Source organism: Myotis nattereri (assembly GCF_964212035.1).
Source record: "Myotis nattereri genome assembly, chromosome: X".
In the NCBI taxonomy this organism is placed as follows: domain Eukaryota; kingdom Metazoa; phylum Chordata; class Mammalia; order Chiroptera; family Vespertilionidae; genus Myotis; species Myotis nattereri.
Genome location: NC_138078.1, coordinates 110369456 through 110440894, shown reverse-complemented (window position 1 = coordinate 110440894; position 71439 = coordinate 110369456). Strand labels below are relative to the sequence as shown.

Genomic DNA, 71439 nt, shown 5'->3' with positions numbered 1-71439 from the left:
ATGCTTTAAGTACCCACCGAACTGCAGGGCCTGTACAAATATAAGCCCTAGGACACCGTCAGACCCAGTCCTGATTTCTCCTCTCTCTGGCCACAGCTGAAAGGACCCCAACCTGAGACTGAAAGAGGGGGATAGTCAGCACAAATCCCTCCATGAGCCCTCACACCCACTCTGGCGCACACTCACAAAGAACATTCTTCGGTCATGCTCAGGCTGCCCGAAAGAAAAGAAAACGTGGATCTATTTCCTGTAAGTGGATGGTGTCTGTCACATACACTACTTTTTTAATTTGACTCTACTTCTTCCCCGTGCCAGACGTATTAAGGCGATATGGCACCATGAGACGTAAACAATATGCAAAGCATTGCTACGTATAATAATTTACCCTCACCGAGGTTTGCAAAGAGAAATGCCTTCTCAAATTAATCCCCCAAATTAACCAATGCCCCAAAGATACAGTAATTTATCTCAAAGTAAACTTCAAATATGGCAAAAGCGTAGATTAGAAATTCACTATGCTAATATGAGGAAATAAGTTTGACTTATAAAACATCTTTAGAATCTGGCTTCCTAAAAGTACGTTGACCCCAGCCAGGTTGTCCTTGTACATGTTGATTGTGGCTGAGGAGTTACAAGCACAATCTTGTAAGGAGTTCAGTAGGTTCAGCATGGAATAGTTGTGTAATAGCTCCGGATGTAGTGTTTCACAATAAAGAACACCTGTCAGTGAACTTTCCAAATATTAAGGTGGGAAGTCAAATTAAGTAGGAAGAAGGTGTGAGCTAACTTGTTTTAAAAACTACATTTACATAAGCTGGATCTAAATTCAGACAAATGTAATATAATCAGAACCTTGGAGCTCTGCCTTGGAAGTGCCTGACAAGCAAAATTCCAAGCCACCATTTTATCTACAAGTACATAGAACAAAGGGCAGGGGAAAGAAAGGGCCCAGATACAATTCTTTATGGGGTGGTACAGGAGTGTGGTCCCTCCAAATAGAAGTGAAAAGGGACTTTTTAAATGGAGAGAAGGGTTACTAGGAATGTATACACAACAGGAGAGTGAAGTCCTCGGTTGTTTCAAACAGAAACAGATATGCATTTGCCTGAATTCTCATCACGGGCTGTTGCAATGACCACGGGGCTTGCTCTGAGCACACATGGAACTACCGTGTTACCATGCAGTCATTCGGTGCTCATGGGACACCTCTAGGAAATGCTGTGGTTCTGGGAGTGAAATAATGGAGATAACATAGAGCCTTTCCCTGGATTTGCTTATTGAGAAGTTCATCTGGGTCTCATTTGACTTCCCGTAGCCCGGGGCCTGGACTGGGGTTCTCCAAACCTTGAGTGGACACCTCTGGGGTCAGTTGCTGTGATAACATAACCTTCATCCTAAGAACGCTGAATGCCCTAGTTTTATTTTTCACTGAAGGCTTGCCTTATGCCCCCTCCTCCCATTAAGCCAAGGTAGCAGGGTGTTCCCATGAGGAGGAATCCTTGCCTCAGCCACCTCCTCCTAGCAGACACATACTTGTTTTCTTTTGTGGAACTCTCACACAACATCACCTTCATTTGGCACATGAGACAAATGGTGAGGGACCCGGTAGTAAAAGGGTGGAAATGGTGGGGCAGTAGTGCAATCATCTTATGGGGCTCTTCCAAGCAAAGTACCTCTTTTTCTTCTGGGTGATGCCCAGGTTAAAGGAAGAAACCACAATAGTCTGTCTGCACTGTGGGGACTTTTGACAGTATCCCGTCTACCCACTTCACACTACAGGTGAGGAACACAAGCCCAAGGCAGTGCGTTGGCCTGCAAGAGAGAGCATGCAGGTTTCTTTCCAGAGAAGGTCAACCTCTAGGTCAGGGGTGGGGAACCGTTTTTCTGCCAAGGGCCAGTTGGATATTTATAACATCATTAGCAGGGCATACAAAATTATCAACTTAATAGGGATAAGGACACATAAGTAAAAACTTAATCAATAAAGAAATTTAAAAATAAATTAATGAAAGCAAAATTATCAACTTAAAGATTAGCCAGCTATAACCCAGCCAGCTGCCGGCATGGCTCAGTGAGGTTATAGTTTGATTCCCCGTAAGGGCACATGTCCGGGTTGCAGGCTTGACCCCCAGTATGGGACTGTAGGAGGCAGCTGATCAATGATTCTCTCTCATCATTGATGTTTCTATCTCTCTCTCCCTCTCCCTTCCTCTCTGAAATCAATAAAAATATATTAAAAAATGTAGCCTGTTATATTTGGTCAAGCATTTAATTAACTCACCCCTAGTGCGTGGGCAGGGCCAGACCAAATGATTTCATGGGTCTTATATAGCCCTCAGGCTGGACATTAACCACCCCTGAATTTTAAAGTCTCACTTGCATTATCTAAATTTCTTTCAGTATAAAAACTTGAGTCCAAACATACTCTATGATTATAAACCCTGGTTGGTGTGTTTAATATCTTGAAATCTGGATATTAGATGCAAAAATATGTTTTCCAAAGGGGCAAAATGTCACACGTCACACAAGCCAAAACCATTTTTTCCAGAATGAAAAAAATACAAAAGAATTATATACCTCATTCTAATTTTAATTCTTTTATTCCTGAAAGTTTTTATTCCCAGGATTCATCCTATTGTTAGATCTGACTGGGCAAAATATAAGTCCCAAAACTAGTTTTCACTGGAATTAGAGAAATGGAAGTGTGGGGGGTTGTTCCCTCCTCCCAGAAAATGTTCAGAAAGTTGCTATTAATGCAAGTTCCAAGATAAACATCAAAGTGGAGAACAAAATGATGCATACTATGTTCCTGTACAGAATGCTGTGTTCCAAATAGTTAAGAGCTCATTAGTATTGAAGAAGTCAGTGGTATCTTCCCTTTTTGTCCCAAGTCAGAGATCTGCAGTTTACTTATCTCAAGGTAAACAGTTTGCTAACTTGTCAGGTATTTACCCTCAGGGGGAGTTTTCACTCCCTCCTGCCTCTCTGCCTTCTGTTCTTTCTTTTTTCCTTTCCTCCACCTCTCTTCCTTACCCAGTCATAATATAAATATCAATAGTATTTGTCCATTGATTGAACATTGTGTTTGATTGTTTTTAACAGGTGAGTTTAAGTGGCCCTGCCTATTTGACAACTGCAGGAGTGTTGGGAGCCCTGGGCTCTGTGCAATGGATACATACTCTCAGCTTCTAGAAACAAGGCCAGGGTTGTTGTTAGACCTGCTCTTAATAGGCATCTTCCTTCCCCTCCCAGGGGGCCTTAGGGGCTCCATTACCAAAAGTACACATTAAAGCCCTGGCATTAATAGGGCCTTAAACTGTGTGCTGGATCCCCAACTGTAGGGTGTTTGAGATGTTGACAAAGGTATCTTTGCTTTATCTCTTTGAGAATAAATAAATAGGCTTTAAAATAGCTAACACTTCTATGTTCCGAGCAGCACAATTTACAATAGCTAAAATTTGGAAACAGCCTAAGTGCCCATCAGCAGATGAGTGGATTCAAAAACAGTGGTACATTTACACGATTGCATACTATGCTGCTGTAAAAAAGAAGGAATTCTTACCATTTGCAACAGCATGGATGGACCTGGAGAACATTATGTTAGGAGAAAAAAGTCAGTCAGAGAAAGATAAATATCACATGATCTCACTCATTTGTGGAATATAATGAACATCATAAACTGATGAACAAAAACAGATCCAGAGACAAGGAAGCATCGATCAGACTGTCAAACATCAGAGGGAAGGTAGGGGAGGGTGGGGGTAAGGGAGAGAGATCAACCAAAGGACTTGTATGCATGCATATAAGCATAACCAATGGATACAGACACTAGGGGGGTGAGGGCATGAGCAGGGAGGGGGTGGGGGGGCAAATGGGGGGTAAGAACACATGTAATACCTTAATAAAAAAATAATAATAAATAAATAAAACATATTTGGGGGGGGGGGAATAGCTAACACTTAAATAGCACTTGCCAAGTGCCAGGTCCTGTATTAACCACTTTACAGATATTAACACATTTGATCCTCATAAATAAAGTAGGTACTATTATTTGTATTTTACAGTGAAGGAAACAGTACAGAAAGTTTTAGCCACTTGTTCAGGGTCAGGGGTCTGGAACATGGGTAGTCTGACTCCAGGGCTTATAGTTCTCAACCAGTTTACACTGTATCTTTCAGGACTGTACCCATCTCCTCAGGTTGTCTTGACTCTTCAACACAATAGTACACACAAAGAACCTAGCAACCTGCTTGGCATGAAGTGTTCTATAGCCATTCATGTCCTGTTTCTTTCCCCCTCTTTCCTCCATTAATAAAAAGCAGTACTCAAATCACACAAGTTCCTGGAATTCAAAAGTTGCTTCAGTAGTCTAAGATCCATCCCTGTAAAAAAGAGAGAGAAATGGTGCTTGCAAGTCCTTTTTCAAAGAGAGGATCAGTGTCAAAGTCAGGGATGGGTAACATCAGGATCTGAACTGTACTCCCAGGTTAAATATAGCACAATACCAATAAAGTAATTTTCTGTGAGACGTGGCCACCATAACTGAGGTATACTCCAGCTTTGGCTAGGAGTAAAATGTCACATCTGCCAAAGTTACTGACTTGATATATACTTTTTTTATAATTTATTATTTTTTTTATTAAACTCATTGAGGCAACATTGGTTACTAACATTATAAAATTTCAGGTGTACACCATAATTCAATATCTGTATACTCTGTGTATACAGATATCTGTAAACTTCTGTGTGTTCACAGAAGTTTAGTTTCCTTCATTAACATATATTTGACATACTTTTTCTGTTTGTCTTTATTACTTCTTACAGTTCTGTGTTATGTTTGGTATCATTTCCCTTTAACCTTAGAGTTTGCTAAAAATGAATTATCTCACCTCTCTTATGTGAGCATGTGTGTCAGAGGTAGAGAGAGAATTAATACATGTCTTTAGGCTACCATTTTTGTGATGATTTCAGTAAATATAAGATACTGAGTTGATCATTGTTTTCTTTAAGTATTTTAAAGATGCTGGTGCATTGTCTTCTGGATTCACTTGCTTTTCATGAGGAGTCTTTCATTCTGAATATTGTTTCTCTATTTGTAATGCATCCTTTCCCCTCTGACTTCTTTTAAAATTTTGTTTTTAATCAGTTTAACTATGACATGCCCAAATGCATTAGGTTTATTTTATTTCACTTTTATGTTTATCCTGCTTTGGGTTCTCTGAACTTCTTGGATCTTTGGTTTTATGCCTTCTCAGCTTCCAAAAACCTCAGCCATTATCTTTTTTCATATTTTTAAATTAGTAGACTTAATTTTTAGAAGTTTAGAATTACAGAAAACTGAGCAGATAGTACAGAGAATTCTATATACCCTCCTCCAACACACAGTTTGTCCTGTTAATAGTTTGCATTTGTGATGCATTTGTTACAATTAATGAACCTATATCAATACATTATTAACTGAAGCCCACAATTTGCATGAAATCTCACTCTGCATTGTACAGTTCTGTGAGTTTTGGCGAATGCAAAATATCATGCATTAGAGTATATATAGAATAGTTTCATTGTCCTAAAAAAAATCCCCTGTCCTTTACCTATTTATCTTTACTTTCCCCACCCCTGATATTTCAACTCTTTGGTTATTGTGAATAGTGTTGCTATAAACATTCACATACAAGTTTGTGTGTAGACATAAGTTTTTAACTCATTTGGATAAATATTTAGGAGTGCTGTTGCTGGAACGTATGGTAAGAGTATGTTTAACTTTGTAAGAAACTTCCAAATAGTCTTCCAAAGTATCTCTACCATTTTGCATCCTATCAGCAATGAATGAGGGTTACTGCTGCTCCACATCCTCATCAGCTTTCTTAATTTTAATTATTTGAATGTATCTGTAGTGGTATCTCATGGTTGTTTAAATTTTCAATTCCATCATGGAAAATGATGTCAAGTATCTTTTCATATGCTACTTGCCATCTGTGTATCTTCTCTGGTGAAGGCTTTTTTTCACCTGTTCCTGAATTGGGTTGTTTATTTTTTGTTGTTGTTGAGTTTTAAAAGATCTTTGTATATTTTAGATATGTCCTTTATCAGCTATGTGTTTTGCAACTATCTTAGTATCTGGCCACTATCTTTTTATTGTTTTTATTTATTATTTTATTTTTATTTTTTAAAACCTCACCCTATAGTATTTTCCCATTGATTTTTTATTTAAAAAACCTATGATTTTATTTATTATATCCAAGCACATGCCAAAAATAGTTTGAAATACAAAATAGAAATAGATTAAATTATCTGTAAGATTATGAAGGGTTACTAATTTATTAAAAGGTCAATCATATACTGTACATTTTATCTCCATGAGACAAAAACAGATTAAAAGTTAAGACTGCATTAAAATCTATTCTATTTACGGTATTTCAATACCTAAAAACAGGAATTACAAAGATGGTGTCAGATGAAATATATGTCATAACAAATAATAAAAAAAGTCAGAAGATGCCCTAGCTGGTTGGGCTCAGTGGATAGAGTGTCGGCCTGGGAACCGAAAAGTCCTGGGCTCAATTCCAGTCAAGGGCACATGCCAGAATTGCAGGCTCCATCCAAAGTAGACGGTGTGCAGGAGGCAGCCAATCAATAAATCTCTCTTGTCACCAATCTTTCTCTCTCTCTCTCTCCCCTCTCTCTCCCTTCCTCTCTGAAATAAATGAAAATATAATTTTTAAAAAGTCAGGACCTAGCTGGTTTGGCTCAGTGGATACAGCGCCAGCCTGAGGACCGAAGGGTCCCAGACTCTACTCCAGTCAAGGGCACATGCCCAGGCTGTGGGCCCCATCCCAGTAGGGGGTGTGCAAGAGGCAGCCAATCAATGGTTCTCTCCCATCATTGATGTTTCTATCTCTCTCCCTCTCCCCTCCTCTCTGAAATCAATAAAAATATATTATTTTTAAAGTCAGAAGAGATTAATAAGTCTTAGATTAGAAATAAACTTTTTGGGGAAATCCTATATAATAAAAACCCTGGGTGTAACGTTACGACCGAGGCTCAACCAACCGGAAGGAAGTCAGTCCTGCAAGGGTCGTCTTGGAAATGACTGCACCCTCCTCCAGCTGTTTCCCACAAGGATGGCGAGGTTTCAGGCAGGAACCTGCCCTTGGAGCATGGCCACACTGAGTCTTGGGTCCTCTTAGCTACAGCTGCTCCCTCCCCGAGCTGTTTCCAGTGAGGGCGAGGTTTGAGGCAGGAATCACCTTTCGGAGCATGGCTGCACTGAGTCCTGGATCACGTTGCCAAGGGCTGCGCCCTTTCCAAGCTGTTTCTCACAAGGCCGAGGTTTGAGGCAGGAACCGGCCCTTGGAGCACGGAGGCATATCTTTATAAAGTTTTAATACATTATATTAGAGGTCATGGTAGTACTGTTTTATCCATAGCATCTACAGGAATTGCTGCAAATTTACTTCTCAGTGGAAGCACCTTTCATCCCCAATATAAATTACCCATTCCACTAAATGAAACTTCAATTTCTAGACTTGATATAAACAGTGAAGTCGCTAAAATTATTTAAAAGGCCCAACTTCTCATTATTGATGAATGCACCATGGCATCCAGTCATGCTATAAATGCCATAGACAGATTACTAAGAGAAATTTGAATGTTGTATTTGGTGGGAAAGTTCTCCTTCTTGGAGGGAATTTTCGACAATGTCTCAGCATTGTACTGCATGCTATGCGATCAGCCATAGTACAAACGAGTTTAAAGTATTGCAATGTTTGGGGATGTTTCAGAAAGTTGTCTCTTACAACAAATATGAGATCAGAGGATTCTGCTTATAGAGAATGGTTAGTAAAACTTGGAGATGGCAAACTTGATAGCAGTTTTCATTTAGGAATGGATATTATTGAAATCCCCTGTGAAATGATTTGTAATGGATCTATTATTGAAGCTACCTTTGGAAATACTATATCTATAGATAATATTAAAAATATATCTAAATGTGCAATTCTTTGTCCAAAAAATGAGCATGTTCAAAAATTAAATGAAGAAATTTTGGATATCCTTGATGGAGATTTTCACACATATTTGAGTGATGATTCCATTGATTCCACAGATGATGCTGAAAAGGAAAATTTTCCCATCAAATTTCTTAATAGTATTACTCCTTTGGGAATGCCATGTCATAAATTAAAATTGAAAGTGGGTGCAATCATCATGCTATTGAGAAATCTTAATAGTAAATGGGGTCTTTGTAATGGTAGCAGATTTATTATCAAAAGATTATGACCTAACATTATCGAAGCTGAAGTATTAACAGGATCTGCAGAGGGAGAGGTTGTTCTGATTCTAAGAATTGATTTGTCCCCATCTGACACTGGCCTCCCATTTAAATAGATTCAATGACAGTTTCCCGTGATGCCAGCATTTGCGATGACTACTAATAAGTCACAAGGACAAACTCTAGACAGAGTAGGCATATTCCTACCTAAACCCGTTTTCGCACATGATCAGTTATATGTTGCTTTCTCTTGAGTTCGAAGAGCATGTGACATTAAAGTTAAAGTTCTAAATACTTCAGCACAAAGGAAATTAGTCAAGCACTCTGAAAGTGTTTTCACTCTTAATGTGGTGTGCAGGGAGATATTACAATAAGTTTAATCACTTTATCAGTCATTGTTTGCATCACTGTTGTTTATATATAATGTTTTTGTTGTTTTCATATCATGTTTTTGTCGTTTTTTATATCATGCCTCTGTTGTTGTTATATCCTTTTGTTACTGTTTATTTATTAATAAATTTATATATTGTTTTCATTTACATTTTACTATTTTCCTTCATCTCTCACACTTTTATTATAGAGTAAGGGCAAATAGCAATATTAAAATATTTCTGCTGATTAATTCCCTTTTAAAGTGTATGAATTTCGTGCACTGGGCTACTAGTAAGATAATAATAAAATAGATTTTAAATTAGAAGAAAGTGATAAATTTGTTGAATTCTATAAAAACAGAATACACAATAATAAAATGGAAAAGACATATAATAATCAGCATGAAATATATCTTATAATAAATGTATATATTGCTAATAAATAGAGATATATTGATCAGTATGTCAAATTTATAAGAAACCTTATGTGAAATGTAAAATATTTTAAATGGCCCATAATGTAGAGGCAAACAGACCAAAAACAGAGAAAGAAATGGAAAAGTTACATAAAAAAGACTATTGAGCCTAACCATTTTTTAGGTAATTTTAGATTGCAAAGGACCAGGCCATTCATATGCAAAAGCCCCTGTGCACAGCTTGGGTGGGGCGGGGTCTCAGGGAATCAACAGGGTGGAGCAAACAGCTATGGCTTATTCTCAGCCCTGCCCTAAGAGGCTCCGGGTCTCAGTGTCCTGGTAATCGCTGCAAGCACCTCTGAGAAAAAGCTGCTCTCGAGTTCCACCTGCTGCCAGACAGTTCAGTTTCTCCCTGTATGAGTCTGGGTCCCCAGAGACTCACCCGGAACTGGAGTTCAGAGCAGTCAGGAGCTTGTGTCTCCTTCCAGATTGAAAAAGACAACTGTGTCCTCAGTTGCCAGCCCTTTCCGCGTGCACCTCTGTATCTCTGCACTTTACTTCTGCACCTCCTCTTAGTCTCAGTGTGCTTTTCTCTTTCCTTCTAGTTGTAGAATTTCCACTCAGCCAGCCTTCCTGTGGTTCTGGGTGATGTCCATTTTGTCTTTTAGTTGTATTTTGAAGTGGTTGTGCGAGGCAGCAATTTCAGGTGTTTACCTATGCTGTCATCTTGGTTTCTCCGGAGCCTGAACATTTTTTAAAACCTCATTGGATATATAGCATCTGTACAACATACAGAAAGTGATCATGTGGTCTTTAATTCATTTAATGAGGCAGGTATTGTTTTCACACCTCAAATCTGAAAAGTACAACACATACACAAAGTTTAGGACCAATTTATTTATAAAAAATAATAAATATAATCCTGGACAACATTTTGGTACCATGAGAGAATAATTCACTATAACTGAGAGTGGATTAGTCTAGGAAATCAAGGCTGATATTACACAAGAATACTTGTCAAAATAAAATTTCATTAAAATACTAAAAATTATTTCACTAATTAATTAAACAAATTAAAAAGTAAATACACAGTCCAGTAATTATAACAGTGAGCACTTTAGTGAAATACTCTAATAACTATTGAGAAGCCATCCAATAAATTCCAAAATTTGTTTCAGATTAAAAAGCTGAAAATATTAGTTTTAGAAGGCAATTTTATATATTGCCTAACATATTTTTCCCAAAGATATTTTTCCATTGATTTATTGATTTTTAGGGAGAGTGGAAGAGAGAGGGAAAGACAAAGGGAAACATCAATGTGAGCAAAACACATTAATTGGTTGCCTCTGACCAGGGCCAGGGCCCGAGGAGCCTGCAACCAAAGTATGTGCCCCTAACTGGAATCAAACCCGGGACCCTTCAGTCCACAGGCCAACGCTCCATCCACTGAGCCAAACCAACCAGGGCAGGAGGCAATTTTTTATTGTTTTATTGTTTAAAGTATTACATATGTCTCCTTTTCGCCTGATTGACTCCCCACCACCACTCCTGCCCCCCAGGACAAGCCCCCACCACCCCAGTGTCTGTGTCCATTGGTCATGCTAATATGCAAGCATACAAGTCCTTTGGTTGATCTCTTACCCTCCTCCCCCTCACCTTCTCTCTGAGGTTGGATGGTCGATTCAGAGTTTCTTTGTCTCTGGATCTATTTTTGTTCATTGGTATATGTTGTTCATTATATCCCACATATGATATCCCACATGTGATATTTATCTTTCTCTGACTGGCTTATTTCGCTTAGCATAATGCTCTCCAGTTCCATCCATGCTATTGCAAATGGTAAGAGTTCTTTTTTTACAGCAGCATAGTTTTCCATTGTATAGATGTACCACAGTTTTTAAATCCACTCATCTGCTGATGGGCACTTAGGCTATTTCCAAATCTTAGCTATTGTAAATTGTGAAGCTGTAGTACTACCTCATTATTCCAATAGTAGATAAGAATGCAACACTAAATGGTTATTCAACTTCCAACATTCAAGCACTTTTCTTCAATGTCCTGCTTTCAACTCATTACTCTGGATATGACTATTAATTTATTGGCTATTAATGACCTATGTACCACTGGATGCCTATGGCACTAATTCTTTAGTCCAACAATTAGAGTTAAAAAGAAACAGATTTTCAGCTTCCTTCCTTCAACCTAGTGGTCTTGTTTTCTCTACTCAAGTAGTTACAAAAGTACAATTGAAAATCTATAGCAGTAACTCATTATTCCAACAAGAAAAAGAAATTTACAATTAGCAAGGATTGTTTTTTTTTCTAGTTTCAAACTTTACTTATTCTACTTATCTCTAGTTATCCATATTTACCTTTATATTTAGTTAACATCTATTATTTATTGTAATATTTTATGATATTTTTGCAATAAATATTTGCATCATTCTTCCATGAAAATAAATGATTCTAGTGATGAGAAGTATGTGTTTTCCTCTTTAGGGGTTAAGTACTTTCCTGATTATGTCTAGTGAAATATTTACCATGGGTTATCTCATTTCAAGAAGAAGTACAGGGATACCTCACTTTATTGTGCTTTGCTTTATTGAGCTTCACAGATGTTTTTTATATATTGAAGGCTTGGCCCTCCACCAGCAAAAATTATGATAATTCACTTTATTGTTGTGGTCTGGAACCAAATACTCAATATCTCCAAGGTAAGCCTGTAATAAGTTGCACTTATTGAGAAGAATGTGTTTTCAACATCCTGACTTCAGTTAGTTTCTAGGTTCCGCACACCCCATTTTTCTCTGTTATCCTCCTGTTGCTTAGGTACCACAAATTATATTACTAGCACGTTATTTTAATGATAAATAAGATGTTGGATTGAGAAAAAATGTATTTTTCAGCTTCCTGCCTTCTCCTACTCATTCAGCTATCTAGTTATCTCTATATACTCTAGTTATTTACAACATAGGATTGTTAAGAGGACTAACTGTGTTAATATAAACAAATCACTTAGACCAGGGGTGGGCAACCTTTTTGTGAGTGCGTGCCAAAACCAGCAAAATCTCTGACTCAAAATTCTTCTGCGTGCCAACCCTAATTTTTTGAGAACATGTTACGCCTACTTGATATCTCTTAAGGTGTACGTATGTGAAGAACCTTGAAGAAATAATAAAATTCATTCGAGCGACAAAAATACAGTATATGATGATGAAAAATACATCTATTTTTTAATGTATATATGTACACTGATAGTCCGACAGAAAACTTTATGACTCCGTTTGATATTATCAGTGGGACTTTTGCTGCTGCATCACTGATGACAGAGATTTTACATCAGGTTTATATTTCGTGACCTTCAGAGATATGCACGAGCTACTACTTTCATCCGTCAGGCTACTCCTGTTACAAAACTTAACAAAATTCATCACTGAGAACAAAGATTCACAAGTGTATGTGGATGAAACCAAAACACTGGTCGGATCTAGGAAGGCAGGGAGAGTTAAGGCAGAGGCATAGAAATTGCTCTTCCCCTCTCTCATCAATCCATGTCTACGGTCTTTAAGATAACTTGTTATGTAAAACTATTTATTTATCTAAGATGCACGTACACTGAATTTATCTGAAAAATAAAAAAGTCGATATCAAGACAAAATTGTAAATGGAAGATTATAAGAGAGGGTTTCGCGTGCCAGCAAAAGTTACTGGCGTGCCATGTTTGGCACGCGTGCCAGGGGTTGCCCACCCATGACTTAGACTATTGCCTGGAACACAGTAAGAACCGGCTAAGTGTGGGTTACTGTTATTATCTCAATTCATTTTCACAACCCCATGAGGTAGATACTATTATGACGGCAAGTTCACAGATGAGGAAACTGAGACACAGGAAGGTAAAGCAATTCACTAGATTAGCCAGCTAGCAAAAGCAAAGCAAAGCTGGGTTGCAGGCACCCGCAGTGGGACTCCAAGTAGTCTCCTAATTTATCATTTCATCTGAATTACTAGCCCGATTCATGAATTTTGGGGGAGAACCGACCAGAACCAGAGAGTCCTATCCATTAGTTAACCGACTCCCGGGAGGGGAGAGTGGTGCTAAGGGCCCACGGGACAAGGTAGACTGCCATAGCTCCAGGGGCTCAGCGCTTTCTTCAGCCCTGACTCTGACCTAAGGGCAACAAGCCCAGCGCCCACTGGCGGGCAGGAGGGCCAGACGGAGAGGCTTCTCGGGTGCCTGTGTGGTTCCGTGCGCTCAGCCTCTCGCCCCGCCCCAGGTCGGCTTGCACTATTCACCAAAGTTCCTTCCTCAGGACAGTGCCCAAACCCAAATCTAAGTAGTCAGCTAAACTGCAAGGTAGAGCCCTCACATGCACACTCCTACTCACACCCTTCTGGCAAGCACCCATTCCTGTTACGGCCACGCCCTGGTTGCGTTTGCATCCCAGCAGGTCCCACCAGCGGCAGCACTGCTTGGACCAGGATCCAGAAAGAGGACCCCAGCCAGGGATCGCCACAGGCTGGCGTACAGAGTCGGCGCTCAAGACGTGGAGCCTTCCCCGGTGAGCAGCCTTGAAGACCCCGGTTACGGATGTCTGGGAGTCGATGAGCTCCGGGAAGAGCTGCATGGACAGTGCCTGGACCAGGACAGTTGCTTTGGTGAACTCCAAAAAACGAACTTTTCCTAGGAAACAAGTAGACCGGCCGCTCTCTTACTCACTTCATTTCTTGGTCCTCACCCATGGCCAATTGTTTTTAGACAGAAGATATCCAACATAGTTATACAACAAAAATTAATCCATAAATATTGAAAGTAAAACTAAGCAAATGAATCTGTGTATTAAATTAATGGCATAGTCACACAGAGAGAAACACTTTTATGTCAGTTTGAGATACAGTAATTTCATCATGCATCCCTAGTGGGGGTATGCCCTAAAGATAAAAAATCTTCAACTCTTTTTAGTAATTGCTGTATTTCATTAGTGGTAATGTTGGTATTTTTACACTGACGCTGCTATATGTGCATTGTGGGATAAAACAAATGAGTAATTGTACTGGGAACATTGAGAGCTGGAATATTTGTGAGGAAAACAAGGAAATACAAATATAAGATTATTGAGGTTAAATAAAATCTCTGTAGTCCTGAGTGGAAGTACAAATGTGAATAATTCATGGTGTATTTTATCTCCAAATAAGATTCTACCTCTCTTCACCAATGGGGGAAGGGGAAGATATCCAATAGTGTGGTCCACTTTTTCCATTTAACATTATGTCCTACATCTTATCTTTAAATTCCAAAAAAAGGAGGTTTCCAATAATTAATGGCATTAGCTTTCACAGTCTGATAAGTTATGTCTTAGGAGCAAAGGCCCAGAGGCCATCTAGCTACTAGTAGAATGGATCCAGAATTTCCACAACAAATTCACAGTGTCTTCAAAAATTAAAGTCTGTAGGATTAGTGTTCCAATTTAAAAACAGTGTAAAATGAATAGAAATAATGATAATTGACCATGTATTGCCTACCTAGTATATGATGGGACTAGTTTAAGGGGCCGGACAAGGAGGCGGGGTTACAAATTCCTTTTGCTGGAGTAAATTGGTGGAGGTGGATGTCTGGGGGGGAAATATGCAATTTTTCTCTAGGCTGCAAATTTAACTGGAGTGTATCAGGATCGAGTCATTAACATAGTCTATGTTATAGACTGTGTGCCCTCTAAGCTAATTGGGAATATGGGGCTTAGGAATCATAGCTAACCACCAATTAAGATAAACCTTACCTATTTTGCTTGTGATTGGAAACAGAAAATTGTGTGTGTGTGTGTGTGTGTGTGTGTTTGCGCGTGTGCGCGCGCAAGCGCGAGCACGCAGGCGCAAGCACAGGCGCCTACATACATACACATATACACAAACATGTAAAATTACATGGGTTTGTTGTTCATACGGCCGCTGAGTGAAAAGTGTGCTGTGGCCTGTCGTCTCGTCCTTCTCTTCAGGTATTTCAATTTGAGGTTGAAGAAAAGACAAGGTGCCGAAACTGGTTTGGCTCAGTGGATAGAGCGTCGGCCTGCGGACTGAAGGGTCCCAGGTTCGATTCCGGTCAGGGGCATGTACCTTGTTGCGGGCACATTCCCAGTGGGAGATGTGCAGGAGGCAGCTGATCGATGTTTCTCTCTCATTGATGTTTCTAACTCTCTATCTCTCTCCCTTCCTCTCTGTAAAAAATCAATAAAATATTTTAAAAAAAAAAAAAGAAAGAAAAGACAAGGTCTCCAGTCCAGTTTAGAATCGAGCAACCTCGCTCGGAACCGGAAGGATGCACGGACCCGGTTTCCCCACCGGATTCTTTATACCGATACACACACCTCCTCCCGTAGGCAGCGCTAGCTAAGTCTGGGGAAGGTATTTACTGACGTACCCGGAACTGTTTCCAAGGTTTTCTCAGGTTCTGGTTGTGGCGTGGTGATAGGTTCTGGGACCCAAGACAGCCGTTATCTTCCCAGGTTAGCGAGATAACCCCCTCCCCCCGGCCTCGGGGACCCAGCGGCAGTGATGTCTCCGGTGTCTCGCTCGCGCAGCCCGGAGAGGGAAGCCTCGGGCTCCAGGGTGAAACGCCGCAGTTCGTCGAGGAGCCCTAAACCCAGCAAATCTACCCGCTCCCCGCGGGGCCGCCGCTCTCGCTCGCACTCTTGCTCTCGGTCTGGGGATCGGAATGGCCTCAGCCATCAGACAAGTGGCCTCAGCCAAGGCTCCCGAAACCAGCCCTACCGCTCCCGCTCGCGGTCACGCTCTCGAGAGCGGCCTTCTGTGACGCGGGGCACCCCCTTCGCTTCTGCCACCTCGTCTGCCTATTATGGCGGCTACTCACGCCCCTACGGGAGCGACAAGCCTTGGCCTAGCCTCCTGGACAAGGAGAGGGAGGAAAGCCTGCGGCAGAAGTGAGTGAGACGGACACACCCTCTTGCCCCCACCTCCCTTTCTAGTTGATTTATAGTTCATCTCTACTGACTATTTGCATTTCGCTCTTTCTGCCTGCCTTGCGCCCATTTTCATCCCTTCAGTCCACCCACGACAACACCTTATTCGCTCTTTTCTTCCCTTAGGTTTTCACTCATCCTCAGGGCCCTTTATACAGTGCCCTGGTCTCCCGCCACTCCCTTCTGCCTCCTGACATGTAGCGACATGGCCAGGAGCCTCAGAACTACTGGAGTTATATAGCATTTACTTGGTTGCGCGGTTATCATTCATGAGCATGTTTTTATTTCCCAGTAGACTGACCTCTTGGGAAGGAGAAGCCCTATTTTATTGATTACAAAATTTGCAGTACTTTGTAGAAACGCAACCATTGCTTGTTGAATGATCAGACAGGTTTAAGATGATAACGGGATATGTAAGTGGAAATGTTTTATAGCGAGTTGGGAAGGATTGAGATTAAGGGTTTAAATTGAAGAGGAGAAAAACTTCTGAGACAAGATAATTAAATGAATGTAGAAAAAGTGACCTGCTAAACTGTAGATTAGGCTATGTTGAGAAAGGTCTTGTTAAGTGTTCTCAATCTTGACCATGAAAAGTAAGGTCAGGGTGAGATCAGGTCTCTAATGAGAGTGAGTATTAGAGTGGGAAAAATGGTAGTTTAAAAAGTAGAAAGAAAAGGGGTTATAATTATTACTAAGCCTTAATATCAAATGCTTACTGAGTGTTAAACTACGTGTCAGGCACTTTTAAAGTATTAAAGTCATTGAGATTAAGGTTATAACAGCTGGGAGATGTCCCCATGAATTGTTTTTTTCCAGGAGTGGGAAGTCCATAAAGCACAGGCTCCAGGATCAGACTGCCTGAATTTGAAGCACTTCTTTGCTACTTAATAGTTGTGTGATTTTGGGCAAGTTACTTAACCTCTATGAGCTTCATTTCTTCACTATTTAAAAGGGATAAAATTAACACAGTTGCTTTTAGAGTTGTCATAATTTAGTGCTCAGAACATAATAGTAGTTCTTAAGTGTTAGATATTAGGTTTTCCTGCATGGGAACAGAAAGAGTAAAAATGGTCCTGAGTGAGGTTGGAGACCTCCTCTCCAAATTAAGTTTTTCAAAAAGTGATCCTAAGGTTGCATCAATCAAAAAGCAACCAGCTTCTTACTAGACAATCCTCCCAAAAAGATTTTGGAACTCCTTGTATGAAATTTGCCTTTGTGCATTTAGAAGACAAATAATTTATCTTAAGAGAACAGATGGCAGAAGGGGTGAGAATTTAACTGCTTGCTCTTTACAGCCTATCAGGCATTCTTCCCCCACCCCCCCATTGCATTATATCCCAAGTTCAGTTATAAGTATGTTCCTTTTTAGACTGTCTGTTTCTTCAGGTAGGAAACCTGACTCTGACTGCATGATTATAATGTCTCTTTCCTTGAATAAAGAAGTAAAAAATAGTTTATTTAAACAATCAAATGAATTATATTTATATTGTAAGGTGGTTGTTGTTTTTTTAATGGAGTCACAAGCAGCTAAACTTTGAGGAACTGAGCCTTATTTTTTTTTGTTTTATTTTTAAATATATTTTTATTGATTTCAGAAAGGAAGGGAGAGGAAGAGAGAGAGAGAGAGAGAGAGAGAGAGAGAGAGAGAGAGAGAAACAAACATCAGTGATGAGATAGAATCATTGATTGGCTGCCTCCTGCACACTCCCTACTGGGATCAGGCCTGCAACCCAGGCATGTACCCTGACCAGAAATGGAATCATGACCTCCTGGTTCATAGGTCGACGCTCAACCACTGAACCACGCCAACTGGGAGAGCCTTAGTGTTTTTGTATTTTGTTTGCTTGTTTATGAGTAATAACAAAAATTAAGAGAAGAAATCACAAACATAAAACAAAAAAAATTTGTGACCTCCAAGAGTAGATAGATATGTACTTCTTTTCAAAAACAAACAACAAAAAAACTAAAAGGAAACCAGAAAGAAAACAAACCCTGTATCTCATTGAGTACAGTTTTTCTCCACTAAAACTTTTGTTTTCAGAGCTTCCTTTATTTTCTACTTCCTATGCTTCATTTTTATTTTCTTCATTAATTCTTGACTTTCAGCAAATGGAAGGTTTGACCAAACAAAAATAAAAGCTCTTTATTTTCATAAATGTGTGTAAACAAATGAAGTATTTCCAAATGTAAAACTGTTTCTGTCATATACTAGTATTGCAGAAGATAAAATGAGCAGTTGGCAGCTATGTCATGTATGCAGCAGAAAGGATGCACTTGATAGGCTCCCAGGCTGCATTTCTGGCCCAGCCTCTCAGGCTGTTTGTGGTCTGTACCATTTGAAAGTACTATCAAAACATCAGATTGTACTTGTTGAGTTTATATTTAAACCAAGTTTTTGTTAATTTACAGTTTAAAATGAAAAGGGAAAATAGGACTCAACTGGACTCCTTGAAATTTGATTATATATTTAGGAAATATAATTTATTTATGGAGTTGTAATTTACATGCCTGTATCTTCTAGGAGATTAAGTGAAAGAGAGAGGATTGGAGAATTGGGAGCTCCTGAAGTATGGGGACTTTCTCCAAAGAATCCAGAACCAGAGTAAGTGATTTAAAAATCTTTTTTGTTAATTTATCATTTGTTTAAATCCAGTCTGTTGTCAAATTTTTTGTTAAGTGAAGAACTTGAAGTACAGCTCACATTTTTCTCCTTTCATGTGATTTATGCTCTTCTACCCCTTAAGTTTTTTTGTTTTGTTTTGTTTTGTTTTTAATATATTTTATTGATTTTTTTACAGAGAGGAAGGGAGAGGGATAGAGAGTTAGAAACATTGATGAGAGAGAAACATCGATCAGCTGTCTCCTGCACATCTCATACTGGGGATATGCCCACAACCCAGGTACATGCCCTTGACTGGAATCGAACCTGGGACCCTTCAGTCCGCAGGCCAACGCTCTATCCACTGAGCCAAACCGGTTTCGGCAAAGTTTTAAAACATTGAACATACCTAAAGATTAAAATATGTTGAGAGTGCATTGGCATGCCGATAAGTTTTTTTAAATTGTTATCCACGGGTTGCTAATTTCCTAATCATAGAAGGGTTCAGTGTTAAAACAAATACATTTATATTATTTCTTTTTTAATTTAAAATTTTTATTGTTGAAAGTACTACATACAAGAGCTTTGGTTGATCTCGTACCTCCCACCCCTCCCACCCTCCCCTGCCTTTCCCTCCGAGGCTCGACAGTCTGTCCGACGCTTCTCTGTCTCTGGATCTATTTTAGTTCATCAGTTTATGTAGTTCATTATAATCCACAAATGAGTGAGGTCATGTGATATTTATCTTTCTCCAACTGGGTTATTTCGTTTAGCATAAATGCTCTTCTGGTCCATCCATGCTGTTGCAAATGGTAAGAGTTCTTTTTTTTTTCTCTTTCAACAGCATAGTATTCCATTGCATAGATGTAGCACAGTTTTATTTTTTTTTTCTTTATTGCTTAAGGTATTACATACATGTCCTTATCCCCCAGTTGCCCCCCCCACCCCACCCCCCACTCATGCCCTCACCCCCCTGGTGTCTGTGCCCATTGGTTAGGCTTATATGCATGCATACAAGTCCTTTGGTTGATCTCTTCCTCTTACTCCCACCCTAGTTTCATTTTTTCACATGTATCTGTTCAATTTTCCCAACATCATTTATTGAAGAGACTGTCTTGACTCTATTGTATGTTCTTGCCTCCTTTGTCAAATATTAATTGAGCACAATGACTTGGGTTGATTTCTGAGTTCTCTATTCTGTTCCATTGGTCTATATGTCTGTGCCAGCACCAGGCAGTTTTGAGAAGAGTGGTTTTGTAATATAGCTTGATATCTGGTATTATGATCCCTCCAACTTTGTTGTTCTTTTTCCGGATTGCTGTAACTATTTGAGGTCTTTTTTTATTCCAGGTGAATTTTTGGAGAGTTTGTTCTAGGTCTGTGAAATATGCCGTTAGTATTTTAATGGTGATTGCATTGAATCTATAAATTGCTTTGGGTAGTATGGACATTTTAATGATGTTGATTCTACCAATCCATGAACACGGTATGTTCTTCCATTTGGTTATGTCTTCCTCTCTTTTTTCAATATCCTATAGTTTTCTGAGTACAGGTCTTTTACATCCTTAGTTAAGTTTATTCCTAGATCTCTTAATTTTTTGGTGGAATGGTAAATGGGATTGTTGTTTTTTTAGTTTCTCTTTCTGTGAGTTCATTATTGATGTACATAAAAATGCCATAGATTTCTGGGTGTTAATTTTGTATCCTGCTACATTGCCAAATGCACTTATTAAGTCTAGTAGTTTTTTGATGGAGCCTTTCAGGTTTTCTGTGTACAACATGTCACCTGCACATAATAATATTGTACCATCCTTGCATCCCCGGTATAAATCCCACTTGGTCATGGTTTATGATCCTTCTAATGTAATGCTGGATCAGATTTGCCAGAATTTTGTTGAGGATTTTAGCATGTACTAGTATGTACATCAGGGATATTGGTCTGTAGTTCTCTTTCTTTGTGGTGTCTTTATCTGGTTTTGGAATGAAGATAATGCTGGCTTCATAGAAAGAGCTTGGAAGTGTGCCTTCCTCCTGAATTTTTTGGAATAGTCTGAGGAGAATAGGTTTTAGTTCTTCTTTGAATGTTTGGTAGAACTCCCCTGAAAAGCCATCTGGACCAGGGATTTTGTTTGCTGGAAGTTTTTCGATTACTGCTTCAATTTCATCGGTAGTTATTGACCTATTCAGGTTTTTTATTCTTCCTGATTGAGTTTTGGGAGCTTGTATTTTTCTAAGAATATGTCCATTTTGTCTAGATTGTCCAGTCTGTTGAAGTAGAGTTGTTCGTAGTGTTTTTTTACAATCCCTTTTATTTCTTTTGGTTCTATTGTTACTTCACCTTTCATTTCTGATTTTGTTTATTTGGGGCCTCTCTCTTTATTTCTTGGTGATCCTGGATAGAGGTTCATCAATCTTGTTTATCCTTTCAAAGAACCAGCTCTTGGTTTTATTGATCTTTTGTATTGTTTTTTTGTTGTTGTTGTTGTTTTCTTTTTTGGTCTCTATGTCATTTATTTCTGCTATGATCTTTACTATTTCCTTCCTTCTGCTCACTCTGGGCTTTTCTTTTTGCTCTGTTTCTAACTCTTTGAGTTGTAGGGTTAGGTAATTTATTACCATTTTATCTTGTTTTTAGAGCTATGAACTTCCCTCTCAGGACTGCTTTCACTGTGTCCCATAGATTTTGGATTGTTGTGTTTTCATTGTCGTTTGTTACCAAGATGCTTTTTTATGTCTTCTTTGATCTCTTTGGTAACCCGTTCATTTTTCAATAGAATGCTATTTAGCCTCCAAGTGTTTGATTTTTTTCATTGTTTTTATTGTAGTTGATTTCTAATTTTATGCCATTGTGATCTGAGAAGATGCTTGATAGGATTTCTATCTTCTTGAATTTGAAGACATTTTGCCTGTCTCCCAATATGTGGTCTATCTTTGAAAATGTCCCGTGTGCACTTGAGAAGAATGTATATTCTGTAGCTTTGGGGTGAAATGTTCTGAAGATGTCAATTAATTCCATCTGATCTAGTGAGTAATTTAGGATTTCTGCTCCTGTGCTGAGTTTTTTTGTTTAGAGGATTTATCCAGTGGTGTCAATGGGGTATTAAAGTCCCCTACTATGACTGTATTGCTATCAATCTCTCCCTTTATATCTTCCACAAGTTTTTTTTATGTATGTTAGTGCTCCTGTATCATATGCATATATGTTTACCAAAGTTATATCCTCTTGTTGAATTGCTCCCTTTAGTATTATGAAGTGGCCTTCCTTATCTCTTGTTATAGCCTTCACTTTGAGGTCTATTTTGTCAGATATGAGTATTGCAATTCCAGGTATTTTTTTTTTATTTTAATTCACCTGAAAAAAAATTTTTTCCATCCCTTCACTATGAGTCTGTGTGAGTCCTTTGTTCTGAGGTGGGTCTCTTGTAGACAACAGATATATGGGTCATGTTTTCTTATCCATTCAGCTACCCTATGTCTTTTTATTGGAGCATTTATTCCATTTATGTTTAAGGTTATTAGTGATAGGTACTTGTTTGTTGCTATTTTTTTTAAGGATAAAATAAGTTTTTATTTATAGTCTTATAGTAAAGGGGGAAGCCTTAACTTGCAAGACAATTCTTCGGCAGTATGTACAACATACTTTTTATTTCCATGGAATGGAATCAAACACGGACTGAGACTACAGAGTATACACTAGAAATCAGCAAATGCCAGGAACGGAGTAGGAAAAAGACAAAGAAATGAGGCCTAAACACACAAAACCCTTCACTGGGAGCTGCTGATCGCAGCCAGAACCAGGGCTGGGTCACCATGGGGACAGGTTCCAGAACAGTCGGGAAGGACGTGGGGCAAGGGTGGGAAGGGGCGGCACTGGGGTGCGGGTTTAGTACCAGGTAAATTGCTCTTGGTATTTACATAAAAAATCAGTTGGCTCTATTTCTTAGAAATACACACGGAAAGAAAGGAAGATTTGATCATTACTTTATGAATCTGTCGCTTTGCAATACCGACATCATCAGGAATAGGGACAATTCACTCAGATTCAAATTTCAGTAGCAGGAAATAAATATCAAAACATCATCACTGGCCCTCAATACAAAACCTCTACCCCACCTGCTCTTCCCTCCTTGCCCTCCCACCCCCAGCACCCTCTGGCGGCCACTTCACTGCTGACGCCCCCCACACCACACGAGTGTCCCGAGGCCCTCCCGAAGGCTGGCTGAAAGAAGCAGGAGTGAAACAGGCCCAAGACTGTGCTGCAACTCTGTCCCCACTTCCTTTCACACCACAAACTTCTTCAAGGATCTGGTCTTTCAACAGGAGCGATAAATAGCTTTTTAATTCTCATCACTTCTTAAACCAGTCATCTTCTTAAAGTAGAGCAGTCCACAGATTCACAAAGTCTATCAAACAGAGGCAAGGGTGGCCCGGGGAGGCCTGGGAGGGGTAGGAGTCCTCCGGGCCTGTGCCCGGCAGGGCTGGAGGAGCTGGTGGGTGGTCAGGACACCATGTGCTCAGAGGTCCGGCCGGCCGTCTGTCCTCCACAGAAAAAGCTGCCAAGTTGGGGTGTTTTGGTTTAAAAATTCCTGGTGGGAACAGGGAATCCCTGAAGGGAAACATTAAAAAAAAATAGTGGAAGTGGGGAAGGAGAACGAGAGCTGTTGTCCAAGAGCTTCTACGTAAAAATAAAATTTAAAAAAAAAGAGAAAGGAAAAAAAATAGAGTCTCTTAAATGGTTCTGAGGGTTCTAAGGATGAACTGAAAGGAGGATGAGACGACGGAGGAGACAGACAGTTTTTATTGCTGGCCTGCCCGGCAGAGCTTAGCTGGCCTCCATCCGGAGTTTCTTCCTGCTTTGGGGCTCTTCAGGCTCCGACTCTGAGCTGGAGTCCGAGCCCCCATCGAAGGCAGAGATGGCGCTGCCCTTGGCGTTGGTGTAGAGGCTGTTTTCTGAGGAAGGGTAGTTGGTCTGCAGTTGGGCACTCGACCTCGCTTTCTCCAGTGCACGAACTTGCTGCTCCAGAAGGGCATTCTGCCGCTTGAGGTCATCAATATCTTGCTGGTGTGTGTGGTTTTTCCTTCGCATATACTGGATATACTCTGTGGCTTTGTCTAGGATTTGGGCCCGGGATGCCTTCTCTCCTTGGAGTGATGGGACCGAGTCCCGCAAACTGTGAAAGCTGTCTTTGATGTGGTCCCTACGCTTTCGTTCCAGTGCATTATGATGAGCCCGTTTGTCAGCGTCGCTCTCCACCTCGATGTCATCGTTATCGCGCATTTCCTACGGCCCAGGGAGCGGCCACTGCAGCAGCGCCAGGGAAGGGGTAAGGGTGGAGGGGAGGGGGAAGTCACCGACAACAAGCAAGTCCCCCCACACACTCACTCACTCACTCACTCGCTCTCTCACTCATTCACACACACACACACACACACACACACACACACACACACACCACGGGCGAGAACCACCTCCTCACTCTGTTTGTTGCTATTTTGATTCTTTATGCCTGTGTTCCTTCTTACCTCTCTAGTTCTTCTTTTTACAGCAGTGTCTAGCATTTCTTGCATTGCTGCCTTGGTGATAATAACCTCCTTAGCCTTTTTAGGTCTGTGAAGCTCCTGATTTCACCTTCAGTTTTGAATGATAGCCTTGCTGGGTTTAATATTCTTGGATTCAGTCCCTTGCTTTGCATGACTTTGTATACTCCATTCCATTCCCTTCTGGCCTGATGTGTTTCTGTTGAGAAATCAGTTGATAGTCTAATTGGAGATCCCTTGTAGGTAACTTTCTGTCTCTCTCTGGCAGCCTTTAGGATTCTTTCTTTGGCCCTAGTTGGTTTGGCTCAGTGGATAAAGCGTCTGCCTGTGGACTGAAGGGCCCCAGGTTTGATTCTGGCCAAGGGCACATGCCCAGGTTGCAGGCTTGATCCCCAGTTGGGGGCATGCAGGAGGCAGTCTATCTCTCATTGTTGATGTTTCTATCTCTCCCTTTCTATCTCTCCCTATCCCTTCCTCTCTAAAATCAATAAAAATATTTTTTTTAAAAAAGATTATTATTACTTTGTTGTTGATGTTTGCCAATTTAATTACCATGTGTCTTGGTGTCAGTCCTTCTGGGTTCATCTTGTTTGCGACTCTGTGTGCTTCTTGGACTTATGTGACTTTTTTCTTCCCAAAGTCAGGGAAATTTTCTGTCATTATTTCTTCAAACAGGTTTTCTAGTCCTTGCTCAGCTTCCTTTCCTTCTGGCACCCCTATTATGCAGAAGTTTGTTTTATTTCATGTTGTCCCAAAACTCCCTAAGGCTCTCCTCCTGCTTTTTGTGTTTTTTCCAGTTGCTTCTTTGCTTGGGTGTTTTTCTACCTTGTCTTCTAACTCGACAATGGGGTCCTCAGCTTCTTCTAGTCTCCTGTAGAAACCTTCCATTGTGTTCTTTAATGCAGCTATGCCATTCTTCATTTCTTCTTGATTGTTACATGTGTTGGTGAATTTGTCATCCAGCCTTTTCAGCATCCTTATAACCATTGCTCTGAATTGTTTCTGACAAATTGCTTGCCTCTATCTCGTTTATTCCCTTTTCTGATGGTTCCACATATGAGTGAAATCATGTGATTCCTGTCTTTCTCTGACTGACTTATATCACTTACATGATAAGCGCCAGGTCTTTCAATGCTGTCTCAAAGGGTAAGAGATCTTTCTTTTTTACTGCTGCATAGTATTCCACGGTATAAATGTACCACAACTTTTTTGTCTACTCATCTACTGATGGGCACTTGGGCTGTTTCCATATCTTAGCTATTGTAAATTGTGCTGCTATGAACATAGGGGTGCATACATTCTTTCTGATTGGTGTTTCAGGTTTCTTAGGATATATTCCTAGAAGTGGTATCACTGGGTCAAATGGTTCCATATATAATATTTTGAGGAAACTCCATACTATTTTCCATAATGGCTGCACCAGTCTGCATTCCCACTAGCAGTGTACTAGGGTTCCCTTTTCTCCACATCCTCACCAGCACTTGTCATTTGTTTATTTGTTGTTGTTGTTTTTAATATATTGATTTCAGAGACGAAGGAAGAGGGAGAGATAGAAACATCAATGATGAGAGAGAATCATTGATCGGCTGCCTCCTGCACGCCCCCTACTGGGGATCAAGCCTGCAACCCAGGCATGTGCCCTTGGCCAGAATCAAACCTGGAACCTTTCAGTCCACAAGCAGACGCTCTATCCACTGAGCCAAACTGGCTAGCATGTTGATGTGTTGATGGTAGCCATTCTGACAGATGTGAGGTGATACTTCATTTCAATATGCATCTCTCTGATGATCAGTGACTTTGAGCATTTTTCATGTCTCTTGGCCATCTGTATGTCCTCTTTGGAGAAGTGTCTATTTGGGTCCTTTGTTCATCTTTTTTATTGGATAATTTGTCTTCCTTTTGTTAAGTTGCATGAATTCCTTATATATATATATTGGATATTTAAACCCTTTATCAGATGTATCATTGCCAAGTACGTTCTCTCATACAGTGGGCTCCCTTTTCATTTTGTTGATGGTTTCTTTTGCTGTGAAGAAGATTTTTATTTTGATGTAGTCCCATTTATTTATTTTCTCCTTAGTTTCCTTTGCCCTAGGAAATGTATCCGTAAACATATTGCTATGAGGGATGTCTGAGATTTTGCTGCCTATGGTTTCTTCTAGGATTTTTATGGTTTCATGACTTACATTTAAGTCTTTTATCCATTTTGAGTTTATTCTTGTGTATATTGTAAGTTGTGTTTAGTTTCTCTGAGAATTCATTATTGGTGTATAAAAAAGCCTTCAACTTTTGGGTGTTGATTTTGTATCCTGCTACATTGCCAAATTCATTTATTAAAATAATAGTTTTTTGCTGCAGTCTTTAGGGTTTTCTTTTTCTTTTTTTAAAAAAACAAGATTTTTTTAAAAATATTTTTATTGATATTTTACAGAGAGGAAGGGAGAGTGATAGAAACATCAGTGAGAGAGAAACATCAATGAGCTGCCTCATGCATGCCCCCTACTGGGGATCGAGCCCACAACCAAGGTACATGCCCTCCACTGGAATCGAACCCAGGACCTTTCAGTCTGCAGCCTGATGCTCTATCCACTGAGTTAAACCAGTCAGGGCTTTAGGGTTTTCTATGTACAATATCATGTCATCTGCAAATAATGAGAGTTTTATTTCCTCCTTTCCAGTTTGGATGCCTTTTATTTCTTCTTGTCTGATCACTGAGGTTAGAACTTCCAGTACTATGTTGAATAACAGTGGTGAAAGCAGACATCTCTGTCTTGTTCCTGTTCTTAGGGGAAATACTTTTAGTTTTTGCCCATCCTATCTAATAAAGCGGTAATATGCAAATTGACCATCACTCCAACACAAGATGGCTGCCCCCATGTGATCAAAGATGACCGTCAGGGGAGGGCAGTTGTGGGCGATCAGGCCTGCAGAGGAGGGCAGTTAGGGGTGACCAGGCTGGCAGAGGAGGGCAGTTGGGGGGAACTAGGCCTCTAGGGGAGGACAGTTATGGGGGACCAGGCCTGCAGGGGAGGGCAGTTGGGGGCAACCAGGCCTGCAGGGGGGCACAGTTGGGGGCCATCAGGCCTGCAGCGGAGGACAGTTAGGGGCAACCAGGCTAGCAGGGGAGGGCAGTTTGGGGGGACCAGGCCTGCAGGGGAGGGCAGTTGAGGGCAACCGGGCCTGCAGGGGGTGGGCAGTTGGAGACGATCAGGCCTGCAGTGGAGGACAGTTAGAGGCAACCAGGCTGGCAGGGGGAGGGCAGTTAAGGGTGACCAGGCCGGCAGGGGAGGGCAGTTAGGGGCAATCGGGCCGGCAGGGAGGGCAGTTAGGGGTGACCAGGCTGGCAAGGGAGGGAAGTTAGGGTTGACCAGGCCAGCAGGGGAGGGTAGTTGTGGGCAACTGGGCCGACAGAGGAGGGCAGTTAGGGGTGACCAGGCTGGCAAGGGAGGGCAGTTAGGGGTGACCAGGCCAGCAGGGGAGGGAAGTTGGGGGCAATCGTGCCAGCAGGGGAGTAGTTAGGCATCAATCAGGCTGGCAGGGGAGTGCTTAGGGGCATCAGGCAGGCAGGTGAGTGGTTGGGAGCCAGCAGTCCTGGATTATGAGAGGGATGTCCAACTGCCCGTTTAGGCCCAATCTCGGTGGGATTGGGCCTAAATGGGCAGTCGGATATCCCTCGAGGGGTCCCAGACTGGAGAGGGTGCAGGCTGGGCTGAGGGACACACACATACCCCATGCACGAATTTCGTGCACCGGGCATCTAGTTGAGTATGATGTTCGTGGTAGGTTTGTCTATATGGCCTTTATCATGTTGAGATATGCTCTCTCTATTCCCACTTTGCTAAGAGTTTTTATTAAAAATGGGTGTTGGATTTTGTCAAAGCTTTTTCTGTGTCTGTTGATGTGATCGTGTGATTTTTGTCTCTCATTTTCTTTATATCATGTATCATGTTTATTGATTTGTGAATATTGCACCAGCATTGCATCCCAGCAGAAATCCCACTTGATCTTGGTGTATGATATTTTAAATATATTGCTGGATCCAATTTGCTAATATTTTGTTGAGGATTTTAACATCTATGTTCATCAGGAATATTGGCCTGTAATTTTCTTTCTTTGTAGTGTCTTTATCTGGTTTTGGAATTAGGATAATTCTGGCCTCATAAAAAGAGCTTGGAAGTGTTCCTTCCTCTTGGACTTTTAGGAATAGTTTGAGGAGTATAGGTATTAGTTCTTTGACTGTTTGGTGAAATACCCCTGTGAAGCCATCAGTACCAGGGCTTTTGTTTGCTGAGAGCTTTTTTTATTAATGCTCATATTTCATCAGTTGTTATTGGCCTATGCAAGTTTTCTGCTTCTTCCGGATTCTGTTTTAGGAGATTGTTTTTTTCTAAGAATTTTTCCATTTCATCCTCATTGTCCAGCTTCTTGGCATACTATTGTTCATAGTATTTTCTTACAATCCTTTTTATTTCTGTGGTATCAGTGGTTACTTCTCTGCTTTTCGTTAGATTTTATTCATTTGGGGTCCTCTCTCTTTGTTTCTTGATGAGTTTGGCTAATGATTCATGAATCTTGTTTATCCTTTCAGAGAACCAGCACTTGGTTTCATTGATTTTTATGTGTGGTTTTTTGTTTGTTTGTTTTAGTTTGTTTTTTGTTCGTTTGTTTGTTTTAGTTTCTATGCCATTTATTTCTGCTCTAATGTTTATTATTTCCTTCCTTCTACTTACTCTGGGCTTTTCTTGTTCTCTTTCTAGTTCTTTAAGTTGTAGAGTTAAATGGTTTGTTGTTGATTTTTCTTGCCTTTTGAGTAGTGCTATGAATTTCCCTCTCAGGACTGCTTTTGCTGTGACTCAGAGATTTTGGGTTGTTGTGTGTTCATTTTCACTTGTTTCCAGGAAGTTTTTTTATTTCTTTCTTGATCTTCTTGGTAACCCATCCATTGTTTAGTGGCATGCTATTTAGCCTTCATGTGTTTGAATATTTTTGGCTGTTTTTACTGTAGTTGAATTCTAATTTCATTCCACTGTGATCTGAGAAGATGCTTGATATGATTTTAATCTTCTTGAACTTGTAGAGACTTATTTTGTGTCCTAACATGTGGTCTATCTTTGTGAATGATCCATATACACTTGAAGAGAATGTATATTTTCATCTTTGGTGTGAAATGTTCTATAAATGTCAATTAAATCCATATGATCCAGTGTGTCCTTTAGAGACACTGTTTCCTTGTTAATTTTTTGTCTGGAAGATCTATCCAGTGAAGTCATCGGGGTGTTAAATTCCCCTACTATAACTGTATTGTTGCCAAAACCGGTTTGGCTCAGTGGATAGAGCGTCGGCCTGCAGACTCAAGGGTCCCGGGTTCGATTCCGGTCAAGGGCATGTACCTGGGTTGCGGGCACATCCACAGTGGGAGATGTGCAGGAGGCAGCTGATCGATGTTTCTCTCTCATCGATGTTTCTAACTCTCTATATCTCTCCCTTCCTCTCTCTGTAAAAAGTCAATAAAATATATTTAAAAAAACAAAAAACTGTATTGTTGCCAATCTGTCCTTTAAAGTTCTCTATAAGTTTTTGTTATCTATTTATGTGCTCTTATATTGGGTGCATATATGTTTACCAGGGTTACATCCTCTTTTGGATTGATCCCTTTAGTATTATGTAGTGACCTTTTTTATCTCTTGTGATGGTCGTTATTTTGAAGTCTGTTTTGTTGGATATGAGTATTGCTACTCCATCTCTTTTCTTTGCCATTTGCATGGAAAAATTTTTTCCATTCCTTCATTCTGTGTGTATCCTTTGTTCTGAAGCGGGTCTCCTATAGACAGCATATAGTTGGGTCATATTTTTGTATTCATTCAGCTACTCTATGCCTTTTGCTAGGAGCATTTAATCCATTTATGTTTAAAGTTATTATTGATAGGTACTTATTTATTGCCATTTTAATTCTGTATGCCTAGTTTTTTCTCTCTATTTCTTCTTCTCATTACAGCAGTCCCTTTGGCATTTCTTGTAATGCTGGCTTGGTGGTGATATACTCCTTTATCCTTTTTTTGTTTTTTTGTGTGTGTTTTTCAGGAAATTCTTTATTTGACCATCTATTTCAGTGCTTCTCAACCTACTGGCCCTTTAAATACAGTTCCTCATGTTGTGACCCAACCATAAAATTATTTTTGTTGCTACTTCATAACTGTAATGTTGCTACTGTTATGAATCCTAATGTAAATATCTGATATGCAGGATGATCTTAGGCGACCCCTGTGAAAGGGTCATTCGACTGCCAAAGGGGTCGCGACCCACAGGTTGAGAACCACCTTGCTGGATATACTAATCTTGGTTTCAGATCCTTGCTTCCCATTACCTTGAGTACTTCATGCCATTCCCTTCTGGCCTGTGGAGTTTCTGATGAGTAATTAGGTGTCAGCCTTATGGAGTTCCTTTATAGTTAACTGTTTGCTTTTCTCTTGCTGCCTTTAAGATTCTTTCTTTGTCTTTAATTTTTGGCATTTTAATTTTGATGTGTCTGGGCATGGGTCTGTTTGTGTTCTTCTTGCTTGAGCTTCTCTGTGCCTCCTGAACTTGTGTGACTTTCCTTTACTAATTAGGGAATTTTCCGCTATTATTTCTTCAAACACGTTCTCTATCCCCTTCTCCCTTTCTGCCTCTTCTGGCACACCTGCTATTCAAATATTGTTATGTTTCACGTTGTCCCACAGCTCTCTTAAGCTGTCCTCCTGTGGTTTTTTTTTTTATTGTTTTTTTTTATTTTTGGTTCTCCAATTGAGTGATTTTTTTCAACCCTGTCTTCTAATTCACTGATTCGATCCTCAGCTTCCCCTAACCTGCTGTGTTTCTTCCAGTGTGTTCTTTATTTGTGCTATATCATTCTTTACTTCTTTTTTCATTGTTACTATATCTTTTCTCATGCTGTTGAGCATCTTTTCCATCATCATTCTGAACTCTGTATCAGATAAATTTCTTATCTCCATTTATCTCTTCTTCTGGAGAATTCTCTTATTTCATTTAGGGGTTGTTTCTTTGTCTCCTCATTTTGGCTGCCTGTTTGGGTTTGTGACTATGTATTAGGTAGCTCTGCTACGCCCCTCAGTCTCTAGTGTAGGACAGTGTCAAATACTGTTTCTGTCTAATTAAATCAGGCAAAGACTCAAAGCCTCCAGAGACCACCTATGCTTACAGACTGTTAGGATTTCATCTTGAATTGCCCTCAGGCAGTTGTCCACTGGTGTGGCGAGTTTTTTTTCAACAGGATGGGGTAGTTGCTTCTGCCTGGAAGCTAATTGTTATTCTCAGTCTCCTATTGGGCCTCAGAAACTTCACACCGCGGGGCAAGTTATTTTCCAATAGGGTGGGTTAACTGTCTTCCCCCCCAGGCAAAGCTGCCTGTATAGCTAATGTCTACATGAGAAAAATGTCCTCTGCAGTGTGAGGGAATAACTCAGCACAGAAAACTGGAGTGTCTGCCTCCTGAACTCTAACCCCCGAGTCCTGATCCTGGCTTCTGCTCACACTACCAGTCCATTCTGCCCTCCCTCTGCCAGAGCACAAGGTAAGTGGCTCCTCAGGGAATTTTGTGTGTTGGCCCTTTAAGAGGGTGCCTTAATTTCCAGCCATCAATTCCTGACAGGCAGCAACCTTGCTGCTTTTCACAGCCAGATGTTATGTGGATGCCCTGACCAGGAATAGAACCCCTGTACGGGTCAGTGCTGCAACCAACCGAGCCATACTGGCCATGTCCTTTTTTATTAATCCTCACCTGAGGATATTCTCTCCATTGATTTTTTAGAGAGAGTGGAGGGGAGAAAGAGAGAGAGACATCAATGTAAGAGAGACACATTGATTGGTTGCCTCCTGCATATGCCCTGACCGGGGCCAAGGATCGAGCTATAAATGAGGTATATGCCCTTGACTGGGAATCAAACCTGCAACCATTCAGTCTACAGGATGACACTCTAAACACTGATCAACCAGCCAGGGCTCCATGTCCTTTTTTTATGCTGTTGAAATTCTAAGTTCCTTGAACATCCTTATAACCAGTGTTTTGGACTCTGCATCTTGTAGATTGCTTGTCTCCATTTTGTTTAGTTTTTTTCCTGGAGTTTTGTTCTGTACTTTATTTGGGACCTGTTTCTTTGTCTCCTCATTTTGGTAGCCTCCCTGTGTTTGTTTCTATGTATCAGATAGAGCTGCTATGTCTCCCAGTCTTGGTAGAGTGGGCTTATGTAGTAGGTATCTAGTAGGGCCCAATGGCACAGTGTTCCTGTTCACCTAACCTGGGCATTCCAGGTGCACCCCTTGTGTGGGCTGTGTGCACTATTCTGTTGTAATTGAGCCTTGATTGCTGTTGGCAGGGCACTGGGAGGGATTCACACACACACACACACACACACACACACACACACACACCGCCGCCCCCAGGCTACTTGGCTGCTAGAACCAGCTATAAGTACAGCAGAGGAGCTGCTGTGCAGTGGCCAACCCCACAGAACAGGACTCACTTCAATGGGGCTTTGGTGCCCCCTGAACCCACCCTTTGAGTGTGTCACTTGTGAAGGTAGTTGGGTAATAATCCAGCATGGTATGAAGCTGTCCACCAGGTATGCTGTCTCTGGGGCCTCCTGGAAGGTGCATGGTCAGCCACAACCTGTGCCCTACCTGGGTCCACTGACATGAGCTACTGCAGATGGCTGCTACTTGTGCTGGGTTTGGATGTACCCGAGAGAGGCCAAGCTGCAAACCAAGTCTGGCTGTCGTTAATGCTGGGCCTGGGACCACTTAGCAAGAGATGCAGGATACAAAGAGGCTAGGTGCTGCTTGTTTGAGATATTTTAGGAAAGTCCAAAGCATGAGGCAAGAAAGCAAAGCCACTGGAAAAGGCTTTGGTGGGCCTGAAAGTTGGGAAGGGTGGGGTCTCAAGAAATCACCAGGACAGAGCAAACACTGTTAGCTTGATGGAGACTGAGATATGGCACCCACTTGCTGGCTCTGTGTGGCGAGATTTCAGCAAGGGAACAATGGCCTCTGCCACCACTTCTGTCTGGGAGAAAGCTGTGGTTGTAGGAAGTTTCAGCCCTTGCCCTGATGCCAGAGAATTTATTTTCTCCCCATTTGTCCCCGATGCCTTTTGAGTTGCTGCCCCAGTGCTGAACCTCTGAGTGAGTGAGTCTGAGTAAGTCCATTTGTAGGCCCTTTAAGAGGAACCCCTGGGTCTTCAGCATCCTTTCTCTCACTCAGCCACAACCTCTGCTTGCTTTGACAGCCAGGAGTTATGGTACCTTTTCTTCCTGGCACTGGAACCCTGGGTTTGGGGGTTTGGTGTGGGACTGGACCCCTCGCTCCTCAGCGGGGAACTCTGCAGCCAAGGTATCCCTCCCAATTTTTAACTGCCACACGTGGGTGTGGGGCTAGCCCCGTGGTCGGCAAACTGCAGCTCTCGAGCCACACGCAGCTCTTTGGCCCCTTGAGTGTGGCTCTTCCTAAGCCTTAGGAGTACCCTAATTAAGTTAATAACAATGTACCTACCTATATAGTTTAAGTTTAAAAAATTTTGCTCTCAAAAGAAATTTCAATCGTTGTACTGTTGATATTTGGTTCTGCTGAGTTTGCCGACCACTGGACTAGCCCATTCAGTGTCTCTGCCTCTCCTACCAGTCTCGATGTGGCTTCTTCTGTGTACTTTTAGTTGTAGGACTTCTATTCAGCTAGATTTCAGGTGGTTCTGAATGATGGTTGTTCTGTAGTTTAGTTGTAATTTTGATGTGGTTGTAGGAAGTTCCAAGTACCATGTTTACCTATCCCATCATCTTGACTGGCGCACCAGTTTTCTGATTCTTATAACTATCTTCTTTAAATTCAGCTCTGATGAACATACACCAGTAGAGGATGAAGAGCCAAAGAAAAGCACCACTTCAGCTTCTACTTCAGAAGGTATTATTTTAAGTGCAGAGCTTTTTTATTTAGAAGTTTAAAAATAAGTTTATAAATAGTTGAACATTAGGCTTTACTTTTATTCAAATTGTCTATTACATTCCTTTTCAGTATTTCAAATACAGTAAAATTCATATTCAGTAATACTTCTTTAGAAGTTAGTTTTTATTTGTATTTTATGTAGAAGAAAAGAAGAAGAAGAAGAAGTCTAGTCATTCAAAAGAAAGGTCCAAGAAAAGGAGAAAGAAAAAATCATCCAAAAGAAAACACAAGAAGTATTCTGACGATAGTGACAGTGACTCTGATTCTGAAACAGACTCCAGTGGTAAGAAAGTCAACATCATTCTGCAAAGCCTCACTTCAAAACTACTTTTACTTCTTAAAGTTTATTTCAGAAGTAGGTTCTTAAAACAATAATAATAATCAAGAGTTTTTTAACACTTAGTGACTTTGTGCCCAGCACCCTACTAAATGCTTGCTAATTAATCCACACAGTAACTGTAGGGTACATCTTAGAGATGGGGAAAGGGAGGCACAGAGCAGCTTAAAGTACCACCCTCAAGGTCACACATTTTGGATTCAGACCTAAGCAGTATGATTGTTTGTGTGTAGTTATACAAGGCCCATGGCACTGAACCAAGTTGGGGTTGGGCTGCAAGGCGTGTGATGCCAAACCAAGCCATACAGGGCTGCATCAGCCCAGTGGAGCAGCTCTTTTGTGTAATTCTCACACTCAGTGGGAACCTTTGTGCAATTTTCAAAAAGTTACATATAAAGGTCCCCCATCAGGCTGGGAGCTGATTTAAGGAAGGAAGATACCCCCTGTGGGGTGACACATCAAAAAGCCACCTTTTTTTGTGCCCAGTGCTGGCTGATGATTGACAGAGGGTGCCTCCTCTAAGGAAACATTACACAAAGGTGCCCCTTCCTCTCATGTTACCTGGGTTTCCTGGCCTCCATTGTCACTTTTGTTCCTCGTTGCTGGGAAACTGGACTTTCTTAAAGCACAAATCTGAACATCTCAGTCCCCTACTTAAAATGCTTCATTTAGTTGCTCTTCATGGCCTTCAGGGTAAAGTTCAGACCTTGATTAATCCACTCTAATCACATATACTCTCTCACTTTATCTCAGAGCATCCTCTGTAGCTTAATAACTACTTTCTGTCTCCTCAATATCCCATGTTCTTTCTCTTGATTTTGTTACTTGATACAGATAGTCTGTCCGCCTGCAATGCCAGTCTCTCCCCACATGCGGCTTGGCTTACTCATTTCAGCAATTGGCATGCATTACTTTTGTAATAAAACTGATTTTATTGTATTTTTTTTTCTTTAAAAACTGATCTTAAAAAGAAGTAGCTTAAGAGTCACCTTTGCCTGGCCAACAATTCCTCAACCACCCTCTCCATATCAGTCTGATTTTGAGACTCCTGTAGGCCCAGAGTCCCCCAGGCTTCCCCCTATCACTCCAGATTCTATTTATCTCTTCACCTCTGCCTCCTCCATTACACTGAGCTCCTGGAAAACATCCCCCGCCCCCCAAAACACAAGTACCATGTTTTGTGTTTTCTCTCTTTCCATCATGAAGATACCTAAACATTCAGAAAGGTAAAGAGAATAGTATAAAACCATATACATATCACCTAGATTTTAACAATTGTTAGTATTTTGAAATATTTGCTTCAAATATGTTTTTCTGAGATAGTCTATGTAAATTACAAATATCACACTGTTACCCCAAGGATTTCTATATACATCTCTTTTGTGACATTTTCCTATTTAATCACAATATTGTTATTTCATGTAATAAAAATAATAATATCTCATATCACCAAGTACTTAGTGTGACTTTAACTTGTATGTCCCCAGTGCCTAGCATACTTCCTGACAAGTAGCAATAAATTAATTAATTAATTCTGTGTAACAACAAATAGAACAGCAATGGATATTTATCTACTCAAAAGTATCGGGGGTATAGAGTTAAATTTTTAAAAAATTTCTAATGTGCTTTAATTCGCAGATGAAGACACAAAAAGGAGATCAAAGAAAGCCAAGAAAAAGGAAAAAAAGAAGAAACGCAGATCGTCAGTTTTTTTTTCTTTAATTTTTATTATGGAAAAGTTCAAAAATATATAAAATTACATAAAACAGTAAAATGATCCCCCATGTAACTCTTGCCCAGCTTACACAATTACCAACTCATGGGCAGTCTCCACTGCCCCCCTCCATTATTTCGATACCAATCCCAGATATCATTCCATCCATAAACCATGTTTCTCTAAAAGATAGGCATTCTTTTAAAAAAAAAAAAAACAAAAAAAAAACCCTCATAACTACAGTACTAAAAATATTTAACAATAATCTCAATTCTTGGTAGTTTTTTGTACAGTATATTTAAATCAGGCTCCAAGTAATGTCATAAATTGCCATTGATTTATATGTCTCTTACATCTCTATCCTCTCCTGTTTTGTTCTTGCAAATTGTTGAAGAAACCAAATTGTTTGTCCTGTAGAATTTCCTGCAGTATGGATTTTGCTGATTGTATTATCATGTCCTTTTAACATGTTCTGTCCTCTGTATTTATAAGAGAAACCTACCCTCATCAACTATTTGGTAACCCTGAAGTACAGTTTATATAGAAAGGACAGGATAATTGCTTACTTTTTAAAAATTCTTTATTGTTGAAAGTATTACCTGTCTCCTTTTTCCCCCATTGACCTCTCCTGACCTCTCCCAGTCCACTCCTGCCCCCAGCACAGGCCCTCACACCCCTACTGTCTGTGTCCATTGGTTAAGTTTATATGCATGCATATAAGTCCTTTGGTTGATCTCTTACCCCCCAGTTGCTTACCTTTTTTGTTTTATGAGTTTTTAAAATAATGAGCTGGGTTATTTTAACATCATTATGAACCCAAGTATTGATATATGTTTAATGTTCTTTAATCTAATACACTTGAAATTATTGCTGCTCAAATTGGTAAAAGCTGTTTTTTAAACTGCTTTATTTTTGTTATCTTTCTATATCATGAGAATTTTATTTCATTTTTCCCTTTAGGGATCTTGTTTTTATAGTGAAACATAATTTGGTTAAATAAGTTAGAAGATTTTTAAATTAAAATTCTCTAAAAAGTTTGAATAAGCTGAGAATTCAAACCATTTTAATCAGTCTTTTCATTGCCTTGAAAAAATAATATACCCTTTAACATGGGAATATTCAGTCAATTTGTATCGACTTATAATAATTACAGGAAAAAATACAAGAAAAAGAAGTCTAAGAAGAGCAGAAAAGATTCCAGTGACTCAAGCTCTAAAGATTCCCAAGAAGAGTTTCTGGAGAATCCCTGGAAGGATAGATCAAGTAGGTTCTTCTGATAGACTTTGACTCAGAACAGATAAAACATTAAATTAACCAATTTGTCAAAATGTGAATTATTTTTCTGAACATCTTTCATGCAGAGCCTGAAGAACCCTCAGATTTAATTGGCCCAGAGGCTCCAAAAACACTTGCCTCTCAAGATGATAAACCTCTGAAGTAAGTTGACAGTGCATTTACAAAGTAGCTTCCCAAAAGTAGGGCCCTAACTTACCTTTCCAAGCTTATCTCCCTCTGCTCCCTCATTTATACCCCAGGTTCCAACTGAGCCGAACTAAATTTTCCTGTGTTTACTGTGCACTTTCCCACAATGTGCCTTGTTTCCCTTATTTCTTCCTCCAACATGCTTTCCCTATTTTCTTCAGCCCTGTTTTCCTCAATACCTTAAATGTCTTCCTGTTAAAATCCTTACCATCCTTCAAAGCCCATTTGAATAGGAGGGGCATGTGCTGATTCCCAATACCTCTACAAGTAGGTGTGGTTCCTACCCCTCTTTCTTCCTTTAATCCTCATAGAATTTTCTATTTCTTTTGTGATATGTATTATATATTCTACATTGTATTTCAGTTATATTCTTATTAATACGTAAATTCTACAAGATCAGAGATTATTTTTGGTTAATTGGTATTTAAGAAGTGTTCAATGAATTGAATGAAGGGATGATAGGTTTTAAAGTCCCCTTGAATGAAAGGTAATAGATAATTGTGACTGTGTTATTGGTTAGAAGGCTAAACAGTATGTTAAATTTGAGTTATATTATTTCTTTACTTTTGCTTAAGGAAAAGAAATTTGCTGAAAGAAGCAGTAAAAGCAGTACCTGTAGGGATAAATTTATCCATAATTGTAAAATATGAATATATACATACTAACACCAGTTCTTTTGTTCTTCCAAAATATCTCTGCACTTCTGGGTTAGTTACATAGGTTACTAATTAAATTAATTAATATTGGGCTTCCTAGCATGCTTCCACTCAGCAATTGTTATTCCTAATGTTTGCTGAGAGTAAATGAATTTTTGTGTTCTCTTTAGATGATGAGGTTTTTATAATGAACCTTTTCTGAATTCTGAATTACTTTGTAGCTATGGCCATGCTCTGTTACCTGGTGAAGGTGCAGCTATGGCTGAATATGTAAAAGCTGGAAAACGTATCCCACGAAGAGGTGAAATTGGTTTGACAAGTGAAGAAATTGCATCATTTGAATGCTCGGGTTATGTAATGAGTGGTAGCAGGTACGTTCTTGGCATTGGAGTCAATTTTTATGATGAAATCATTTCCTTTCTCACTACCAGGTTTATATTTGGTGATTGATTTTCATTAAGTGATCATTCCTAATGAAAAGTAAAGTATTGTTTTAATACTGGATTTATTAATATAAATATAGTTGTCTAAAATTCTAAGTATGTATGCACCTGAGCTTCAAACTCATCTGTGTCAAAGAATCAGTTTTTCTAGTATCCTTTCTTATTTCATATTTTGGTATAGATAGTTTATCCTCTGCAGGATATAGTTAAATTCAGCTATTTATCACTGCCTCATGAGGAAAGCATTTTCATAAAACAATGTTTCCTGGTTTCTAAGTTTGCTTCTGTGGACTCAGAAAACATGGACTCTCTAGTTCTCTGAGAATGAAGAGCAGAAAAGGATTATAACAGACATCAGGTTCAGCATTAGGGAATGAATATAAAATTAGGGAAAAGAAAGCAAAGTACCAGGAAGAACAAGGAGAATGAAAAGGGCATCTCTACCAAGATCAAACTGAAGTTTGGATTTTCAAAAACCTTATAAATTTCTAAAGGTAGATACGTATTTTAAAATAAAATTGAAGGCAGACATTTGCAGTACCCCTGAAGCACTTCCAGAATCTTATAATTCTGAGACCCAACATTTAAGAATATTATATCTGAGGATCAGCACAATAAGATAAAAAGAAATTGGAGGCATAAGGACTGGAAATGAAGATATAACACAGTCACTTTTTGTGAATGATATGGATTGTTTATATAGAAATCCTAAAGAACCTAGAGATAAGGACTTATTATGAAGCTTACAGCACTTTCAAAAGTGTTGGGGAACAAATGAATTGTTCAATGGAATAAAATATAGAGTCCAGGGACAGAGTCATGCATGTATGGAACTTAGGTATATGAAAGAGATAGCCTATAGGATCACTGGGGAAAGAAGGAACTATTCAGTAAATGGTTCAGGAAAAAAATGGTTATGTGTATGGGAAAAGATGAAAGTAGAACCCTATATTACCATATTTAAAAATCAGTACAGCTAGGTTAAGAACTTAAATGTCAAAAACAACTTTAACACTCAGTATAAAATATGAGCAGATATCTATTAGAACTTGGGGTGGCGGAAGTGTTTTTTAAAGGACAAAAATACAAAATAACCATAAGATAAAATATTGATAAATTTGCCTAGGTTAAAAATACGAACTTTTGTTCATCAAAAGGCATCTTAAAATAAGTAAAAAGACAAGTTCCAAGCTGAGGTAAGAAAGAAGCAATAAAAATATATTTTTTAAAAAAAAAAAGAAAGTGGGAAAATGATACAAAGAGGCATTTGTCAGAAGAAGAAATATATATGAGCTATAAATACATAAAAAGATGATCATGCCTGACCTGCGTGGCTCAGTGGTTGAGTGAGTGTCCACCTATGAATCAGGAGGTCATGGGTTCGATTCCCAGTCAGGGCACATGCCCGGGTTGATGTTTCTACTTCTCTCTCCCGCTCCCTTCCTCTCTGAAATCAATTTAAAAATATATATATATATATGTTTTAAAGATGGTGGATGTGGAGAGAGCAGAGTGCCTGAATAATGGCTCCTCTGTGTATAACACATCCAACAGCAACTTGGGCTTACTCCTCACAGATGGCAGGATACCATGACCTTCCTGAGACATTACGCCATTTATATATATACTAATAAGAGGGTAATGTGCTAATTAGACCAGGAGACCTTCCGGACGACCTTCTAGACAAAGCCTTGGTGGTGGGGCCAAGGCAGAGGCGGTTAGGGGCAATTAGGCCAGGAGGGGAGGGCAGTTGGGGTTGATCAGGCTGGTGGGGGGGGAGGGCAGTTGGGGGCGAGCAGGCCAGCGGGGGGAGGGGCAGTTGTGGGCGAGCAGGCTGGCAGGCAGAGTGGTTAGGGGCGATCAGGCAGGCAGGCGAGCGGTTAAGAGCCAGTGGTCCCGGATTGCGAGAGGGCCTAAACCGGCAGTTGGACATCCCCCAAGGGGTCCCAGATTGGAGAGGGTGCAGGCTGGGCTGAGGGACAACCCCCCCCCCCCGCACAAATTTTGTGCACCAGGCCACTAGTGTGTGTGTGTGTGTGTGTGTGTGTGTGTGTGTGTGTGTATAAAAGATGTTCATTATCATTGGAAATGGAAATTAAGAACACACTGAAATACCATTTTACTTGCATTTGATAAACAAAAGTTCACAGTTCTAACAATACCAAGCATTTGAGAGAATGTGGATCTACAGGATCTCTTAAATATTACCAGTGGTGGTGTAAATGGGTATAACCACCTTGGAAAAAAGTCTGACATTATATTGGAAAGTTAAGCATTCATATACTTTTATGACCCAGCAACTCCATACCTAGATACCCAAGAGAACACTCTTTCCCATGTACTAGGAGACATTTACATAGATGTTTATTACAGCATCATTCACATAGCACTTCCTGTTCCAGTTAAACTACTCACTGTACCCGGAGCAACCTAAATACATTGTCATCTCCTTGACTCTCCATCTTGCCACTCCCCCACTGCCAGGGTTCTTGTTCCAGCATTAAGAAGGGTTCAGCAATCTGGAGAAAGGCTGTGTCTAACTTAATAAAGAGTCCAGAGACAAAATATAATTTTGAAAGGTATTTGGGGGTCAGAGGAGCCTAGCTTAAGAAATTAAGATTTCCTCGTCTCAGGACCCCATGCTTTTTATTAACACGAATTTTCCTGAGGCGAGGCAGAAATATATACTTCAAAGGGTAGGGTTTCATATACAGAGTCCATTGTCAGAATGGGGAGAATTAGCCTACGGCTGTTCAGGTGTTTGGCCAATAGGAGGCAATAACATGTAGGTTAAGATGTCCTGAGCTGTCTGGTAGAAGGAATCAACCCTTTTCAGGTTTGGAGAAATACCTTCAGCCATTCCCAACAGGTGACAACACATGTGACTCAGCCCTTGTTGAGCCCCCAAGTTCCATCAACCTTTTGATGAAACTCTTGCAATTATGACATGCTGGAATTGGCTTCTGGCACCCTACTTTCACACTAACCTGAAATCTCAGTTTTCTCTATTTTTCTAGATAGCTCAAGCTTCATCTTGAACTGACTGTATAGGATTGGGTACATATACATAAAAGAGGCAGGGTTTCATGAAGTTTTCCTTCTAAATAAACAACCTTTTGAATATGTAATAGTTTCCCTCTGCCCCTGCCCCTATACTTTCCTGATTTGGATCTTGTACTATATCCCTTCTTTATTTTCTTTGAGCTGCTAAAGGAGTTAAATTCAATTGTAGATTTAGACTTGGTTCTTTTGGTTGTATGGTAAATTTGAACCTTGAAGAAGTTCCACCTAATTGATGACAGCTTACATCTTTCATCTATCCTATTATTAATTCCACAAAAGCAAATTCCACATATCACCTAGGAAGTTTAATACAATTTGCCTGTTTCTGGTTTGTGGGGAAGCATGGGACTTGGTTGGAAGGTCTGGAAGGAGGAATCTCTGAAAGGTTGGAGGTCTCTGGGGGACCTTGAAGAAGGCGGCAGCCCCTGCCTTGACTTTTCCAAACAAGTCTGAGCCCCCAGGTGTTTACTTAGACATGTCCTTGCTTAAAGGACGCATGTGTTTCCTCAAGGATGCTCACCCTACTGATAGTATCTAATAGTTAATTTTAGTTCAAGCTGTTGTTACAATAAAAGCCAAAGGAGGCAGGTGAACAGGCCTATTTGCTCCTAAAGCAAACTAATTCCTTGGCCTCTCTTTCACAGAAACGTGTGTCAAAGCAATCTGTTCATCCATCGCTCAGGGTGTGCTGATCAGCCCCAGCACTGGTTGTTTTACTGGAAACAGCAGAACTAGACTTATGCTCTTAGTATTTGAAATTAATGACATTCACAATGTTGACAGGACATCAGAGATCATTAATTGAATACTAGAAATAAATCAAAGGACATGGCAGATAAAATGATCTTTTGAAAATATAACCCATTACAAAAATAGTTTCTATTTGTCAGATTTTTAAGTAAATCACTCTGTATTAAGAAAGGATTAGTGCCTGGCCAGTGTGGTTCAGTGGTTGAGCATCGACCTATGAACCAGGAGGTCACAGTTTGATTGTGGTAAGGGCACATGTGGAGTTGCAGGCTTGGCCCCTAGTAGGGGGGGTGTGCAGGAGGCAACCGAAAAATGATTCTCTCAGAATTGATGTTTCTATCTCCCTCTCCTTTCCTCTCTGAAATCAATAAAAATATATTTTAAAAAAGAAAGAAAGGATTAATGAGAAATGATGAGAATAACTATGAGAATAATTACCGAGAAATTAAACCAAAAATGAAATTATCTCCAGGCACCGCCGAATGGAGGCTGTGCGGCTACGGAAAGAGAACCAGATCTATAGTGCGGATGAGAAGAGAGCTCTTGCATCCTTTAACCAAGAAGAAAGACGAAAGAGAGAAAACAAGATTTTGGCCAGTTTTCGAGAGATGGTATACAGAAAAACTAAAGGGAAAGATGACAAATAAGGATTTTCAGATTGTTCAGCAGACATTTTCAACAAAAAGTCTGGGTTCCATATATACATACAAAAAGGTTATTATGATCTGGAAATCTTTACAGTGCTACTGTGCCTTCTATTTAATTCTTTCAGTCCTTCAATAAAAAGCTGCTTATTGATATAACTTTGGTATATTTTGGATTGCCCATAAAACTTTCTGGTTGAAAAATCCAAATTGTGAATGAAATCCTACTATATTTGGGGAGGTGACATTGGAGAAGATGTCAGTGAGATGAAAAATAAGTTGCACTGTCTCATACCATGGGACAGTGCTACTCTTAGCTCTCCATGACACTCACCCCCGCCCCAAGTGAACTTGTGGGAAATTATTCCTCTATGTTGAATGTGTTATAAATGGATTGATAGAACCACACAGGAGGCCAGTTTTGCTAACAAAATTAAGGCATTGCTGAAAAAAAGCAAATCTGGGATTTGAAGATTGACTTTATTGTACAATATATAATCTGCCTTGAACACAATGTATTTTGATTTTAGTCCCTACCCTCACCCTAAAACCCACAAACAAACCAAAAAGCAAATTAACCCACAGACTTATTAAATTGAAAATGTGAACATTAGTTTTAAAATTCTTAACAGGTTATTAAAAGTGTTTTTTCCAAATATAAAATATTGGGACGTCTACTATTGTGCCAATGTAAGTACATTATTTTCATCTAAGCTGTACTTGGATCATAATTTGAATACTAGAAATGAATGGGAGTCAACTGTGGTCAGGCATTTAATACGGAAAAAATATAAGTCATTACTTTAACTTGGTTGTTTTATAAGGATGAAGCTAAAATTTTATTCAACATTTTTTGCCTGTCCTTTATGTAATTTTTTGTCTATCCTTTACATAAACCTTTCAGTTTATTTTTTACATCAGTCATGCAGTTTAATCTTTAATTTTATATAGAACCCCCTCAATTTATCACTTTTTTATGGCTACTATTGACTTTTACTAGTATGTTTTGAAGAAATGGAAAATTCTGGGACTGTGAGATTACAATCTTTTTTCCTTCCCTATTTTGTTCAATTTTAGTCACTAGGTCACAAGAGTGAAGCCGGAGGGGAGAGTGGAAGCTTAGGTTGTTTTTGTTAAGATTGTTTTGAGCTGCATTATTATGTGCCTAGGATAAATTTAAATTACCTGGATGGTAAGGAAATTCTGATTCTGCTGTTATAAAATGCCCTCTCCTCTCTCTTTAGAATAAAGTGGGGGGTTTTTTTCAAAGTTTTCAAATAAGGCAGTCAGATTTCTTTTTTTTTTTTTCCTTAAGGCAGTTAGATTTTAAAGCATAGCTCAGAAGCTTTACAATTTTAGCATGTTTTAGGAAAATGTCTATCTTTAACCCATAACTAGTGAACTGAACAGCCACTTGGCATGTAGCAACATTTATGACCCCTGAATTTGAAGTTATTTATATTTATCATCATTGCTGCCTAGTCTAAGAAATCTGTTTTCCAAAAGTTAAAAGGAAACTAGATCCCAAATTTGGGAGTCCTAATCTATCTACTTCCCTGTATAATAAAACCTAAACTTATAATCCCCATTTAAAATTTTTGTTCTCTGAGAACATTATTTTTTATTACTGGTTCCTAGAGACTGAATGAGTTTGTTCTCTTATTTTCAGTACGCAAGATAGTTCAAACGCAACAATTTTGTGATATACTGTGCATTTTCATTGTATTCTTCTGCCTCTTCCAACAAATGTTTGTTGAGTAAATAGAAAAAAATATGTTAATTTATTTCAAAACTTTACCATTTCTTTCATCAGGGTTTCTTCAGGAAAGATGTGCCAAGAATAGTTTCGGTAGCATATTTTCTGGGAAAGGGGAGGGAAGAATAAAAATCTAAAAGTATTTTCTTTTTAGGTCATGAGAGTTACTGCTTCAAACTATGTGTAGTCACCTGAGCCATAAGTCTAATAGGCAGGCTTTTTTCAAAAATACTTTACCTTTTGTTCTCCAAGGAAGACTTTTCTACTTTCCCACCTCCTCCCCTGTTGCTCTAAGACTTTTCCCTCCTTTTTTATTTATTGCACAAATGTAACAGTTAAAAAAAGAAAAATTACCCACAGTCTTACCACGTCAATTGTCTTTAGGGTTCTGTGTTTACTTCCAGTGCTTGTCTATGTAAATATGTATTCTGATGTACCTATAAGTAATCACTTGTAATGTAATTTGTCTTTGGTGTTTTAAAATGTTGTAGCCAGGAAAGACAGCCTCATAGGGTTGATAGGAACAAGTGATAATCTGGTGTGAGGATGGGAAGAAGACAAAAAATAAGTGAGGGTGGAGACTGAGCCTTCCATGTTTCATTGCCCCAATTCCTGCTGCCATCATTTCAAAGCTGTGTTGTGGCAGGCAGCATGCCCAGTTTTAGAATTTTAGAATGTGTTTAACAATGATGCTTCACTCACTGTAAATGAAGGGGTCTGTGAGTAGAGAAACCCTTCAGACTGGTTATAGTATGAGACGTAGAACTGTTGCCATTTTTATGTTCCCCAGTTGTGCCCATAAAGAGATGTATCTGGCCCTGGCTAGTGTGGATCCAGAGGTTAGAGCATCGGCCTGCGCACCAAAGGGTGCAGGTTTGATTCCTAGTCAAGGGCACGTGCCTGGGTTCGTTTGTTCTCTCTTTCTTTCTCTCTTTCTCTCTCTCTTTCTCTCTCTCTCTCTTCTTTCTCTCCCTCCACTCTCTCTAAAAAATCAATGGGAAAAATATCCTTGGGTTTGGATTAACAAAAACAAAAAAAAGTTGTGTCTGGGCTGGACACTTAGCTCAAATGGTAGAAGAGGCAGTCAAGTACTAATTTCAGTTGGTCTGACAGGTGAATTTTAGCAACTCTCTAAACTCAACTTCTATACTTGTAAGACTCTGAGTGATGCAGATAGTGATGGGAAAAACCTTTTAGAAAATAGAAAACAACTTACTGGTTATTCTGTTAGCATGATGGAAGTTGCCAAATGGAAAATGAATGAATGCAAAAAAAATACAGTTGGATTGTGTGTCACCGGTTTATTATTCAATAAATATGTTGTGGTTTGATGTGCCATATGGTGTTTTTAAATACATTCTGATTAGAAATCCAATCATAAAACATTCTGTAAGAGTCAGACACAATTGAATTAGAAGGGAAATGACTTCATTACATTATCTTTGGCCACAACCATTTCCTTCACCCAATTTTCTCGAAAGCGAGTCGTTCCTGGTCTGCGGAGGGAGAAAAACAAACATACCAAAAGCTTTTTAAAATAAACGGAACCATTGAGCCAAAGATTGATTCCCTGTTTACTCTGTTTCATTCCTGGTGAGCAAAAAGCCTTTGGGGGGGGTGGTCTAAGACTGTATCTATTCCTTAGGCCCAGTCAATACAAGAATTAATGAGCTTATATATATTCTTTAAAAGAGCTGCTATACAAATAAAAGAGGTTATTGTATATGAGTTAATTCAATGTAATTGTGAATTTTCTGATAAAAACAATAGACATGACCCACTTTGCCACCACCCTACTCCAACTAATCCTCAAGTTTATAATCACTGAAAAACAAGATACTAAAAAGCAAACAAAAACAATTTTCTAGAACAGTAACAGTGTCCTACTTTCAGTCCATCCTAATGCGTTAGGTGGTCCAAACGAGAAAGGTGACCATTACGTGAATTATCTGTTGCTGTGGGCCTCCTGGATTCCTGGGGTATAATGACCTTTATCTACCACCCATTTCAAATAAGTCTCCAAATGTTCATTACCTGTGAACTAGTGACTGGCCTTCAAACATATAAGAGATGTCAATGGGTGCATCCTAAGAGAGAAAAAGACAGTTGTCAGCCTAGACCAGCCGTGGGCAAACTACGGCCCGCGGGCCGGATCCGGCCCGTTTGAAATGAATAAAACTATTGAAATAAAAGACCCTACCTTTTTATGTAATGATGTTTACTTTGAATTTATATTAGTTCACACAAACACTCCATCCATGCTTTTGTTCCGGCCCTCCGGTCCAGTTTAAGAACCCATTGTGGCCCTTGAGTCAAAAAGTTTGCCCACCCCTGGCCTAGACCCATGGTTGGCAAACTGCGGCTCGTGAGCCACATGCGGCTCTTTGGGCCCTTGAGTGTAGCTCTTCCTAAGCCTTAGGAGTACTCTAATTAAGTTAATAACAATGTACCTACCTATATAGTTTAAGTTTAAAAAATTTGGTTCTCAAAAGAAATTTCAGTCGTTGTACTGTTGATATTTGGCTCTGTTGACTAATGTTTGCCAACCACTGGCCTAGACCAGTGATGGCGAACCCTTTGAGCTCGGCGTGTCAGCATTTTGAAAAACCCTAACTTAACTCTGGTGCCGTGTCACATATAGAAATTTTTTGATGTTTGCAACCATAGTAAAACAAAGACCTATAGCCGAAACCGGTTTGGCTCAGTGGATGGAGCGTCGGCCTGCGGACTAAAGGGTCCCAGGTTTGATTCCGGTCAGGGCATGTACCTGGGTTGCGGGCATATCCCCAGTGGGAGATGTGCAGGAGGCAGCTGATCAATGTTTCTCTCTCATCGATGTTTCTAACTCTCTATCTCTCTCCCTTCCTCTGTAAAAAATCAATAAAATATATTTAAAAAACAAAAAAAACAAACGTAGGTTGTAATATTGTTTCAGTGGTCCCCACCAGTTCTCCCCTACAAAGTTATACTCAGAATTCTGAGCAAGAGCCCTTCTCCCAAGCCCCCTCTTTCTGTGGTCATGGTTTATGGTCTTGCTTACCTCCACCAGCCTTACTTTCTGATCTCTAAACTTGTCATTTATCAAGATAGCTGATGGTAGGATATATGACCAGGAAAAGCAAGAGCTCTGCATATTTTACCTTTTTAAATTACTTCAGGTTTCAAAATCTCTGACTAGATAAGTTTGTACTAGGATAGAGTGAATATTGGACATAATTAGCTCACTATGTGGTCACATGGCCTTAGAGTGAGACAAAACTTCAAATAACTTTGTGAACGGATGGAAAGCAAAAGGGGATATAACATTTTTATGTCTGCTGTATTTCAGGCATTATGCTTGAAATCAACCCTGCTCCTCTGAGAACGCTATGCCTGGATTCATGTTATTTTGACTCTTTTCACACCAGCTATCAACATATTTCAGATTCATGGTCTACCTAATGGCTATAAGCAGTCATTCAAGTATTTATTGAGTGCCTACTCTTTGCCAGACCTTGTTTTACAACAAAACAAAAATCTCTGCGTTTATGGCACTTACATTCTGGTAGGGAGAACAGATGATAAGATAAATTATATAGCATATCAGAAGGTGATAAAGTGTTAAGAAGGAAAAAAAAGCATTGGTGGGTGGGGGAGTAGTGGTAGAAAGTGCAGCATAGGCGGTGAGAGAGCAGGCCATGCACATACCTAGGGGAGAGTGTTTCAGTCAGAAGGAACAGCAAGTGCAAAGGCCCTGAGGCAGGAGTATATTATTAAAGAGTAGCAAGATCAGAGTGGCTGGAGAGAGTAAGTGAGGGAGAAGGAATAGTGGGAAAGCGGAAATAACAGACCAGATCACGCAAGGCCTTGTAGGCCTTTACTACTCAAAGCATAGTTTATAGACCTGTAGCATCAGCCTTGCCTGGGAACTTCTTAGTAATGCAGAATCTCAAGCCCCACCTCAGACCTCCTGAATCAGAATCTTCCAAATAATGTGCATGCACTTTGAAGTTTGAGAAACACATTGCAATATGTTTAAACAGAGGAGTGACATCAATTCATTTATTAAGGGTCACTCTGGCTGGCTGCTATATTTATAGAACAGAGACATGATGAGGGCAAGGGTGGAAGCAGAAGGACCAATTAGAAGGCTATTGAAATAATCTTGATGAGAGATGATGATATCTTGGACCAGGATGGTAGAAGTGGAGTGGTAAGAAATTGTTGGATTCAAGACCTGTTTTTCACTCACTAGGGAGGTGGGACACCAGTGGTGGGGCCCTAGCCCACCGCCCTCAGCAGTGTGTGGCCCTGAGCATGGGTGTCATGGCTCCGGCTTCCTGCCTGGGCAGTTAGCACTCACAGAATAGAACCATGGTTTTTAAAAGCCGGTTATCTTCCGAGGCCTTGTCACCAGGAAGCTACCTGAAGCCCTGATTGGAGAGCGGCAGTGGAGAGCATATTAATAGTAGTGCCTCTTCACTGTTGGTTGCCTGCCTGGGCCCAGTGAGGCACACAGTCTGGGCACCTAGGTGCATGAGCAGCCTGGGAACATGGTCATATACTCCTGCCTCAGGGCCTTTGCACTTGCTGTTCCTTCTGACTGAAACACTGTAGAGGCTGTAGAGCAAGCTTCTTGCCCCCTGTGAGTGAACACTGGCCTAGGCCAGATGCAGGAGATAGCGGGGAGAAGGCCCGGCTGCACTGTTAAGATAGGGAACGGGTTGTTTAAAGGTGGAATGGAGCAGCGAGCAGATAAAAAGCCGTGGACACAGGCTGTGTCCCAGCCACTGAACATCCATTCTGCTCCATATATAATGGAATATCACCCGGCCACAAAAAAGAATGAAATGTCACCGTTTGCCACCACATGGATGGACCTAGAGCAGTGGTTCTCAACCTTCCTAATGCCGCAACCCTTTAACATGCCGGGTACTCATCTGTGAGCGTATCTGCATGTGGGCGGACCCGCCTGGAGACGGATAGAGGAGCAGTGTCTCAGTTCCTAAGACCATCGAAAATATGTGTTTTCCGATGGTCTTAGGTGACCCCTGTGAAAGGGTCACGACCCACAGGTTGAGAACCGCTGATCTAGAGGGTATTATGCTCAGTAACATGTCAGTCAGAGAAAGACAAATACCATATGACCTCACTTATATGTGGAATCTGAAGAACAAAGTTGAAGCAACAGAAAAGGTGGCATGGGGATCTGAAATGAGTGGTCCCCAGTGTGGGGGGGACACCCTGAGGTCTGCACAAACATACTGCACCCCAGTGAGGTTCACACTCAGTAAGGGGCAGCGGGGCTGTGACAGGACCGCCTGCTGGGCTTCTAGTCAGAGAAGAATGGTGCTGAGCCCGAGGAGCCTGCCCGAGCCCAGGGGTGACCTATTCTCAAGGAGCCAAGACAGTTAGCCACAGGCTTTATCTCCAGATGTGGCTCAGAACTCACTAAAAATGTAATCATGAAAGGACGAGAGCTATGACCACGGTGACCCGGAGGACCTGGTCAGTCCCCGGAACATGTGGTGACTCACGGTGACTCACGGTGACTCGGGGCGCTGCCAGTCTACCTCGCCGTGGGCAGCCGCTCTCAGGTGCCTCTGCAGGTTACTGACCCTGCCCAGGGCTGCCCGCACTGGCTGCCCTCCCAGCTCAGCGGCTCAGCCCCCACCCCTCACAGTGCCCTGCGCGGGGACAGCGCCCCCCACCCCTGGACAGTGCCTTGCGCGGAAACAGCGCTCCCTCCGGCACAGTGCCCCCACCCCAGGGGACAATGCAGGGCGGGGCCCAGGGACCCGAGTCCCAGCGCAGCCCCTGGCCCCGAAGGGCCCCGAAGCCCTGGCTCACTCTTTGCGGGCTGCCCCTCAGAGTGCTCAGTGCCCTGCCCACCCGACCCCACTGTCGGCGCCCACTCACGGGTTTGCTGGGCTGCGCAGTCGCTGTGGGGCAGCTCAGGACTTCGAGGAAGAGGCGGGGCTCTAGAGTCCCACGCTGCGCTGGGCCTGTGTACTCAGGTGACCAGCACGGCCAGCGCTGCGACCCCCCCGGCCCACCCCCGCGCGCACCGCCCCCCCCCCGCCCGCGCGCGCGCGCCACCCCGTCCCCCCGCGCCACGCCGCCCCCCTGCCCCCGTGCCGCGCCCCCCCCCCCCCGCCCGCGCCGCCCCCTTCCCCCGCGCCAGCCACCCCGCCCGTGCGCGCCGCGCCGCCCCCGCCGGCGGGCCCTCCAACGACCTGGGGTTAGCTGAGCGGGATGCAGGCCCAGCAGGATGTGCACTAGACATTGGTACTGAGCGCAGTGACCACTGGGACAGCTCCACCCTGGAGCCCATGACCTGTCCCTCCAGGTGCAAGTGCTTCCCTTCCTGTGCACGCTGTTTCCCAATCACTGTTGCTCCCTGGATTCAGGAATTTCTTTGTATAAACTGAACTGGCCCCAGGAATCCCCTTAAAAGAGACAGTACATTGTTGGCAGCCTGGTCGACTTTGTAGCTGTTGTTATAATTAAATGTTGGGGAAGTTTAAAGAACAACAAAAAAAATACCTGTTTTTGAAGGTAGGGCCAACAATTTCCTAATGGATTGGATAAGGGGTCTGAGATAGTTAAGGATGATGCCAAGAATTTTGGCATCAACTGAGATGAGGAAAACTGCAGATAAGGTTTTTTTTTGTTTTTGTTTTTGTTTTTTTCTTTTTCTTTCTTTTTTTTTTTCTTTCTTTTTTTTTAATTTATTGCTTAAAGTATTACAAAGGGTATTACATATGTGTCCATTTTATCCCTCAGATAAGGTTTGGAAGGAAAAATTGTAAGTTCAATTCTGGTTACAATAAGTAAGATGTTTCTTAAACATCCAAGTGGCAGAAGCCTGGGCTGGAGACATAAATTTGGGAATCATAAGCTAGAAGTGACTCATTTACAGCCAGGAGACTGATAAGATCATCGAGGCAGTGAGTATAGAGAAGTCCAAGGCCTAAGTTTTGGGACGTTCTAATATGAAGATTGGTGAGAGGAGAAACTGGTAGAGACTGAAAAGGAATGGTCAGTGAGGCATTAGTCATTAGTCACTCATTTCAATGACCAAATGCCTCAAAACCAGAAGAGTATGTTGGTCTAGAAGCCAAATGGAATGTTTGTTTCATGAAGGAGGGAGTGATCAGCTATGGCAAGTGCTGTAGATGGGCCAAGCAGGATGAGAACAGAAATATGACTATTAAGTTTTACAAAGAAGGGGTCATCAATGACCTTGACAAGAGAAGTCTCCATTTTCATTGAAGTCTCACTAAAGGGAGCAGGGCATAAAGGGAAGAGCTTACCGGAGGTTTGCTTTTGTTGAACTTGACGGTGAAGAAGGCAAAGGCAGAGCTGTATGCCGTGGGTATCTGAGAAGTTGGGACACTCCAGCGTACAGAGTAGATGTAGTGGAAGCTGTGAATCAGGTCTCTCCTCTCTACCAACTTCGTGTAGTGAACCCAACGGTCTTCATACTCCCAACTCTGTTTCACAGAAGAAAGAAAGAGCACACAGAGAAAGGCCTCTAGATAAAGGCAGCACACAACAGTAGGGGTTACAGCCCTGCTTCTGGAGTCCATTTCTAACACTTTTGATTGGGATTCAAACTAGTCAACTTCCCATTATCTCCACAAGTGGAGGAGAAAAAAGGTGGAGCTGAAATGAAATGAGTTACTAGTGCAAAGATCACTTGAGACCAGCCTTTGGACTGTAGATTCACATGCTCAGATGTTGATGTGTACATACACACTGCCTATACATACACACTCACTTTCTTCCATACCCTTACTTGGGAGGCAAGTTTTGTTCATTGAAAAATAATAAGAAAGTGACTAGAACATGTGATCTTCTCACTTTACTCAGGGAGACCTAAAAGTGTAACTAGAAAGTAATGAGGCTGATTTCGCAAATTGTTTTTGAAAGTCAGACTCACTTCATTGCAGCCATAGGTCGTATCCTATATAATAAAAGCCTAATATGCAAATCAACTAATTGGCAGAATGACTGGTGGGCAGGGCCTGCAAGCAGACGGCACCAGGACAGCCAAGGCAGGTGCCAGCAGGAAGAGGGAGGGGTCGGCAATCGGGGAGGGGTGGCAACTGGTGGCAGGGGATGGGGAGGGGAGGGCCAGAGCTGCCCCCTGGTGGTCAGTGCACTCCCATAGGGATGTCTGCGGGGAGCAGGCCTAAGCTGTCAGACATCCCCCAAGGGCTCCCGGACTGCGAGAGGGCGCAGGCCAGGCTGAGGGCCTCCCCACACCAGTGCACGAATTTTCATGCACCAGGCCTCTAGTGTAAAATAAAGTCAAAAAAGGAATGAGTCAGGCAATTGGATCTTCCAAATCCCTCAGATCCCCACACCCTTGAAGAAGCTTCCCCTCCAAATCACAAAGCTTGCCAGCACCTAGGGTCCACGGAAGTCATAATGCAGCCCTGATTCTTAGCACAGGGCCTTGAATGCTATAGGTATTTAACAAGTTCAATTCAACCTAACCCTTTGGGCTGGCTCTCAGGGCACAGGAAACTTCCAAACCAAAAGAGATCCTGAATTGCAGAGAAAAAGGAACCCTCGTACACTGCTGGTGGGAATGCAGACTGGTGCAGCCACTGTGGAGAACAGTTTGGAGTTTCCTCAAAAAACTAAAAATGGAACTCCCATTTGACCCAGTGATCCCATTTCTAGGAATATATCCCAAGAAACTAGAAACACCAATCAGAAAGGATATAAGCACCCCTATGTTTATAGCAGCACAATTTGTAATAGCTAAGACTTGGAAACAGCCTAAGCGCTTATCAGCAGATGAGTGGATTAAAAAATGGTGGTACATCTACACAATGGAATAGTATGTTGCAGTAAAAAAAAAAAAGAAGAAATTCTTACCATTTGCAACAGCATGGGTGGACCTGGAGAGCATTATGCTAAGTGAAATAAGCCAGTCAGAGAAAGATAAATATCACATGATCTCACTCATTTGTGGAATATAATGAACAACATAAATGGATGAACAAAAACAGATCCAGAGACAGAGAAGCATCGATCAGACTGTCAAACCTCAGAGGGAAGGTAGGGGAGGGTGGGGGTAAGGGAGAGAGATCAACCAAAGGACTTGTATGCATGCATATAAGCCTAACCAATGGACACAGACACCAGGGGCGTGAGGGCATGAGAGGAGTTTGGGGGAGGCAATGGAGAGATAAGGACACATATGTAATACCTTAATAAATCCTATATAATAAAAGGACTTGTATTGATGCATCTAAGCCTAACCAACAGACACAGACAACAGGGGGGTGAGGGCATGAGTGGTGGGTGGGGGGGCAATGGGGGAATAGGACACATATGTAATACCTTAATTAATAAAGAAAAACAATTTTAATAAAAAATAGCAACAAAAAAAAGATCCTGAATTAAGATGAAGGTCCATAGAAGGAAGGAAGTGGGATTGTCTAACAATATCATTGATGTGCAGAGGGACTGTGGGAGGAAATGGTAAAATGATTTCCAGCTCTCTTATAAAAAAAAAAAAAGCAGTAGGCTGGCCTTCTGCTTCAGCTTACTTTATTTCAAGTCTCTATCCAATTGGCTGTTTCAGTCAGCCATAAAGGAGCACCAGACTCTAGATTTCTTGAGATGAAGGGCTGTGTCTTCCTACAGAGATCATTCCTTGTAATGAAGTTCAACAGTCAATCCCGTGAAGCCCATAGAAGAATGCCCTTTTTTTCAATCTTTCTATAGTATTTGATATTTTTTTGGCCCTAATGTTTAATCTGTCACATAAGCACAGATTTTGTAGCATTGGACTGGTCCCTAGAGATCATCTAATGAAGTCCCTTACTTTACAGATAAGGATATTGGGGCCTAGAAATGGGGAAGGACAGCCCAACACAACAGCTGGGATGGGGACTCAGGGCTCCCCAACACCCAGCTCAGTTTTCTCTCTACCCCATTAGATGCCTCAGGTCTAAGATTGTCTCCCTCTCAACTTGGTGTGTTAGTGTTTTTCCCCCTTTTGTGAACTAAGGCAGCCTTGAGCACGTTAAATACAACTATCACAATCAAGCCAATCTCTTCCCATTTTTATCACTGTGCAGGCAGCTGACTTTTATGTAACTCCAATGAGTGTGTGTTATCCTTGTGTTTTGTAATGTTTACAGAACCTTGCTTCATAAACTCACTACCAGGAAACAGTTTCTCATTGTGCTACTCTACCATGATGGCTTAGCCCATTACACATTATTAGACACTCAAAATCAACAGGCACTTGAAGTAAATGCACAAAGTTGTTATCAATGCTAAGTGACCTTTGAGCGAGTAGGACTGGGTATTGGAGGGGAGTAGAGAGGTAAGTTTCATTTTCTACTTTGTGCCTTTTTGCTCACTGGGGATTTTTATAATGATGCTTTATTTTTCTTATAAAAATAATTTTATCCCAACCAGTTTTTCTCAGTGGTTGAGTGTTGACCTATGAACCAGGAGGTCATGGTTCTATTCCTTGTCAGGGCACATGCCCAGGTTGCAGGCTCAATCCCCAGTAGGACAGCCGATAGATGATTCTCTCATCATTGATGTTTCCATCTCTCTTTCCCTCTCCTTCCCTTTCTTTAAAATCAATAAAAAATGTATTAAAATAATAATAACAATTTTAACTGTGTTAGGCATTGGAGATTTTCCAGTTTTTCTTCTATAAAGAACTTACGTGTCTATTCATGTTGCCAGATTACATTCCCTGAAGGGAATAAACCAATTATTGTGCCCACTATCAATGTAGAAGCATACTATTCCCTCCCTACAAACACACAAGCCTTCTGACATCAGCTTTAATCATTCTTATTCACCTTGCAATACCTTAAAATCTTTTGGATATGCATTTTTCATTGATAGTAAAACTCTGCAATGTCTTTTTGTCATCAAAAGTCCATTTCCTACTATGGTGAAAAAAGTACATCAGATAGACCTATGATCAAAACTTCATTTTGGAGAACCTGGAGAGCCTAGCAGGAGAACCTGGAGAGAGAACCTAGCGACAGAACTTGGCTGGAGAACCTAGCGAGAGAACATTGCCACAGAACCTGGCTGTAGAACCTAGTGAGAGAACATGGCCACAGAACTTGGCTGGAGAACCTAGACAGAACCCGGCTAGGCTGCTGATCGACTGAACGCTGCCTCCGTGTCATTCCTTCTTCGCCGACTCCATCCACACCTTTGGGGACCCCTGGACCTGATGGGGCTGGACCCCAACAAATTCTGTAATCTAGTCACAGACATCAAAACAATAAAGTTTTGGGAGGAGAAAATGGCGGAGGTATAAACGGATGTGTCCTGTGCCTTGTCCTGGAGCAGATAAGGGTGAGCAGCTGAAACGGGTAACATACAGCCTGAATAGACAGAGGATTTTCAGCTGAGAGACTGTCTGCAGCTGGGAAAGACAGAGAACTCCCAGAAAAAAAAAGGACGGTTGGAGACTGCGGCTGAAACCAATCCCGGTGCGCCGGCTCAGCAGCGGAGACCGCGCCATCTTGGGTAGCTGCTGCCGGCATCCAGAGATCAGCTTCTAACCTGGAAACAGGGGATCTCAAGCAGCGTGACTGCATGAACTCAGATGAGCACTGCTTCTTCTCACGGAAAGTTTTTCTCATTCAAAAAACAAACAAAAAAACCCCTTCATTTTGCTGCTTAAACAAAAAGACTTTGGACATATTGCCCAACTTCTCTGAGCCTCAAGATTCCTCATCTGTAAAACTAGAGGCCCAGTGCACAAAATTCGTACACTGGGGGGTGGGGGAACCCTCAGCTGGTCCAGGGCCCTCGTGCCTGCTTGCTGCTCTCTACCGCTCAACTCACTGCTCCTTAGTGCCACTGCAAAGGCTCCTGCCACCGCTGCTGCACTTGCCAGCCTTGAGCCCAGCTTCTGGCTAAGCGGCGCTCCCCCTGTGGGAGCACACTGACCACCAGGAGGCAGCTCCTATGTTCAGTGTCTGTCCCCTGGTGGTCAGTTCATAGCGACCAGTCATTCCACCATTCGGTCAATTTGCATATTAGGGTTTTATTATGTAGGATAGGATATTGAATGTTAACTGTAAATGAAAAATAAAATTTAAAAAAGAACCAAATAAAATTTTAGAGCTGAAAAAATTTTAATATATATGTATTTTTAATTCTCACCTGAGGATGTTTTTAAAATTGATTTTTAGAGAGAGAAACATCCATGTGACAGAGAAATACCAGTAGGCTGCCTCTGCACCTGCTGACCCACCGGGATCTAACCTAAACCTAAGTATGTGCCCTAACCTAGAATCCAACAGGAAATCCTTTGGTGTACAGGTTGAGACTCCAACCAATTGAGCCACCTGGCCAGGGCAGATCTGAAAAAATTTTTTTACTGTATCTCCAGGCCCTGGCTGGTGTGAATCAGTAGTTAGAGTGTCCTCCCATGCACCAAAGGGCCATGGGTTCGATTCCAGGTGAGGGCACATACACAGGTTGTGGGTTCCATCCCTGTCAGAATGCTTGGGCAACTAATCAATGTTTCTCTTTCTCTTTCCTTCTCCCTTCCTGTCTCTCTAGAATCAATGAAAAGAACATATCCTTAGAGGAAGACTTAAAAAGAAAAAAAAATGCTGGTTTGGTTCAGTGGCTAGTGCTTCTGCAGGCGGACTGAAGGGTACGGGGTGGATTCCGATCAAGGGCACGTACCTGGGTTGCAGGCTCAATCCCGGGCCCTGGTCAGGGATTCAGCAGGAGGCAACCAATTGAAGTCTCTCCCATTCGTTTCTGTCTTTCTCCCTCCCTTCCACTCTCCGGAGGAAAAAAAAAATCAATGCAAAAATGTCCTCAGGTGAGGATTAACACAAACAAACAAACAAACAAACACCCATCCGCAGTGTGATTATTGAAGGAGCATGTGAAGTATTTGTTGAATGAGCGGGAAGGGATGGGACTTTGCTTTCTAACCGCTTTAGCAACTCTGCAAGCCAGAGGGTTTATTTCTTATTTTCATTTTTATTGATTGATTACTTTAGAGAGAGGAAGGGAGCGAGAGACACCAGTGTGTTGTTCCGCTTACCATGCTCTCTTTGGTTGCTTCTTGTCGGTGCCCTGACCAGGATCCCACCCGCAACCTGGCTGTATCGGGAGGCGGTTCTAACCCACTGCGCTGGGGGCTGCCTGTCAGGGCCCCTCCACAAAACCCCTCTGGGCGCCCTGGCCCCTGCTGCGGCCGGAGCTCCTCTGCCGCAGCCGAGGTTTGGGTTCCATTCCGCCAGGGCGCCTACTTAGGTTTCGGGTTTGATGGTGACCAGGACCGTTGAGGTCCGTGTGCTCTAGTCCTTTGGCGGGAGCTGGGGTTCCGGTGCCGACGTGGCCGACTCCGATCCCCGCTACCCCGCCCTCCATGGAGGACGACTCCCACTGTGGCAGCGGCGAGGCCTCCGCCAGCGCCTCCTGCAGGCGCAGGTCGCCCTCCCGGGGCTCGCCGGGTCCCGCTGCTGCGCAATCGCCCGGGAGGCGGATTCCGGGCTCCCAGGGAGAGCGCCCCCTCTTCCTCCCTCTCCCCCCCACCTCCGGACTCCCAGGGAGAGCGCCCCTCCCGCGCCGGACTCCCAGGGAGAGCGCCCCCTCTTCCCCCCCTCCCCACCACCTCCGGACTCCCAGGGAGAGCGCCCCCTCTTCCCCCCCTCCCCCCCACCTCCGGACTCCCAGGGAGAGCGCCCCCTCTTCCCCCCCTCCCCCCCACCTCCGGACTCCCAGGGAGAGCGCCCCCTCTTCCCCCCCTCCCCACCACCTCCGGACTCCCAGGGAGAGCGCCCCCTCTTCCCCCCCTCCCCCCCACCTCCGGACTCCCAGGGAGAGCGCCCCCCGCCCCCACCCCACCCCCGCGCCGGACTCCCAGGGAGAGCGCCGCCCCCGCCCCCCCCCCCCCCCCGGCCGGACTCCCAGGGGGAGCAGGGTCTGGAGGGAAGCACTTCGCTCCGCCTCCCCTCGGGGCTCCCGGGCAGAGCGGAGCGCCCGTCCTGCGCGGGGCTCGGAGGGGAGAGCCGCCCAGGGAGGCCTCTAGCTGGGAGCTGAGAAAGCGAAACTGGAGCCCTTCCTTCCGGACCCCGTTGTCTTCGGGGTCGCGAGGGACAGATGAAGCCTCGGCAGCCTGACGGGCATCTTCAGGTGAAGGTGTTATTTTTTCCGTGACGATAAGTGTGTGTGATCAATATTGTGTCATCATTGTGATGACACAATAACCTGCACTGAGTTATCTGCTGGGAAGGGTGTGCTTTAGGGCATGTGAACGCACTTTATTTTATTGCAGGCAGCCTCACAAGTCCCCCGGCCTCACAGGGCACGCAGCCACGCCCACCCGCTCCAGCGGGTCGTTACTGTGAGGGTATTATATATATAGATGGGTACATTGATGTACTTGCATTCAGGTTTGTTGTGAGGATTAAATGAGATAATGCACATGAAGTGCTTAGCAGAACTTGGCACATAGCAATGCTCAGGAAATGGTAATTCCTTATTTGCCATCCCCTGGTGTATGGTGAACTCTGAGAAATCTGAACTAAGCTTGAGAAAGCTCTCCATCACGAGTGCCTGGCACTTAGATAGTAGACTTCACTTCTAGGGCTTGCTGCATTAGTGCGGCTGGGAACAGGGTGAGTTGATGTCATGAGTTATATAGAGCTTTTAGCTTTTCAGTCACTTTCTACTTTCTAATTGTCTCTACTGCACAACAGCCCTACAAAGTAGATAAGCTCTTCATCTGTGAAAAAATGATGGTATAGAAAGAATAAACTTGTTCGTGTAATTAACACTTATTTCTAGAGCAACTATATGTGCCTGACATTTCTAGGGGCTGGGAACATTAACAGAAGTCGCTGCCCTCATAGACCATATGATCTGGTGGTGGAAGAAAAGCAAAGGGTAAATAAGTAAAATCTAATATCTTAAAGAGAGCTAAGTACTAAAGAAAAAATAATCAGAGAAGGAGAGTAGGTATAATTTTAGATGAGGTGTCTAGGAAAGGCCTCAATGAGCAAATGGAATCTTAACAAAGATCTGAAGAGAGGTAAGGCATGATACCTGAGAATAGCTCTCAGGGGAGACTATTCCAGACAGAGGGAACAGCAAGTGCAGAGGCTCTGAGGTGGGGACATGCCTGGCAGTTGAACAGCACGGAAGCAAGTGTGGCTGGAGTAAGGAAGGTAAAAAGGGAGAAGGTAGTAGGTGATGGAGTCTAAGCAATAAGTTGGGAGGAGGAAAGAAGTCAGATCATGTTAGGCCCTGTAGGCTATTGTCAGGACTTACTCTTGCCTTTTATTCAGAATAACCAGTGAGATTTGTAGGGGAAATTTTTCTTGCTTGTTTTGTTTCCCATTCCAGTCTGATTCACAAACCTTAGGTATAGCAGGCAGAGACCTTTGACCAACCCCAAATAGAGATATGCTTCAGAGCAAGAAGGCCCAAGGGTAACTAGCATTTTGCATCATTCATCTTCACTATGCTCTAGATACCCCCTTCTAATGGGAATAGTGATTTGTGCCAACTGGCATATAAACAAAAGGTGTGGAGCCAGAAATCCCTGACCTTTTTTTCATTCTCACCTGACCAGGGCTGTCTAGGGCTTAGGAAGAAAGGAAGAGAGAGACAGCAAGAAACTTCTCCCAGGACTGGGAGTTTTGCCTCAACCAATTTCAATTGGTCTCTTTTCCGAGGAATTACAGTGAGTAAGGATTTCAGGTCATTCTTCTTTATCCACCCGCCCGTTATGCAAAGCAACCCAGGGCCTTTTCACTAGAGCTGCCAGGTTAAGCCATATGAATGGGTCAGAGCCAGGCACAAGAGAAAAAGAAAAAGGAATCCACGGGCCTGTGCATCTGAGTGTGCAGGCAATATGTTCCAAAGGTACAGTAAAAAGACTTTTGATCCATGTACATTCCCTCTATTAATATAAGCATTCTAAAGGTGGTGTTGGAGCCCTGGCCAGTGTTTCTCAGTGGTTAGAGTGTTGGCCCATGTACCAAAGGGTTGCAGGTTTGAATTCCCAATCAAGTGTGGTCAAGAGCACATACCTGGGTTGCAGGTTTAACCCTCTCCCAACCCCCAGGCAGAATCGGGGCATGTGAGAGAGGCAACCAATTGATGTGTCTCTCTCACATTAATGTTTCTCTCTCCCTCTCTTTCTCTCTCTCTCTCTCTCTCTCTCTCTCTCTCTCTCTCTCTCTCTCCCCTCCCCCTTCCATTCTCTCTAAAAACCAACGGAAAAAATATCCTCAGTTGAGGATTAACAAATAAATAAATAAATATAAAGTTGGTGTTGGAGAACTCTTGTTTGAGAGAAGCAACTCCCTCCTTAGGCCAGTAGGCCCCCATTTAGACTACCAGATGGGAAAATTGCTTAATTGGGAATATCAGATTTTACTAGGAAAATTTAAGATTAGGGTTCACCTTCAAAGACTATCGCATGTTGATTTTGGGATCCAGGTGAGGACATTTAGTTACCTTTTATATCATCTCCTAGGGATTCTGGACTTTAAACTTTTCATCAAAGGAGAGCCTTTTTTCAGTTTTGATTCCCGATTAGAACACATGCCCAGGTTGCTGGCTTGTCCCCCAGCGGGGGGCATGCAGGAGGCAGCCTATCAATAGATGTTTCTCTCTCATCAATGCTTCTATCTCTCTCACTCTCTCTCTCTAAAAAAAAAAAAATCAATAAAAATATTTTTTTAAAAAGGAAGAGCCTTTTTATTGTTCTTCACCTTTTTTAAAAAATATATATTTTATGGATTTTTTACAGAGAGGAAGGGAGAGGGATAGAGAGTCAGAAACATCGATGAGAGAGAAACATCAATCAGCTGCCTCTTGCACACCCCCTACTGGGGATGTGCCCGCAACCAAGATACATGCCCTTGACCGGAATCGAACCTGGGATCCTTGAGTCCGCAGGCCGATGCTCTATCCACTGAGCCAAACCGGTCAGGGTTGTTCTTCACCCTTGTACACCAAGCTGGAGTGGTCAACTAACTTACCATAACGAAGTCTTGGATTTGTTTACGGCACCTTTCTGGTGTGAATTCACCATGTGTGAGCCACTTGATGTTTTTGATGGTGTATTCATCATCTTCTGCAAAAAAAAAAAAAAAAAGATGTGAATTTGTTAGTTGTCTGGTAGTGTGACATTATATAACAAGACAGTCCTTTAGGCACCCAAACGAGATCACTACCTTCCACAGTATTAATAGCTTCAGCGATGACAGTCTCAGTTATATCTATCGCCATGTCATTCAGATTGTCATCTTCTGTTTTTTTTACTGGGTCAGTCGCTCTGCTGTCTATAACTACTATTGTTGATTCATTTTTCTCTCTAACTGTTGCTGCTGGATTAGTCACATAGCTATGTGTATCCATTGCTGGTTCACTCACATAGCTATCTGCTGTATATATTACTGATTCAGTCATACTGCTGTCTGTATAAATTGGTGATTCAGTCACATTGAAGTCTGTATAAATTGGTGATTCAGTCACATTGAAGTCTGTATAAATTGCTGATTCAGTCACATTGAAGTCTGTATAAATTGCTGATTCAGTCACACTGAAGTTTGTATAAATTGTTGATTCAGTCACATTGAAGTCTGTATAAATTGCTGGTTCAGTTACAGTGCTCTCTGTCTCCATTGCTGGTTCAGTCACATTGCTCTCTATTTCTGTTTCTGGTTCAGTCACATCGCTCTCTTCTTCATCCATTGCTGATTCACTCACAACGCTCTCTTCTTCATCCATTTCTGGTTCACTCACATTGCTTTCTTCCTCTTCTTCATCCATTTCTGGTTCAGTCACAATGCTCTCTTCCTCTTCTTCATCCATTGCTGGTTCAGTCACATTGTTGTCTTCTGTATCCGTTACTGGTTCAATCACATCACTGTCTTCTTTATCAACCAATGGCACTGGAAATTCTTTATACACATCTACCATATTATTAAATCTGATACTTCTAGCCTTCTTCATTTTCTTTTGTCTAGAAAAAGAAACTCAAGGAGTTACCTTTTTGCGCACATGCGTACACTCTCCTATAAGTTCAGACTATCTCTTGAAGAATCACAAGAGACAGGAAACGGCTATTTCCTCTAGGGAGGGGATTAGGGGGTGAGGAAGGAGTAAGGCCTTAGTTTATTCTTTGTGCCTGGCCACTGAGGTCTACTTTTTCTAAAAACCAAGGATTTTCAGATTCACATAACTATGAAGACTTAAGATGTAGTAGAATGATTCTTAACTTCTTTGGAGTTCTAACAATACTGATTTCTAGTTGAGTCTTTAATAGAACCTCAAACCCTGCTTTAGGTAACTGAGAGCCCACGACTACTTAAAGATAAAGTGAATGTAAATGATTAGGGGAATACAGTATAGGAGGGGTTGGGTTTTCAGGTTTTTCTCTTGGATTTTCAAGGTATACAATGTAATCTGCCAGAAACTCATTTTTTCCTTAAATATATAAGTATTACCATTGGTAAATACTTCCAGAAAAATGTGAAATGAAAGTGGAGATAAAAAAAATCCTTCCATAGAAGCATCAAACAGACTGTACAACCTATCAGGGAAGGCGGGGGGTGAGAGGGTAAGAGATCAACCAAAGGACTTGTATGCATGCATATGAGCAAAACCAATGGACAGAGATAGTAGGGGGCTGAGGGCTTGTGCTTGGGGGACGGGGTGACAGGGGAGAGGTCAAAGGGGGGAAAAAGGAGACTCATGTAATACTTTAAATAAAGAATTTTTTTAAAAAAATCCTTCCAGCCCAACTGGCGTGGCTCAGTTGTTGAGCATCGACCTATGAACCAAGAGGTCATGGGTCGATTCCGGGTCAGGGCACAAGTCTGGGTTGTGGGCTTGATCCCCCGTGGGGGTGGGGGGGCGTGCAGAAGGCAGCCAATCAGTGATTCTCTCTCATCATTGATATTTCTGTCTTTCCCTCTCCCTTCCTCTCTGAAAACAATAAAAAATAAGTATTTTTAAAAATCCTTCCTTTGTGTCTGACTTTAACAGGCATGCTTTCTGACCTTACACCAGTAAGTGTGAGATTTATCACATCAAGAAAATATTTGTTGCCCTGGCTGGTTTGACTCAGTGGATAGAGCGTCAACCTGCGGACTGAAAGGTCCCAGGTTCGATTCCGGTCAAGGGCACATGCCTGGGTTGCGGGCTTGATCTCCATTAGGGGACGTGCAGGAGGCAGCTGATCAATGATTCTCTCTATTATTGATGTTTCTATCTCTCTTTCCCTCTCCCTTCTCTCTGAAAACAATAAAAATATATTTTTAAATTAAAAAAAAGAAAATATTTGTTGCCCAGCCAGCGTGGCTCAGTGTTTGGGCATTGACCTATGAACCAGAAGGTCACAGTTCAATACCTGGTCAGGACATATGCCCTGGTTGCAGGCTCAATCCCAAATGGGGGGTGTGCAGGAAACAGCTAATCAATGATTCTCTTTCATCATTGATGTTTCTATCTTTCCCTCTCCCTTCCTCTCTTAAATCAATAAACATATTTTTTAATAGAAAATATTTGTCAGAACCTCTCATGTATTTTGGATTTCTGACTCTCGTGTGAAGGGTTCCCATATATATACATGTAATTAAATTTTTTCTTGTTAAAAAAAATTTGCTCCTGTTTTAGTAAAATGTTCATTATAAATGATAGCTAATATTTTCCACAGTTATAAATCCCTTGCAGGCAGTCCTTGCATTGGGAGTGCTGCAGGAAAGTGGGTATCTCTCTCCAAAGGGAGCTATTTATTTTTCTATAAATAGCAACTCCCAATTTGGAATGTTTAATGGGTCTCAGCTCTCACCACAGCCCTGTGAGATCGTGCACCTTTCACTGGCCCTTCCAGATCCACTCTCCCTCTCTCCCCTGGAAGGCCGACCTAGCTGGACTACATCAATAGGCTCTCCCATTACCTCTATCTTCCAGGAGGTTCCACACAATGGGGAGATCAGGCTGAACAGAGGAGAGTAAGGTTGAGGTATATATTCCCCAGGGAGCTGTCTCCCTACAGGGTCACCAGTAGCTGGTATATGGAGAAGGCAGCTTCTCCAGGGCAGCTCTCTCACAACTTCCCAGTCTGGTAAGGGTAGCCATTCTCTCCCCTAAGCCCTATAGCCCCACCATTTCTAGCCCTGGGTGGCTGTGCTTGGCCTTGTTTCCCCACTGTCAACCCCAATGATTCCCTTAACCCTTCCCTAGCTATCCTACTTTAAGTATGCCTATTTTTCTTACCATGTGAAACAAGGAAGCCACGCTCACACCCAGGCTGTCCAACTCCACAGCCCCTGCTCTTAACTACACTGCTCTCCTCCCTCCAAGATTCACAGAGAGTTGTGGGGACCTGTTCACCCGCCAGCTGTAGCAATAGGGAACCGAGGCAGAGGCAAACTGAGCTTAAAATGCTCCTATGAAGACCCAAATGAAGGGTGAAGAGTGAGGGAGTCTAAAGGCCCTTAACCTTGGAGAAATGGCTCTCCCCAGCCCAATTTGACCAAAGCAGTTTGCTGTAAACTCCGTAATTAAAGACAATAGAATGTTTTTGATAAACTGGTAAATTCAGTAGGCTTTGGTGAGTCCATATAGTAACTCAGTTCTTCAGAAAATAGCCCATTTGGTGACTTGGTCATTCAGTGACCTAGCTTCAGCAAACTGTCTCTTGATGAATTGACTGGAAGCCAAATGTGTGACTCCCAACACAAAGCAAATGAGGTGGGGGCTTTATTCATAGAAGCACCTCCTTAAGAACTTCCCCTGGGAGCCCTGTGCTACAACAGGAAAAGGAAAAGGGGGAGCAGGGCTCGGAAAGCAGTTCACTTCTTATCCTCATATATATGTGGGCACAAAATTCTTAAGCGTCCCTGTGACTGGCCTTTCCTAGTTCTTTTTCTTCCACTTTCTCCCTAAGAGGTGGGCAAAATGGGTGTGAAGGGTCAGGGATGTGATCAAGTTTGGGGTCTGGGTGATGAATTGGGAGAACCAACTTGCAGTGGAGCCCTCCCACACTTAACAACCCCCAATACCTGAGTGAACAGAGTCTTGTATGGAGAAGTAGTAGTCAGGGAAGCCTCAGAAAGTCTCTCAGCGGCTTTTCTCCAGGATTCCAAGAAGGAATGTTTACATGTGCTACCAGGGCAACCCCACTTTCAACCAATGGGAAACAAAGTCCAAATGAGAACTCGGACTACTTTTGTTAGTAAAGGAGGGGGCTTGTTTGTCACAACAGTCTGACTTCCAAAGCAGGATCAAGCTGTAGTGTCCATACCCAGCTTCTCCCCAGCAGGAGATGAGCTTGCAGGGCTGTGCCAGGCAAGATAGCAACAATGAGCCTCTCGGTTGCTATGTATTGGTGCCCTCATTGTGTGCCAGTCACTACGTGAAGGGCTTAATATGTGTTAAGTCACTTGCTCCTCACAGAAGCCCCCGGAGCTAGGTATTAATATTTTCATTACAATTGAACAAACTGAGGCACAGTGTTAAAAGAAGTTTCCAAAACTCAAACCCAGATCTGTCTGACTTCCTTTTTCAATATAGAATCTCTATTTTTATTTTTTAATATGTTTTTATTGATTTCAGAGAGGAAGGAAGAGGGAGAGAGATAGAAACATCAATGATGAGAGAGCATCATTGATCGGCTGCCTCCTGTACACCCCCTATTGGGGATCGAGCCCGCAACCAGGGCATGTGCCCTTGACTCAAATTGAACCCAGGACCCTTCATAAAATTAACCATTTTAAAGTGAAGAATTCAGTGACAGTACATTCACAGTGCCCCCCACCCCCAACATTTTAACATCTCTGAAATGGGGATTCATCATATAATCAATAATATATTGAGGCAAGCCAGTAAGCCAGGACAAGTAGAATAGGGAAATTGAGACAGATAGCTGAACAAACTGACAGAGCAATTTACAGAAGATGCAGAAGGTCACCTCCCTAAAAACAACATCTAGGCCTCAGTCATATTTCAGCTCCCGACCCAGAAAGCAGCAAAACCAGGTGGGTGACACCAGGACCAGCTGAGATGACTAATGATCCCCTGCCCTGACGCTGACCAATCAGTGAGGACCATGACCCTGAAGGAGCACACCAGTACTTTCCCCTCCTCTTCTTCCCCCACAGGCATGCATCTCCTAAACTCTAAGGGACCCCATAGGGCTTACAACCAGGGTAGCAATGGGCAGTAGCAGTTCATCCCAGATAAACCCCCTGAACCTGTCTCCAAGGCCCCCCTTTCTCTGACTTCTAAGTGAGCCAGAGCAGACCAGCCTAGGCTCATTTCCCCAGCCCTTCCTTGTTTTACTGTCCCCAGCTTTCATAAACGTCCTCTAAAATTCACCTGGACTGTTGTGAAACTTTTCCTACATGAAGTCAAGAACCCACACACTATAGGCTGGCCCTAGGCAGACCTGCTCAGGGCCAGGTTCCCTTTCCTGTAACAATATTATGGTTTAATTGATAGTGTTTTTAAAAATTCTTCACAGTGGAATATAAATGAAGATGCACCTTTAGATTAGTTGAAATATGGTACTTAGATTTTTGAAAGAACGTACATCATATTTGGTGCACCTCACTCATTTACTGAGTGTTTTCAAAGATGCCTTTTATGAATCTAGGATGAGCTTATACTATAACTAGAGACCGGATGCATGAAAATTCGTGCAAGAGTAGGCCTTCCTTCCCCCGGCACCTGGGACCCAGCTGTCTTCCCTCGGGCTACCCTCAGGCACCGGGACCCTGGCTGGCTTCCCTCGGGCCCCGGCTTGGTCATGAGGGATGTCCAGAAGATGTCCAGTCTAATTAGGATATTGCCCTTTTATTATTATAGACTAGGGGCCCAGTGCATGAAATTCGTGCACTGGTGGGGGGGTGTCCCTCAGCCCAGCCTGCCCCCTCTCACATACTTGGAGCCCTCAGGGGATGTCCTACTGATGGCTTTGGCCCGCTCCCTGCTCTCCTTGGGGAGCGGGTCTAAACCACAGTCTGGCCTTCCTTTGTGGGAGGTGACCAGGCTGATAGGGGGAAGGCACCAGCCCCATCACCCCGCTGCTGCAGCCACTGCCAGTCACCACAGCCAGCAAGGTGTTTTCATCAACACGGACTCCAGTCCCTTCACCATGAAAAAATGACAACTTTCTTTAGGCATTTTCAAGATGTGTCTTTCATAGGATATGGCATTTCTTTATTATTTTTTTTTATCCTCACCTGAGGATATGTTTCCATTGATTTTTAGAGAATGTGGAAGAGAAAGGGAAAGAGAGAAACATCAAAGTAAGAGGAACACTTTGATTGGTTGCCTCCTGCATGAGCGCTGAGCTGGGCCCTAGCCAAGGAAGAGCCTGCAACCTAGGTACATGCCCTTGGTCAGAATTGAACCCAGACCCTGTGGTGGGCAGGCCGAGGCATTATCCACTGAGCCAAACCGGCTAGGGCAGGATATAATATTTCTTAGCCCCTCCAGCAGTAGACCTTTATTTTTTTTCTCCAGGAGTGAGGTGGAAAAACCCTACATCACCTTCTTGGATTTGTATTACCCAAGTTACTAAGAATATTACCAGTGGCATAAAGGGAGCTTAGCCAATGAGCAGTCAGAAAAGGTGTTTCCTCTGTAGTTCACACCGATCCCCGGCTCGGCTCCTGCCCAGGCCTAAGGCCTTAGGCCAGGCGTTAGGCCTGGGCAGGGGACCCCCAGTCTGCTCTGATCACCTGCCCAGGCCTAAGACCTCTGGCTGGGGCCTTAGGCCTGGGCATGGGACCCCCAGCCCCAGGCGATTGCCGGCTCCGCCCCTTCCCAGGCCTCAGGCCTCTGGCCGGGCAGTAGGCCTGGGCAAGGGACCCCCAGCCTGCTCCGATGGCCAGCTCTGCCCCTGCCCAGGCCTCAGACCTCTGGCTGGCGTTAGGCCTTGGCAGGGGACCCCCAGCCCTGTGCAATCGCCAGCTTTGCCCCTGCCCAGGCCTCAGGCTTCTGGCCGGGGCGATTGCCGGCTTCGCCTCCCCGGGTGGCTTCTGGCACTGCCCACCCCGCCTCCCCGGTCCCTGATCTGAAGCCTGGGTCCCGCGGGCGTCATCTGGTACTGCCCACACCACCTGCAGTATGCAAATTTAATGGCCATCTTTGTTGGGTTAATTTGCATATCTTCTGATTGGCTGGTGGGCATAGCAAAGGTACGGTCCATTAGCATCTTTGTCTTTTATTAGTGTAGATAGTTATCATCATAGTCCCAGGAATAAGTTATTTAACATTTCTAAGTTTCTTTGTCTATAAAATGGGAATAATTGTACCTCCAAAAGTGTTTTTTAAGAGGATTAGATAATGCATGTAAAGACTGAGAATAGTGCCTGATACTTCATAAAGTCTCTCTATAATGGTTAGATATTATTTCCAGTATTTTCATTAATAGCTGTAGTACTATAAAGTGTTATTTTGAATGGTGAAATCAAAAGTTGTAGGCCCACCGTAGCCAGTTTGGCTCAGTGGATAGAGTGTTGGCTTGCAGACCAAAGGGTTCTGAGTTTGATTCTGTTTCAAGGGTGCCGGGAACTAATTCCAGCATGTCATAATTTCAAGAGTTTCATCAAAAGGTTGATGAAGCTTGGGAACTCAACAGGGTTGAGTCACACATATAGTCACCTGTTGGGAATGGCTAAAGGCATTTCCCCAAACCTGAACAGGAAACTGATTGTGGCTGCCAGACAGCTAAAAGGCATCTTAATCTACATGTTATTGCCTCCTACTGGCCAAACACCTGAACAGCCGTAGGCTAATTCCCCCATTCTGACAATGCTTCTGTACCCTTTGAAACCTTACCCTTTGAAGTGTATTATCTCCACCTTGCCTTAGGAAAAATTGTGTTAATAAAAGCAAGGGTCCTAGACAAGGAGGGACTCTTCAGTTCCTTTAGCTGAAGGTCCTCTGACCCCCAATGCCTTTCAAAATTATATCTTGTCATGCCCTGACTGGGTTGGCTCAGTGGATAGAGCGTCGGACTGAGGACTGAAGGGTCCCGGGTTCGATTCTGGTCAAGGGCATGTGCCTTGGTTGTGAGCACATCCCCAATGGGGAGTGTGCAGGGAGCAGCTGATCAATGTTTCTCTCTCATCAATGTTTCTAACTCTCTATCCCTCTCCCTTTCTCTCTATAAATAATCAATAAAATATAAAAAAAATTATATCTCGTCTCTGGACTCTTTATTAGTCTCTGGATTCCTACGTCATCTAAACACAGCCTTTTCCAGATTCCTGAACCCTTCTTGATGCTGGAACAAGAACCCTGGCACAAGGGCATGTACCTTGGTTGCAGGCTGCTCCCTGGCCCGGGCCCTGGTCAGGGCTGGTGCAGGAGGCAACCAATTGATGTATTTCTCTCACATTGATGTTTCTCTCTGTCTTTCCCTCTCTCTTCCACTCTCCCTAAAAATCAATGGAAAAATATCCTCAAGTGAGGATTAACAAAATTAATTAATTAACTAATTAAAATAAATTTGTAGGCCCTGTGATTGGGCCCAGTTTTATTTTATTAATTTTATTAATCCATGAAATTTCCAGGACTGGGAGCCCCTGCCCTTAACCACTGTGCTCTATATATGGAATTGTTGGCTTCTCACCCACAAACAATTGGTCCCAAGCCCAACAAAGAAAGGGAAGTGCTTTGCTAAGTGTCCTCTTTATACAGGAAGAAATGCTGAGTTTGCTGCCTGAAGACACTACATATATCAAGGTCCCACACATAAGGAGCCTGCTGCTGAGATGGTGTAGTTGATACCATTGTAATTAGCTAATTATCCATATATATAAAAGCCTAATATGCAAAGTGTCCCCTCAGGAGTTTGACCAAATGGGAGTTTGATCACTCACTATGATGTGTTCTGACCACCAGGGGGCGGCACAGAATGAAGGGAGGCCCCTGCTGTCAGCCTGCAGCAAACAGCTGCTAGGAACCCTACCCATGCACAAATTTCATGCACTGGGCCTCTAGTTAATAATAGAAAAGGAGCAAAGGGGAAGCCAGACTTTATAGGCATGTCATTTGGGCAGCTTCACCAGGAAGCTGCAACTTTGCACTCTCCAGGGAACCACCAGCCTATTCCCTGTGAAACACTGGGGTAAGGGACTGGACAAAGGGAAGATAGACACATGCCCAGTAAAGTTGGGGTGACAGCGAAGGTGCTGCCTGTCAGACACACCTCAGAACAGAGGTCATTGGTGAATGGGCATGGCCACTGCAAGCGCATGGAAATTTGGGATATATATAATCCCCTGGCACTTTTCCGAGTGGCCCATAGCCATGAGTACCCTCACACACAGTGGACTAATGGACTGCAACCAGCCTGATGCTGTACTGGATCTGTCTCCAACATGGAAAGGAAATTCTGGACACTGGCTTTCCTTCTAGTTTTACTAAAACCCCAGATACATTTCTTCTATGAG

The 71439-nt window shown here is 42.2% G+C and overlaps 3 protein-coding genes across 3 annotated transcripts; 1 reads left to right on the top strand and 2 right to left on the bottom strand.

Moving 5' to 3' along the window:
* Positions 1-15457: 15457 nt before the first annotated feature.
* NKAP (NFKB activating protein) lies at positions 15458-45117 on the top strand. The gene is made up of 9 exons (XM_081081285.1): positions 15458-15987; positions 18548-18628; positions 34041-34111; positions 34296-34436; positions 36129-36192; positions 37358-37467; positions 37566-37641; positions 38564-38713; positions 43071-45117. Exons 1-9 carry the CDS (start codon positions 15602-15604, stop codon positions 43243-43245), a joined length of 1254 nt encoding a protein of 417 aa, XP_080937411.1. The 5' UTR covers positions 15458-15601; the 3' UTR covers positions 43246-45117.
* Positions 22596-24006, bottom strand: LOC308511275 (protein max-like). Its single transcript, XM_081081294.1, has one exon. It carries the CDS (start codon positions 23901-23903, stop codon positions 23448-23450), a length of 456 nt encoding a protein of 151 aa, XP_080937420.1. The 5' UTR covers positions 23904-24006; the 3' UTR covers positions 22596-23447.
* AKAP14 (A-kinase anchoring protein 14) lies at positions 44551-63027 on the bottom strand. The gene is made up of 5 exons (XM_081081286.1): positions 62200-63027; positions 62005-62099; positions 52294-52473; positions 47033-47085; positions 44551-46494 (listed from the first exon to the last, which is right to left on the bottom strand). The coding sequence occupies exons 1-5, from the start codon at positions 62978-62980 to the stop codon at positions 46410-46412; spliced, it is 1194 nt and encodes a 397-aa protein (XP_080937412.1). The 5' UTR covers positions 62981-63027; the 3' UTR covers positions 44551-46409.
* Positions 63028-71439: the final 8412 nt, after the last annotated feature.

Excerpts from the sequence above, each read along its gene's own strand:
- NKAP (XM_081081285.1), top strand. The coding sequence starts at position 15,602 with ATGTCTCCGGTGTCTCGCTCGCGCAGCCCGGAGAGGGAAGCCTCGGGC. Across the intron at positions 18,629-34,040 it reads CCAAAGAATCCAGAACCAGA|CTCTGATGAACATACACCAG; the intron begins GTAAGTGATTTA and ends CTTTAAATTCAG. Across the intron at positions 36,193-37,357 it reads AAAAAGAAGAAACGCAGATC|GAAAAAATACAAGAAAAAGA; the intron begins GTCAGTTTTTTT and ends TAATAATTACAG.
- LOC308511275 (XM_081081294.1), bottom strand. The coding sequence starts at position 23,903 with ATGCGCGATAACGATGACATCGAGGTGGAGAGCGACGCTGACAAACGG.
- AKAP14 (XM_081081286.1), bottom strand. The coding sequence starts at position 62,980 with ATGAAGAAGGCTAGAAGTATCAGATTTAATAATATGGTAGATGTGTAT. Across the intron at positions 52,474-62,004 it reads AAATCCAAGACTTCGTTATG|AGTTGGGAGTATGAAGACCG; the intron begins GTAAGTTAGTTG and ends TCTGTGAAACAG. Across the intron at positions 46,495-47,032 it reads GGCCAGTCACTAGTTCACAG|ACCAGGAACGACTCGCTTTC; the intron begins GTAATGAACATT and ends CTCCCTCCGCAG.